The following is a 72,089-nucleotide window of genomic DNA, read 5'->3' as shown; positions in this document are numbered from 1 at the left end:
TTTGATGGTAGGTGATGAAGTGGTGGTGACTTGCCTTTTTTTGGGAGCTTTCAGTGGAGCCTAATTCGTGTACAAATTCACTAATGCTGCTACTACTAACTCAGCATTTAGGAATTAGGACTAATTCAAGTTGATGGTTTTTGTAATTTTCAAACAATTTAACTAAATTTCTGGTCTGTAATCTCTAACTTCTGTTTTTGATGAATTCGAATTCCCACCCCCCCCCCCCCCAATCCCTTGATGCGTGAATGTGAATGAAGATGGTGAATGAAAAGGTTCCTCCTTTTTATTTGGAGCTTTTGGTAGATAAATTTGGTACATTTTCAAAATTTTGAATTTGACTTGAATGTGTTTTAAATTTTCATGAAAAGTTGGAGTGAAAACAAATTTTGGAGGCTAAAAGAGAAGCCTTCAAAAAAAAGTCAGCCAAAAAAAAAAAAAAAAAAAAAAAAGAGGGAAAGGAGAGGGAAAAAAAGAAAAAAAGTTACATGCCCTCCACTATTAAAGGAACCACTTTTTTCCCTCCCTTTTTAACTCTCCTAATCACATGTCCTTCACTTTAATCTATCCCCTTAAAAACTTTTTCCTAGGAGTCCATTCTTTCCCTCTTTGTTGCGAGTAAAAAGAAACGGAGGGAGTATGTCTTATGAATTCATGAGACTAAATAATAGAACATGAATTATCGAAAAAAAAAAGATGGTATTTTTTTAAAATAAAAAAAGAAAAGAAAAAAAATGAAAAGGGTAATTTTTTTTTTTTTTTGAGAGAAAGTTAGTGCACTTTATTAATCAAGATTTAAGGACAAAGAGTCCATAAGTACATACGGGGCAATATCACTAGGACAATTGTTTCCCCAAATCTGCTCAACCCCAAATGGCACTAACCTCGCGAGATGGTGAGCAACAAAGTTACCCTCGCGTTTAACATGTGACCAACTAATAAAATCAAAATGCATACTAGCAACAAGAATATCATCAAGAATTTTGTCAAGGTCGGAAAAGTAAGTTGACGTAGCTTGGAGTCTTGAGATTATGCCTTGGCAATCTGATTCAACAACAAGATTCTTCAGCCCGTGTCTCACCCCCAAATTGATAGCAAACCGGACTTCCATAGGCTCTACAACAACAGCAGGCCACTTCCCTCGCATTCGCCTGCAACCCGCAAACAGAACAGCCCCTGCTTTGTCCCTTGCCACAGCACTGAGTCCTACCCATCCTTCAACCGAAATAGATGCGTTATAGTTCACTTTGATAACCTCGCTGCTAGGGGCAATCCATCTCTTAAAGCTGCTGCCTTTTGCTTTGGATATGCTCCCATAAATCTTGGAATAATAATTGTTATAATCAGCCACGAGTCTTCGAACTCCGCCAATAATAGCCAAGTGCGAGATCTCTACCCCATTGAAGATTTTATCATTCCTCCTGCACCATATTTGCCACATCAAAGCAACTCCAGTCTGGCGCTTTCTCCCCTCCACCTTATCCCACGAAGCAATTAAGTCAGGGATGCTCATCGGAAAGAAATTCGACCACATCTCTTCGCATTCACACTCTTCCCAGAGATTCCTGACCGTGTGACACTCAAAAAAAGCATGCTGAACAGTCTCTTCACAATTACACCAAGGACAACATTCGTTCTCAGTCATATGCCTTCTCTTGAGCAAGGCTCGAACAGAGTGTGAAGCCGTGCATAGCCTCCACAAAATTGGCAAACTTTTGGGGTCGTATCAAGCTTCCCAATCATACCCCAAGCATGGTGGAAATCATCTAAATTACACAATTTGCCAAGAAGATATGTTGTTTTGACGGAGTAAACTCCATCCATGGTGAACGCCCAGGTCAAAGAGTCTTCGGTCTCGCGGGAACTAAGAGGTATAGACATAATACAATCTACATCCCTCTCATTAAAAACAGAAGTGAGCAGCTCATAGTCCCACTCCTCACCATTGCTATTAATCAAGTCGCATACCTTATTGACATTACTAGCTACGTCAATAGTAATGTAGCGTCCTTGTTCATCCGTCACCCAAGGGTCATTTTATATATCAATGTCAACCCCCTTTCCCACTCTCCAAATCAATCCTTCCATCACTAGGGACTTCGACCCCCAAATGCTCTTCCATGAATGACTACCAAGCAAACCCAAAGAGGAATCAAGAAAAGACGAGTTTGGGTAGTACTTACTTTTTAAGACCCGGGCTAGAAGAAAGTTGGGATTCCGAATAAGGCGCTAGGCTTGTCGACCAAGCAAAGCTTGGTTAAAAACTTCCATGTCCCGAAAGCTGAGGCCCCCGAGGCATTTAGGAGAGCACATAGAATCCCAATTTCTCCAATGAACATGACTCTTTCCATCCGAACTCCCCCACCAGAATTTTGCCGTGAGTGATCGAATCTCATCAATAATTCCAGTGGGAATTCTATAGACGCCCATTAATAAGTTGGTATTGCTTGAATGACTAATATAATGAGCACCTCTTTCCCGCCCCTTGACATGAGCTTCTCCTTCCACCCTTGGAGTTTCTTCCATAAGCGATCCTTCAAAGCTGCAAATACAGATTTTTTGTAGATCTCCCAATAATAGTAGGAATCCCCAAATACTTCTCATGGGCATCCACAATTCTCATGCCCAATAATTCAGTCAACTCATTTTGCTTCGACACACACACACCTTTTCTAAAAGACACCTCCGACTTTTCATAGTTAATTTTCTATCCGGAAGCTGCTTCATACAAGTTGAGAATATCAACAATTTTTAAGCATTCCACTCGGTTGGCTCTAGCAAAGAGTAAACTATCGTCCGTAAAAAAGACATGGTAAACCACCGGTCCATTCCTACTAGCACGAACACCGTGTAAGGATCTATCCTCAACAGCCTTGCGAATCATCCTTGAGAGGACATCTTCAATCAGAATAAAAAGATATGGAGAGAGCGGGTCACCCTGTCTAAGACTTCGGGAAGGAGTCAAATCACCATAAAACTGCCCCATTGATTATATAGGAGTACGAAACAGTAGACACACAATGCATAACCGTTGTAACCCAGTCCCGAGCAAACCCCATTTTTAGAAGCAAACTCTCCAGAAAAAACCACTCCACCCTATCATATGCCTTGCTCATGTCTAACTTCAATGATATCGACCCCTTTTTACTTGTACCTCCGTTTTTTATGGTGTGGAAAATTTCCAGAGCTATAAGAGCGTTGTCAGTAATTAAACGACCAGGAACAAACGCATTCTGATTTTCTGAAATAATCCCAGGGACAATATTCTTCAATCGGAGAACAATTTCTTTCGAAGAAATTTTATATAAGACATTACATAAAGCAATCGGCCGAAACTAAGAAATCGATGAGGGTGAATTGACCTTCGGAATGAGAGCAATATTAGTTTTATTGATTGGCTTCAAGGAGCGAGCACCATGCAAAATTCCACACACTTGACTAGTCACATCATTCCTGACAATGTGCCAAAATTTTTGATAAAATATGGCATGAATCCCATCTGGTCCCGGGGCTTTGCAGGGATGCATCGAACTAAGGGCAGCAAAAACTTCATCTTTGGAAAAAGGTCAGAGTAGCTCGATATTTTGTTCATGGGAGACAACTTCACCAACAGACTCAAGCACCTTTTCACACCCCTCAAGAGTAGGCATAGATGAGGAGAAGAGATCCTCATAAAAATTAGTCACAATGTGCTCTAAATCTTCTTCATCTTTGCACCAAACACCATCTTCGTTGAACAAACCTTTAATCTCATTTTTCTTTCTTCTCTGAGAGGCTTTGTGGTGAAAGTACTTGGTGTTTCTATCACCGTCTTTAATTTTAGAAACACTGGATCACAGATACCAATACGCTTCCTGCTTATTGAACAGATCATCAAGCTTCGCCATTAAAGAAGAGCATAATTTTATATTTTCGTCGCTTAAATTTCTCCCCTGCACCTCCTTCAAAAGCAGCTCCGTATCATTGATTTGTTTATCTAGATTCTCGAATTTTTTACTACTCCATCTCCTCAAAGCTCCTATTAATAATTCTAACCGTTGTTCCATCATCAACCCATCAGACTCCTCCGAAACTTGTCTCACAGTTGTCTCACAAGCACCATATAAAAGCCACCCGGTATCGAATTTAAAACACTTTTTGCCCCTTTTCCTCTTGCGCTTTGGCCTCTTAAGACGAGCTAAAATCGGGGTATGATCCGACTTGAGCCTAACCAAATGTTCAACATGAGCTTCAGGGAATAAAGAACACCAATCAGAATTGCCACAAAATCGGTCTAATCTCTCCCGGACTATCCTCCCTTCCTCATTGCCTCGTTCCCAAGTATACCAAGACCCACCGCACCCCAGGTCACGCAAGTCTCAGGCTTCAAGAGTACCACGAAAAGCCGGGATATCCCTCCTAGCAATATCAGCCCCTCCTTGAATTTCATCGGAGCTTAATATTTCATTATAATCACCACCTATGAGGATAAGACCCTGGTACTGCCCACACAAGTCACGGATCAAGAGCCAAGTCTTATGTTTATTAAAGCATTCTGGCCAGCTATATAGACTAACAAACCTCCATCTTCCCAGCTTCACCGAATTCATATCACCATAGATATTATTATTAGAAAAAGACACTAAAGAGAAATTAATTTTATTACTACTCCAAAAGAGACACAAACCACCAGAAAGACCAACATACCAACACTAAAAGCACAATCAAAGCCAAGAGAAGCTTTTTTATTTTCACACACAGACTTATCGATCTTTGTCTCTGAAAGAAAGACAAGGTCCGGGGCAATGGTATCGCACCACCTACGTAGTGCACGAATGGCTCGGGGGTTGCCAAATCCCCGAACATTCCAACATAAAATACTCATTGTTGTTCGCGGGGTTGGGTAACACCAACTCCCGCTACTGTCATGAATTCTGAATCAATGAGCATGCTTGAATCAAGTCCTGCCTTCTTCTCCTGTTCTGGTACTTGCTTGTCAGCATCACTAATAATATCATGAAGTCTCTTTCTTGTACTAGCTTCATTAGTAACTGCAGTGGAAGAGTTGTGCTCCTTTTTTAGGGTGAGTTTTTTCCACGTTCTCAAACCAGACGCTACAATGTGCTGCGCATCGTGCTCCATACCCTCATGTTGTTCTTCACTTGTCAACTCAGGAAAAGGCTGCTCTCCACCAGCTATTTTCAGAGGCAAAATTCCACCAGTCTCATTGCTCTGAAATGTTTGCGGGGATTCAAACAGGAGCTTCTTTGCCACCCCTGGAGGTCCTAGCTTAATTATCCCGGGATCATTATAGCTAGGCCTTTTCTTAACATGTTTCTCCTTAATATTCTTTAAGAGAGAAGCCTCTCTTGCACGTTCTGACTCTGAAATACGAGATCTTTTATGAGGTGATCCGCGAAGAAAAGGACCCTATTGGAAAATAACTTCCTCTTTTGATGCTTCATTACAGTCAAGGAATTGACAATCCTTTTCAGTATGATCTAATCTACCACAAAAGTAGCAGTAATCTGCCAATCTCTCATACTTCAAACCCACCCACTTCGAGGAAGAAAGGCCTGTAGAAATCTTTAAACCACGCTTCATGGGTTTATTAATATCAAGTAGAACCTTGATTCTCATAACTTTCTCCCATCCAATGGGGTCTGTGTTTTCAAAATCAAGGAAACCTCCTAGGCAATCGCCAACCTCCTTCGCAATAGCAGCAGTGCGTTTGTTAAAAGGAACATCCTCAAGGTGCACCAAGAAGAGGGAGTGCGTGAAAGAGACCTCCGATGGCTGCTAAACTTTAGAAATCTCTTTAAGAACAACAAGTTTGTCATCAAAAAACCACGGGCTTCCCTGCATAACACGCTCCTTTGCCTCCACATTGAAGAATTAGAAAGCAAAAAGATTAGACTCGACCATTCGAATTGCTACATCATCCTTCGCCCTCCACGCTGAGATTAGGGTTCGATTCAGGGCATCAACATTAAACGGTTTGTTTGTTAATAACTTCCCAACCATATTTAGGGAAATTTGGGAATCCACATCAGTCTCAATCGAATCATCAATAGTACATCCTACCACTATATTCTCTTCATCAGCCAATTTTAATTTATCCCATTCCTTAAGCAAATTTGACTTCATACTATGGCGAAAGGGAAAGGAAATCAGAAAGCGAACGGAAAACACTATCTTACCAACGGAAAACAGAGCCCTAATCAGGGACAAGGCACCAAGTCGACGAGGAACCCTAGAGCGAGGGACAGAATCCTTTTGCGTTTTCTCTCTGCAAAAGGGTCTTTGGAAAAGTGAAATTTATGGCCTAAAACCCATTCTCACTTATATTACTCGGTACTATAAATACTTAAATAGATAGATAGGGTGACCGTATCACGCGACGCCTGAAAGACAAACCCTAGGTTTCAAAGGGGAAAAAAACCCCTAGAAATAGAGATTGAGATTGTGTGAGGATGTTACAGCCTATGCAAATAGATTGGAATAGGAAGAGATCGAAATCACCAGTTAAATGGGAAAGATTGAAGAAACTTCGTTCCGGGAGTAGTAATCTGAAAGCGATTAGATTATATTTCATATCGTTGGAATCCGGTGTCAGAAAATCGTTTTTGCTGAATATACCAATAGGTGACATCGAATGGTTTAGTATGGCCGAGTGCGGCGAATCCTACCGTCTTTCCCACTGTCACAATATCGGCGATAGAAGATTCCGTACTCGGAAATTGGAGCCTTAGTTCCTTTCAGATGTAAGGGGAGCTCCCGGTAGTATTCCCCTTAGCAACTCTGCTGTCGTTGGCTCCACTGTCTACACTTTGTATTTTGGTAAGCTTCTCACACTCGACCTTAATTACAAACCCCCATTCCCATATTATTTTCAAGAATTTGAGGAAATCGCGCTACCTCCTTCTTGCCCTCGTCCCTCCGACCACTTTGGTATTGAAAATTAGATGAGTTCTAAGCTTATTTCTCTTCGAGGCCGTCTTTACTATTTTGGGTCTGGATCTAAGCCCTTTGGTGAGGTTTACGATTCCCTCACCAACTCATGGTCTGCCCTCAATGAGCCTCGTGGAGTCGATTCCACCAAAGTCTCTATAGTCTTTAGAGAGTCTCTTCGGGAGTCCAGGGGCGAAATCCTAGTATACGACTATGATGGTGATTCCACTCAGATTTAAATTAATAATGTTGAGTCTGGTGAATGGAGAAGTCGTTCTAGTACTCCTAAGTTTGATGATGATGCTTGTCTTTCGGATCCTTTCCTTATTGCGAAGAAAGATGTCATTAAGGAGGATACTGACTCCCCTATCATGTATTGGTTCAATCGCTTTAGTCAGGTTTTCGCTTTTAATTGGGAAATTATGGAGCTTTATCAAGGAAATGTTGTTGAGATAGACCTCCAATATCTGCGCACTATGGTCGGTCACTGCGCTACAAAGTTTACGTTTTTTCATGTATCCGGGGACCTCTTCTGCATGCCTTGAAATCTCGTATCAGCGTACCACATCACTTTTTTGAGGGTCATTGAGGATGACCCCGAACCTGTTTCTTTGACAGCCTATGTTGTGGGTTGTGTTTGGGGTAATTTTACCTTGACACGTGGTCCAGTCAAAGTGTGACATGTGTCATCTTAGGGTTAGTCCAAATAGGACCAATCCCTGCTTGACACGTGTCCTCCCAAGGAAATGGAAAAAGGCGGCCTTCATGGCACAAATCCCGAGAAAGCCGCAATGCGGCGCAGCCCACCAATGATTAGGGCTTGATAACCTAATCAGGAGCACAATTCCCAAGGACCCTATAAATAGGGAGATTTCCTCCTTTTGGAGGCACGTTTTACCATTTATTATAGATTTTACTCTTTGATAGAGGCATCCTGAGCTTGGAATCCGAGCAGATCTCCACCTAAATTTCCGCACGTTTTTACTCCTATTTAACTTGACCGTCGGAGGCGGATCTCCAACCACCTGGGGTCTCCGTTGTTTTGCAGGTGTAGTTCACGCCTGGACCAGAATTTGTGACGTAACTCTCCCAAGGGACAAAAACACCCAAAACTTTTGGCGTCGTATTTGGGGAGAGTACCTCAAAGATGGTTCAAGAGCCAGTACCACCTCCTAAGCGTATGGGCGACGACCCGGAAGTTTTCAATGACCAAGAGGATGAAGATCCTCAGGTTGAAACTTATATAGCCGATGATGGCTCCCTGATAACCAAGCGCATCCGGCCCAGAGACACTCTGGAGCGGGGTGCCAGCAAGGCGAGTAGAAATTGACCCCCTGGGCAGCCGGAAGGGGAAACCCATTCGGCCAATGGACCAGCTCCCGTCACTCGAGACGAACTCAAGAAATTAATGACAAGTTTCAAGGGTGAAATTAAGGATCTGATCACCAAGAGCCAGGCTGGCCCAAGCAGGGGTCAGTCGGCAAAAATGACTCCTCTTGAGAAGGGGAAGTTAGTCAGAGATCGGCAGCCAACTCCTCATCCAAAAGAGAAGGTAGCCGGGACCATTGATTGGTCCAAAATTCTTCTGCCCAAGAGGAATGCCAACAATCCCCGCCGGACTCAACAGCCGGTGGGAAGCAAAAAATTAACTCTTGACGCCCAGCAGATCATCACCCGCAAGTGAAATAAGCAGCTGTCTGAGTCGGCTTCTACGTCGAACTTTCCAGACAGCTTCAACAACACCTCTGGAGGGAATGCACCTTCCTTGCATGAGAGCTAAACAGGCGGTAATACCGTCCTTTCTGGTCCTCAAATGATTGGGAATGCACCGTATGTACCTTCTCAGGTCTACGGTCAGTATTCTCCCTATTTCATGCAGTCGACCCTCTTTGGAGGTCAGGCGGCATACAACAACGTCCAGCCACTGGACTGGCAGCTTCGTCTGCTCCGCCAGGGTGAACAACCTTCTGCGTTCACCCGGGAGATAACCAAGGCGGCACAGTCGGCCTAGGTTAAAAATGTGTTAGTAGGCACCAATGACGGTACCTCCAACCCGGAAGATCACCTCATGGATTACACCAACCTCGTGTACTTACAGGGGTTGGATGATGCCGCTTTGTGTTGATACTTCCCGGCTACATTGAAGGGCATTGCCCAACGATGGTTTGGTAACTTGCCAACCGGGTCCATTGATAGTTTCAGGAAGCTTGCCTTCCTATTTGCTTCCAACTTTTCGATGAACATCCCTGCGAAGAAAACAAGTCTTGACTTGAGCACCATTAAGTAGGGGGAGAGAGAAGGATTGCGCTCCTATGTCAGGCGGTTCAATCTGATTAGAATTCAGATTCAAGGACTGTCTGACGAGGTAGATTTTACAAACTTTTTTAAGGGTCTGAGAGACGGGTCGACTTTTAAGTTTGACCTAGTCAGAAAAGGGGCTTTCACTTTACAGGCGGCCCTGAGGGAGGCGGAAAGCTATATTCAAGTGACTGACCTCTGCTCGCCTGGTAACCAGTTGGACTCTAAGAAGTCTAACAAACAGAAAGACAGCCGGCCTGCTCAGCCGGCCAAGAAGAAAGAAGAGAGCAAAAAGAGAAAAGAAGTCTGGGCGGTTAGTGACTCTGACCAGCCATCCCTGAAGAAGAAAAAAGAGTTTAAACCGTACGTCCCCAGGTACGAGTTTAACAAGGACTCTAACTCCATCCTCATGGAGATAAAGGACCGGCTGACCATTGAAAAGCTGAATCCAATGAAGAGTTCCGTCCAGTCACGGAACAAGAATAAATTTTGCCAATACCATGAGGAAGTTGGCCATGACACCAACGACTGCTTCAGCCTTCAACGGGCGTTGGACCGTCAGGCTGACAAGGGGATGTTAAAGTCCTATATCTCTAAGTCCAAAGGGACTAATAAGAAGAACCCGGGGCAGTCGTCTAAGACACCTCATCCTGCTAGTAGTTCAGACACTGATAAGGAACCGGTCTACACCATAGCAGGCGGTTCTCATGCGGTGGCCCTACCATCCGGGGCACCAATAGCCATCTTCGAAAGATGGACAAAGATGATGATGCGCAGGCGTCTGCTAGCTCCTCCTTCCTAGACGTTCTGATCACTGAGAAGGACAGGGGCAGCGTTCGCCGTCCGCATGACGACTCGGTCGTCATTGAATGTAAGGTTACCAACCAGCTGGTTGGACGAATCCTTATTGACACCGGCAGCTCATCGGACATCATCAGTCTCCGGTGCCTGCAAAAGCTAAAATACAACGTCAGCAGCATGCATCTGGTTACCTACCCCTTGGTTAGTTTTGGGGGTGGAATGGTTTACCAAGTCGGAAGGGCTGATTTACCAATCCGGCTAGGTGAGAAAGGAAAAGGATGACACTTGGTCGTCAAGTTCTTGGTCGTTGAGGAACTAACCGCCTATAATATTATTCTGGGCTGGCCCACCCTCGACGAAGCCAAGGCTGTAATCATCCCTTCTCTCATGCTCATCAAGTATGAGGGGGATGACGGCTCTGTTGGTTCCTTGAATGGGGATCAAAAGACGGCCCGGGAGTGCTACCTCTCAACCGTCAAGGATACTGTGGCCCCAGACGGCCAAGGGTAGGAACCAATAGACCTTGACAATGTCAAGGATGCCACACTAGCCCCAGCCCTGCCAGCAGATGGGAAGAAAAGAAAGGCCCCTCTGCTAGTGGAGGTGAAGAAAGAGAAAAAATAGCAATCACTGACCGGGTAACGGTCAGATGAGCTCCGTCCCCAATCGGCTGGAGAACATATTGATATACCTCTGGACGACAGCCGTCCAGAGCGTACTATAAAGGTTGGGACGGTTTCTTATGCTAAGTTGGGTGCAGATTTGCACCTTTTGCTGAAAGATTTCAAATTTTGCCTTTGAAGTGGAAGAGATGCCAGGCGTCAGCCCGGATCTTGCTGCCCACAAACTCGCCGTGGATCCTTAAAAGAAGCATGTCCGGTAAAAGAAAAGAAATCACGGCGAGGAAAGAAGTCAGGCGGCAGCTGCCGAAGTAAAAAAGCTGCTGGACGCTGGGTTCATTCGGCCATGTAATTTTCCCGACTGGGTGGCCAATGTTGTGCTTGTAAAGAAGCCGAATGGGACCTGGCCTATGTGTGTTGATTACACCGACCTCAACAAGGCGTGTCCCAAGGATAGTTATCCACTTCCAAAGATCGACAGCCTGGTCGATTCTACAGCCGACCACGCCTTGATGAGCTTTATGGATGCCTATTCCGGCTTCCACCAGATACCCTTGTGGAAAAAGGATCAAGAGAAGACGGCCTTCGTCACTGATCAGGGGTTATTCTGTTATACTGTGATGCCGTTTGGCTTGAAAAAGCATCTGTCACTTTCCAACGGATGATTAATACGGTCTTCATTAATCAAATCAGGAGGAATGTGGAGGCGTACATTGATGACATGATAGTCAAATCCAAGCAACAGACGGATCATCTTGCTGATCTCCGAGAAACGTTCACCACGCTCAAGCGGCATAAGGTCATGTTGAATCCTAAGAAATGCGTCTATGGTGTTGAGTTTGGGAAGTTTCTCGGATTCCTGATTGATCAAAGGGGGATAAAGGCTAACCCCGAGAAGATACAGGCGGTGATTGACATGAAGTCGCCCCGCACAGTTGAGGAAGCACAGAGACTAACTGGTTGCCTGGCAGCACTGGGGAGGTTCCTCGGCCGGTCAGGTGACAAATTCCTTTATTTCTTCCAAGCAATTAGGAAGAAGACCAGATTTGAATGGGGGGATGATGATGAGGCAACCTTTCAAAGGCTAAAAGAGCACTTACACTCCTTGCCGAGGCTCGTTAGCCCTCTGCCCAGAGAGACGCTGTACATGTACTTATCCGTCTCAGATCATGCCCTTAGTGACGTTCTCCTTGCTGAAAGAGACGGCGTTCAGCTCCCGATCTATTTCATTAGCCATGTCCTCAAAAATGCTGAACTCCAGTACCCCATGGTTGAAAAATTTGGCCTTGCTCTGTATATGGCATTCAAGAAGTTGAAGCCTTATTTTCTGGCACATCTGGTGGTGATATACACCGATCAGCCACTCAAAAGGCCAATGTCTACCTTGGATTCATCCGGCAGAATGCTTAAATGGGCTATTGAAATGCAAATTATTGAAATCACCTTCGAACCAAGAAAGGCAGTGAAGGGTCAGGCATTTGCCAACTTCAATGTTGAAATGACCCGTCCGGTGGCTCTGGATAATCTTGATCAGGTTTGGAAAGTGTTTGTAGACGGGAGCTCAACAAAGAACGGCTGTGGTGCAGGCGTAATCTATGAATCTCCGGAAGGAGATAAATATGAGTATGCACTACGGTTCAAATTTCAGGCCTCAAACAATGAGGCGGAATACAAAGCCCTGCTGGCTGGAATCCGCATGTGTAAGGCAGAAGGGGCAACCAAAGTTGACGCCTACTCTGATTCTCAATTGGTCGTTAGCCAGTACGAAGGTACCTATTAGGATACCCATTCCGGCGGTCAAAGAAGAGGCTGGGACACTCGAAGGGTTCACTCTGAGCCAAGTGCCCAGGTCCGATAACAACCAGGCGGATGCCTTGTCCAAATTAGCATCTTCCGCCTGTGGTGATACGCCTCGGTCAGTTTTTTAGGAAGTTCTGGAAAAAAGAAGCATTTATGAAGAGCCCATTGGAACTCTGGACCGAAGCTCTACCTGGATGGATGGCATCCGGGCTTACTTGATAGACGGAACGCTCCCTGATTCGCCACAGGAGGCAGCCGTCATGAAAAAGAGAGCGGCGAACTTCGAGATGAGAAACGGAGAACTCTTCAAGGCGGGGTTTCTGAAGCCTCTTCTGAAGTGTTTTACCCCATAAAAGGGGAAGGAAGTTCTCAAAGAATTACATGCGGGGTACTGCGCCTTCCACATAGGCGGCAGATCCCTAGCCGTTAGAGCCAAGCGACACTACTTTTGGCCTACCCTTGAGGCAGACGCCAAAGAGCTGGTGAAGAAATGTGACAAATGTCAGAAATTTGGCAAACTTATTCACCGCCCGGCTACTGATCTAACGGCCATCCACAGCCCTGTCCCATTTGCAAAATGGGGCACGAAAATTTTAGGTCCTTATACGCCTACTCCAGGCGGAAAACGTTACATTCTAGTGGCTGTGGACTACTTCACCAAGTGGGTGGAGGCGGAGGCGGTCAAGAACATCAAGACTAAGGATGTCATCTCTTTCATCTGGAAGAACATCATCACCTGGTTTGGAGTACCTATGTCTATGGTGTTTGATAATGGCCCTCATTTTGAAACGCCTCAGCTCAAGACTTGGTTGGGGGATCAAGGGATCTCCAACTATTTTGCATCAGTCGGCCGACCCCAAGCGAACGGTCTGGTTGAAGCCTTCAACAAACTCATCTTAGACGGCATAAAAAAGAAAATTGAAAGAGCCGGTGGTTTATGGGCAGAAGAATTGATTCATGTCCTATGGGCCACCCGGACAACGGCCAAATAGTGAACCGGGGAAACCCCATTTCTAATGGTTTACGGTGCTGAAGCCGTCTTGCCCATCGAACATTACGAGCCTACCCTCATGGCAATGCTTTATGATGAGGAAACAAATAAGGAGCCAAGCGTATGGCTTTGGAATCACTCCCAGAACGCAGGGGCAATGCCACCTTGCATCACGAGATATATCGTCTGAGAATGACAATAGCCTACAACAAGAAAGTGCACAAGCGCCCTTTGAAAGTTGGCGACTTTGTGTTACGACAAATGGAGGCAACTGGTAGGGCCAATGAGCTTGGAAAGCTGACTCCAAATTGGGAAGGCCCCTACCGGATCTCTGAGGAAGTTAGAAACGGCACCTACCGCCTGGAAAGCCCAGACGGTAGGCGCCTGCCTAGGACTTGGAATGTAGACAATTTGAAAAAGTACTACTTCTGAGTTGTAAAATTTTGTAAGAAAAAAGTCTATTAATGAGAAATCGCTTTTTGTTTTCAATTATGTTTTCCTTTTTCAAGTTTTAAGGTCGTCTGAGAAATCCCAATTCGTGAAGTCTCTAAGTTTGAAACTTAGTAGACAATTCAGCGTTCATTTTACATGAGGCCACTGGCCAGATAACTAAACTAGGCACTAAACCGCTTAGTGGCTATACAGCCGGTCTCAACCTAGACCAGAGGCTAATGGCCGGATGGTTGCTTTTTTCATAAAATCGCCTGTCCCAACATGGACCATGGCGTCCGGCGACACCCCTTCGAGTGCGATCATCGCAGAGAGCAGCCTACCTGCTTGCTCTACATACCTATGCAGACAACAAAGATTGAACGACCAAATTGGTCAACTCATAGTCGTCTGACCAGAACAGTCGGAAGAACGACTAAGTTTTCGGAACACCGGATGCCCTAAGACATCAGTCGGTGAACGAACGAAGTTCTTACTTAGGCTTTTCATTCCAAAATTGCACAGACTCTCCCGTTGGGGTAAAAAGAGTTGTGCAATGGCTATACAACCGTTAAGAGGACATGAGGCCGATGGCCGGATGGGTATTCGAATTTCGTCCATTCCATGAGTATTAAGACGACCTGTAACACCCCTCTGGGTGCAATCATCACAAGCACTATCAGAGTGCACTTGTATATACAGGCGTCATGGTCCAACTCATAGCCGCCTGGCCTTAGTAAAAGGAATCACCCTTCGAAATTAAACGTTTTCCCAAGGCAGAAAAGCCTAATTGGGGTGCAAGACCCCCAGGCGGTATTTTTTTGTCTGATACTCAGCGCCTGTTAAATGAGCGGCTGTGCACTTGGTTTGGGGCAATCACTATTGTGATTGATTGACTTGCCAACATATCATGCTCTTTAAAGCATCAGACTTTTCCAAGTCAATTAATCGATTTAAAGGTGAAACCAACCACACAACCGCCCAAGGGTAAGAGTAGCCGGATTATCTGTTGCCGCATGCTTTTCGTAAGTTAGGCAAAAGCAAAAATTTGAAGCATACTTGCAAAATTAAAAATGCAAAATTTCAAGCGCAAAATGATCAAAACCGACTCAGTCGGATGCATTCATTAAAGAACTACCCAACCAAACGGTTGTGGTAGAACATTGCTAACCGGACCTCGTCCGGGAAGTGAAACAAATATTCAATTAACCCGGCTTCTCAGCTGGTAAAGACAACTAATACTCGGCACGCAGACCGAAAAGAAAGTGATTTGGCATATAGCCGCTGAATAATAAAATAAAAAAAATGGCATACTGTCGCAGAATTAATTGTTGACCTGCAGACGGGTCTACCTGGTCATTGCCCCCCTCATCCTCATCTTCCTCGTCAGAAGGAACCTCGTGCGCCATAGTCGGGACGGGGTGACCAGGTTCTGGAAGCTCAGCTTTCGCCCAAGCTTCGAACGACTCCGGCTCTGACTCGCCCTTCTCCCTCAAATATACAACTTCCTCTGCATATTTGTGAGCCAGTTCCCAGATGCCATACTCATTTTTTGGATACAAGGCGTTCCAGGCAATCTCCATTCGGGTGTCGTTGTCAGCCTCACTCTCAGCAACCAGGCGCTCTTGTTCCGCCTCCAAAGTTGCTTTAAAGTTCAGTTGCGCCTGGGCCGCCGCCTCCACCAGCCCCTTGACTTTGGCCTTGAGGTCGCTGTTCTCTTGGGAGATCCCCTTTAGAGAGTCCAGCTCCGTCTTGGTTTTGTCAAGCTCCTCTCTGGCCTTTTTAAGCGTCGTCTCAGCATCCCCGGCTTTCTGCTTGAACGCCTCCAGGTCCTTCTCTAGCTGATCAATCTTCGACGCCTGCATCATCATTGTGGCTTTAGTCTCAAGTTCATTTATTGTACAAGAGTATAGAGCAACGTTTTCAGCGTCTCTGGATGATTTGTTGGCTCTCTTTACCTCTTCCCGCTTGCGGGAGTATGGACGTTTAAGACCGTCTACCCGCAACAGAGCCTGCATAGAATGAATGAGGTTAGATCTGCAAGTGGGATAATACTTGAAGTTCACTTGTTACTTTCTTACACCTTACCTTAGCCAGAAGGGATAGAATGCGTTCCAGATTGAACTTCTCTATCCCAGGGATTTTGTCTTTGTCCCTCTTCCGGATGGCGTCAAGCATGGCCTTGGCATGTTTCTGGACGTCTGGCCAGCGGGGAGAGACATCTGCACCACAATCAACACTTGATGAGTGTGAAATATAGGCGGCACCAATCTGTTGTCGACCGTCTGAGGAAGAAGTCTGTAGGGAGTGGGATTTCACTCGCAAAGGCCACCTTAACTCAGGCGGGGACTCAAATGGGTTAGCCTTACCTTCAGAGACGGTCTGGCAAGAACCGCCTGCAGCCGCTGTAACCCCTCTTCCAATGGACAAGGGGTTGACGAGATCCAGGCCAAAATCGCCGTCTACCTCCTGCATCCTGCCCCCAAGACGCATTACGGTTTTCCCGGCTCTGGCTCCAAGAGTCTGGGAGGAGCTAGTCTTTTTCTTGGATGGGGTAGAGGCGGAGTCATCCCTGGCCCGTTTGAGAGTCTTCTCAAATGTTTTTGTGATTTCAACTCCCTGAAAAGCTCTGCCGCCTACTTTTCCACCAGATCTTGACGGATGGCGACGGAGGACCTTTTGGGTGTTTTATCGTCTAAGAACATGGCTAAAGCTTCCTCTGCAAAAAAAGAGCGAAAAACATTAGTAATTGCCAAATTCGGCACGAAAGTACCCCATACGGTCTTAAGGGCAGGTGCATACATTTGGTGAACATTGTGCTGAGCCCGCAGGCGGATAAAAAGACCTCGTCTCTAAACCAGGCGCTTTTTGGAATCCAGTTCTTTGGAACCTTTATTGTTTCCCTGGTTGACAGGGTAGCACTTCAAGACCAAAGAAGTTGGTCTCAATTATTTTGTCGTAATCCTCTTCCGGAATCCGAAGAAGACAACACTTCCGACCTAGAAGGTCGGGCTTCTTATTGTACCGGCGCAGTTAAAAATTTTCGCGCCGGCTGGGCGCAGACGGCAAGTAGAAGCGGTGCTTCCAGCCGTCGAACTTGGACACCTTGTCCAAGGTCATCATGTACTAAGGGAAGGTGGTCAGTGTATACCACGCCCTCCAGCCGCCTAGGTTGCGACTTAAGTAATTCATGTGGGCAAAGGCCTCCCAGTCGGGATGCAGCCCTTGGAACTCACAGGCGGCAACGTATCCTAGAATGTTAGCCCAAGAATTGGGGGTAAGTTGCCAGACTCCCAGGTCATAGCCTCTCAGAATTGCCTTCACCGCCTCGTGAATTGGAAATCTTAACCCAGCCAGGAACGCCGCCTCATAACAGCCAAAGTAGGCGTTGGCATTCCTCTCGTCATCTTTTCAAGAGACGGTTCCTTCTGCAGGCAGAACCCGGATGGTATAATTGCCGGCTAGGGGGCGCATGAGCTTGAAGTTCTCTAAATCTTTATCCATGTTTGCCCTATCTTTGGCAGAGACGTGGATTTGAAAGGGGTCATCCTTTTCACTCCATTTTTCCTCTCCTATATCTCACTATCCTCAAGCGGTGACATAGGCTCGTCACTGCTCTCGGAGCTGGAGGCGGAGCTTTCCCTGGATGTGTTCTCATCTTGCGAGCAGGGCATAGAGACGGCCTACTCACCGTCTCCCTTATTGCACTCATCAAGGAATGAATCCCCAGGGGTTGAAGGGGCACCCGGGGGAGACCTCTCAGCAGACGTCTGGTTTTCCCTACCTGACGTCTCCCCCTCAGGCGGTTGCCCGCCTGTGCCCTCGCTCCTATAGTTGGGATCTCTCGCCGTCTGCATTATCCGAGCCATTGTGTCCTGCACATACACATAGACGATCGGATTCCAAGCATAAGGGTGGTCCCAACACCCCGAGGCGACACTCCCAGTCCTAGACTCAGCCGTACCAGGTGACCGGCTGGACTCTAACCTAGGTTGTGCCGTGTGTGTTGGTGATGCATCCATTTATTGCAAAGAGTATATACAAGCGGGAAAAAATGAAAAGAGCTGAGAGAGACAGAGGCGGTATCTTTAAAAGATGATGACTGAAGGTTAGGCGGAAACGAGCTTGATTGCTTGCGCTTGACTCAGACGGGAAAGCAGACTCTCTCTCTCTCTCTCTCTCTCTCTCTCTAAAGTTTATCTCTCTTAAAATTTTTGTAAAACGTACAAAATTTGAGGGTAAACGGCTACATATAGGGGGTAAATTTAGGGGTACCTCCGTAATTTCCGCAGAAGGTGAACAGTTAAAAATTGGCGGTAAAATCACCCCCAATGGAAGAGTGACACCTGTCACAGATGCCACGTCACATCTGTGAGGGGCAAATGTTTAGGGTAATTTTACTCTGACACGTGGTCCAGTCAGAGTGTGACACGTGTCACCTTAGGGTTAGTCCAAATAGGACCAATCCCTGTTTGACACGTATCCTACCAAGGAAATGGAAAAAGGCGGCCTTCATGGCCCAAATACCGAGAAAGCCGCAATGCGGCGCAACCCACCAATGATTAGGGCTTGATGACCTAATCAGGGGCACAATTCCCAAGGATCCTATAAATAGGGAGATTTCCTCCTTTTGGAGGCACGATTTACCATTTATTACAGATTTTACTCTTTGATAGAGGCATCCTGAGCTTGGAATCCGAGCAGATTGATGTGTCTATTTTATATAGTATTTTACCCCCGTCCCTTGGTCATAATTATTAGTGTTTTTGGCTCTTTAGAGCCACTTTTATTACTAATTGGTGTTTTCTAGTGTTTTCGTAGATTTGGTTGACTTTTGCAGGGATTTGCACTTTTGATGCATTTTCCCGAGATATTTTGGAGCAATTACGAGCATTGGAGAAGCACGGCAAGTTTTTATAACCCAGGGCCGGTTAGTGCCATCGAACCGGTGATTAAGGGCTCGGTATATCTGATACCGGGGAATTTGGACCGAGTATTCAAGACCCGAAGAGAAAATCCAGATTAGCTCGAAGAATTGGAGCCCAATCGTAGTCCAAATAGTGGCCCAAGAGAGTCGCTCGGCCAAAAAAGTTGGCTCCCAGAGGCGCGCCCGGCCGGGCGAGGGAAGGCGCCCGAAGACGCGCCCGGTCAGGCGAGAGAAACGTACCTGATGGAAAAAGGCGCGCCCGATCGGGCGCGTGTTATTATTAGATGTTAATTTTGACGTTTAAGTTTGTTTTAGTTTAGGATTCTTACGGAGTATAAATACTTTCCCGTAAAACGAATTTAGCACTTTTCTTTACCTTCTTTTACTCTTTCTTAATTATTTTCTTAGATTTTCTCTCTCTACTTAGCTTTTAGATTAGTTTCTCTCTCTTATACTTAGTTCTCAACTTGATTCTTAATTCCAGATTTATTTTGGTAACGATTTCTCTTCTCTTAATCTTAGTTGTTTACTTTATTCTTTTGATCATGTCTTGTTTGATTGCTTTGATTAGTTTAGTTTGTATTATGTGTGAGTAGTTCTATTTCTAGGGTTTATGGGGATCCATAAATAATATGAAGGGGTAATTTATTGTTGTTAATTAACAATGCTAGATTAATTTCCTATTGATTGATTTAATGCTCTGTGACTAGATTTGCGCAGATCTTTTATGCACGAGTTTAACAATATTGATTCGAGATTCGACAGATTAGAATTAATGTTTAGGTCTAGTTTCAATAGACAGGTTAACTTATAAATGGTTAACCTCGAGATTTGAAAGATGAGATTTAATACCGGTAAATTAATTGTGTGATTGTAATACGTAGCGAAAACCCTTTATGATCTGATTAATGTATGCATTGATGATTGATTAATATGTTTTACCCTAGAATATTATTTATTGGTGAACCTATGCCCTAGGTCCTTTTATTCATTGTTTTCTCCTTTTTCTTAATCTTTGTAGTTTAGTTCTTTTTTATTATGACATATTGGTTACTTCATAATCTAGATTATATTAGTTTATTAGGAATAGAAAGACTCGTTTCTCCATGGATTCGACCCTACTTCCCTATCTACATTAGTTAGAGGATTTAGGAATTACTTTTGATTAGGGGATACGACTTTAACCTTTCAAAATTTGGCGTTGTTGCCGGGGAGACGGTTTTATTTTTGTTTCTGATTATTTTTGTAGTCTAGGTTATTTCTTTTTGTCTCAGAGAACGTTAGTTCTTTGAGGCAAATCACATATTTTCTTTTAGATTTTTTTGTTTATGCCCAGGTGTTCCAGATTAGGGTACATCCCATTCAATCCTGAGATCGAACGATCCTTTCATAGACAGAAGAATTTCTACAAGAAAATTCCGTTGGATTCTGGTGATAATAATAATCATCGAGATCCTCCAACTAGTTCTAGCGATTCAGAGGTATCATCAGATCTAGAATTAGAGATGACGACTCCAAAGAAGCTTAGTGATTACTCACAACCAAAGCTTACAGATTTTCCATATCTCACTCCCACTCTGGCTCTTGATGGGGTACAATTTGAGATTAAACCCCAATTTATAATTATGATAGAGAGGAAGCAATTTAGTGGAACTAAGGGTGAAGACCCAAATCTTCACATTGCAGACTATTGTCAGTATTGTAATACCATCAGGCAAGCCGGGGTCACACAAGACCAAATCAGGGAGATTCTCTTTCCTTTCTCTTTAACTGGAAAAGAGAAATTATGGTTTAATGGATTAAATAGAACTGCACTTGGTATAACTGAATGGGAAACTCTTGTTTTGAATTTTATAACAAGTATTATCCTGCAGAGAGAACAGCCGTACTACGGAGTGCAATTCAGAACTTTGCCCAAGAAGCTGATGAAACTTTATATGAGGCTTGGGAGAGGTTTAAGGACCTACAAAGAGAATGCCCCCACCATAACTTGGCACAATGGCAGTTAATCCAAGCCTTTTACAATGGCATTGGAAATTCATCTAGAATAATTTTAGATTCTGCAGCTAGTGGGAGGTTTATGAATCTTAATGTTGATGATGCAGGTCAGGTTATTGAAGATATGGCGATACATAATTCCCAATATGGGAATCCTAGAGGCTTTGCTAACAAGGGGAAGCATAGTGTTGACTCTGTATCCTTTTTGCAAGCTCAATTAACTTCTATATGCCAAAAATTTGATAATCTTAGCACTGTTCATGTAGCTAATGTTTCTGCAATTAATAATAATGCTAATGAGGATTTCTGTGAAAATTGTGGAATTATAGGTCATTGGGAACAAGATTGCAGGATTTCCGTGGATCAAGTTAATGCCTTTCAAGCTTATAGGCAGAATAACCCATACTCCAACACCTACAATCCTGGGTATCGGAATCATTCGTACCTTTCCTACCGGAGTACTAATGTTCAGAATCCACCACCACAAGAACCACAGACGCCACAACAACAACAGCAGAAATATTACCATCCCAATGCTGGCAAGAAGAACCAACCACAATAATCCTCCTCATCTTCCGACCCTACTTTGGTAGAAATTAGAGCAATGTTGGTTAATATGCAGAAGCACATGGAGAGTAGAGATGCGCAAATTGATTCAATTCTAGCACACAATAAAATTGTAGATAATCAAATTACGCAACTTTCCGCTACTCTACATGCCCGCCAACAGGGAGCTCTGCCAGCACAGCCGACAAGGCCTACGGATCAAGCCTATGCAATTACTCTAAAGAGTGGTTCAAACTATGAAGGGCCCCCTATGCCCAGAGTTGATGTACCTGTTTTAATAAATAATGCTAATCTTGATTCCGTTAAACCAGACAATGTAGCTAATAGCCCTGCAGGGCTAAAGCATATTACTAATATGTCTAATTCTACATTGCAGGGTACGACTGCAGAGAAGGTGGCCACTCCATATAAGAGCAATAATGCTCCAAAGCCAATTATCAAACTTCCATTCCCCAATCGTCAACTGAAAACAAATTTGGATAAGCAGTTTGGTAAGTTCCTGGAGATGGTAAAAGATTTGAAGGTAACAGTTCCCTTCACTGAATTAATCACACAAATTCCTGCATATGCAAAATTTATGAAAGCAGTATTTGATTAGGGGATTTTTATCCACCAATCAGCATCCGACACGTGGGCCAGCCAGGTTTCGCCACGTGTCCTTCATGTAGGCCAATAGGAGCCTGCCACGTGTCATCAAGAGATTCGTCCTCCTTGGACCAATTACACTGTGACACGTGTCCACCCATGCCAAATGGGAAAACCGGCCAACAAGGCCCAATCTTTGTGGGAGGCCCAGTCAGCCTTAGGTTTAACCTAAACCTAGTACTGGCACGCATCCCAAGGCATATAAATATGCCCATTAATCCTCATTAAGGGGGATTACGCACATTTAACACTCTCACCTAGAGAGACCCAATCACTTTTATTTCCGCATTAATTACTCCTTTATCAAGTACTAACTTGACCGTCGGAGGCGGATCTCCAATCATCCGGAGTATCCGTTTGTTTTTCAGGTACAGGCGTCCGGTTCCAGTCTCGGAATTGTAACTCTCCCGCAGCACATGAGAAAACCCCGAAACATTTTGGCGCCGTCTATGGGGAGAGTACTTCTGAGATGGCATCCACGTCTGTACCGACTCCTGAAGAGAGGCGTCCCCTAGACGACCCTCAAGTTCAGTCGGACCATCATACTGAGGAGGAATTTGAAGTTGAAGCTCACACAGCTTCAGACGGGACCCTAAGGGCCCGACGCACCCGTCATACCGAAAAAAGGGAACGGGAACATCTTCAAACTGGACTCAGTGATCCAGCCGGCGCACCGTCTATTCAGCAGCAGCCGGCTGATGGGTCTGCTCCCATTACAAGAAACGAACTCATGACCTTCATGAGGGGCTTCAAGGGAGAGATTCAAGAGTTGCTCAACAAGAAGCCTCCTGATCTGGCCAAGGAGCAGTCGGCTAAGAAACCTTCCTCTTCAGGGAGGAGGAAGCCTGTTCGAGGGCGAGAGGCGACCCCTCATCCTAACTCTAGGAAGTGGGAGCCGCCTGTCCTTGATTTCATAAAGTACCGCTTTCCTACTCTAGGAAAGAGGAAACATGTTCGTCATATTCAGGCGGACGGGTCGAAGAAAACATACACAGATGCTCGGCTATTGCTAGAGCAGAAGAAGAATGACCGATTGTCAGAGTCGGCCTCTACTTCAGACTTCCAAGACAGTCTACGCAATACCTCGATGAAGTATACTCAGTCGCATCATGAGAGTCAGTCAGGCGGCACCTCCCGTCAGTCCGGCTTTCATAGTGACCAGGCGGTACCAAACTTACCATTTGTACCACAACAACAATATTTTTTGCAGCCACCTCTGTTTGGTGGGCATGCAGCAAAGAATGTCCAACCTATGGACTGGCAGCTACGGTTGCTTAGACTTGGAGAACAGCCGTCGGCCTTCTCCAAGGAAATTGCTGAAGCCGCTCAGCCGGCCAAAGTGAAAAATGTATTAGTAGGCGCCTATAGCGGCACTACTAACCCAGAAGACCATTTGATGGCATTCACCAACCTGATGTACCTTCAAGGGTTGGATGATCCCACTTGGTGCAAGTGTTTTCCAGCGACTCTCAAAGGAATCGCACAACAATGGTTCGGCAACCTGCCGACTGGTTGTGTGAATAACTTCAGGACGCTTTCTTACTTATTCACCTCCAACTTTGCCATGAACATACCTGCGAAGAAGACGACCCTTGATTTAGGAACGATTCAGCAGGGCGAGAAGGAGGGGCTTCGTTCTTACATCAGGCGGTTCAACCTGATGAGAATACAGATTCAAGGGTTACCGGATGAGGTAGCCTATATTGACTTTTTCAGAGGCCTCAAAGACGGGTCGACATTCAAATTTGATTTGGTTCGAAAGAGGGTGGCGACTCTTCAAGAGGCCTTGATTGAAGCGGAAGCCTATATACAGGCGACTGATCTTTGTAGTACGGGAAAACAGTCGGACGGGAAGAGGTTCGACAAAAGAGAAGGACGACAGAAACAGTCGTCGAACAAAGATGAGAAGAATAGAAAAGAGGTCTGGGCGGCTGATTCCTCTAAACAGCCGGCCCAGAAAAAGAAGAAAGAATTCAAACCATACTCCCCAAAGTATGTGCTTAACAAGGATAGCCAAGCTATCCTAAAGGAAATCAAGGGACGGATCTCAATTGAGAAGCCGGCCCCCATGAAGGGTTCTGCAAGCAACCGGAACCAAGAAAAATTCTGTGATTATCATGAAGATGTTGGTCATCACACCAACGAATGCATCAGTCTCATGCGGTATCTGGACTGCCTGGCTGAGCAAGGCGATCTTGACTCTTATGTCAAGAAATCTACGGGGAACACTTCCTCGAAAAAGCAGTCGGCCAAAAAGAGTCAACAGGCCGACAGCTCCGATACAGATGATGCAGTCGTCTACACCATTGCAGGCGGCTTCTCAGGAGGCGGCCCCACTATTAGGGGTAACAAAGACAATATCAGGCGGCTAGACGTAAATTCCGTTCACCAAGAACGACCCACCAAAAATTCATTTCCTGAGATTGTCATCACTGAAGAAGATCTAGGAGGGGTAAGGGGGCCGCATGACGACCCTATCGTTATTGAATGTAAAGTGGCCAACCAGAGAGTTGGCCGAATCCTTATAGATACCGGAAGCTCCTCAGATCTTATCAGTAGCAAATGTCTGTCAAAACTCAAATATCAGACTGATTGCATACATCCGGCATCCCACCCTTTAGTAGGGTTTGGAGGAGGAGTCGTCCACCCAGTGGGACGAGTGGATTTACCCATCCGCCTGGGTGAAAAAGGGAAAGGACGACACATGGTAGTCCGGTTCCTGGTAGTAGAAGAACTCTCGGCCTACAACATGATTCTGGGACGACCAACCCTGAATAATTCCAAGGCTGTTATAATACCATCTCTTATGTTGCTCAAGTTTGAGAGGGATGATGGAACAGTCGGGTCCCTAAGGGGAGATTAGAGGATGGCCCGAGAGTGCTATCTCTCGGATATCAAGCCCACTGTTATGACCGCTGGGTCAAGTGGTGGAAAAACAGACCTTGACAATGTCAAGGAGAGTGCGCCTGTTCAAGAAGCAGGCGGCAAGAAGAGAAAGGCAGCCCAGACGGGGGCCGCAAGAAAAGAAAGAAAATAGCAATCATTGGCAGAGGAGCGGTCGGATGAATTCCGCCCTCAGCCGGCTGGTGAGCATACAGACCTGATCTTAGACGACTCACGTCCTGAGCGAACAGTCAAAGTTGGGACGACTGCTCTGAGAGTCCTGGGTGACGACTTTCACAAACTATTGAAAGAATACAAGGACATCTTTGCATTCGAAGTCCACGAAATGCCAGGCATTAGTCCTGACTTGGCGGTACATAAACTGGCTGTGGATCCAAAAAAGAAGCCGGTAAGGCAGAAGAAGCGGAACCATGGCGAAGAAAGAAGTCAGGCGGCAGCCGCCGAAGTTAAAAAATTACTTGATGCAGGGTTCATTCGGCAATGTTATTTCCCAGACTGGGTTGCAAATGTGGTGCTTGTTAAAAAGCCGAATGGCACCTGGCGAATGTGTGTAGACTACACAGACTTAAACAAGGCGTGCCCCAAAGACAGTTACCCTCTGCCTAAAATTGATAACCTGGTCGACTCAACAGCCGGCCATGCTTTGATGAGCTTTATGGACGCCTACTCTAGTTTCCATCCAATTCCTTTATGGAAGAAAGATCAGGAGAAGACGGCCTTCGTCACTGATCAAGGGTTATAATGTTACACGGTCATGCTGTTTGGTCTTAAGAATGCCCCGGCCACCTTCCAGCGAATGATAAACACTGTGTTCTTTGATCAGATTGGGAGAAACGTCGAGGCATACATTGATGATATGATTGTCAAGTCTAAGCTTCAGATAGATCATCTGTCGGACCTCCGAGAAACTTTCGCCACACTCAGGCGGCACCATGTCATGCTCAATCCCAAGAAATGTGTATTTGGAGTTGAGTCTGGGAAATTTCTCAGATTCCTTATCAATCAGAGAGGAATAGAGGCGAACCCTGAGAAGGTGCAGGCGGTCATCGACATGCAGTCGCCTCGTACCGTCCGAGAGGTTCAGAAGTTAACAGGTTGTCTGGCGGCCTTGGGAAGATTTCTAAGCCGATCAGGCGACAAATGCTTATACTTCTTCCAGGCCATTAAGAAGAAGGCAAGGTTTGAATGGGGGCCGGATGCTGAGGCGGCCTTCTAGAAATTGAAAGTTCACTTGCATTCCTTGCCGAGGCTGGTCAGCCCTTTGCCCAAAGAAGTACTCTACATGTACCTGGCCGTCTCTGATCATGCGTTAAGCGTTGTTCTTCTTGCTGAAAGAGACGGCTGTCAGCTCCCGGTCTACTTTGTCAGTCATGTACTGAAAAATGCCGAGTTGAGGTATCCCTTAGTGGAGAGATTTGGTCTTGCACTCTTCACGGCTGTTAAAAAATTGAAGCCCTACTTTTTGGCACATGCAGTCATGGTTTATACAGATCAACCTATCAAGCGGCCACTGACCACCATGGAGTCGTCAGACCGGATGATCAAATGGGCCATAGAAATACAGAGCCTCGAAGTTACCTTCGAGCCTAGAAAAGCAGTGAAAGGGCAAGCCTTTGCTGACTTTATTGTTGAGATGACTCGTCCCCCTGATTCTCGAGATCCAGATCAAGTCTGGAAGGTATACGTCGACGGAAGCTCTACTTCAAATGGTTGTGGAGCAGGCGTCATATGTCAGTCGCCAGAGGGCGACAGATACGAGTATGCTCTACGCTTCAGTTTTCAGGCCTCAAACAATGAGGCAGAATATGAAGCTTTACTAGCCGGAATCCGCATGTGCAAGGCGGCAGGGGCACGAAAGATAGACGCCTGTTCCGATTCACAATTGATAGTGAGTCAGTATAATGGCGAATACGAACCATCCGGCCATGATCAAGTATTTACAGGCGGTACGACAAGCAGTCGGATCCCTTGAAGATTTTCATCTGACTCAAGTGCCGAGATCAGAAAACAACCAGGCGGATGCACTTTCAAAATTAGCATCATCCGCCTCTTGTGATACTCCTCGAACTGTTTTTGGGAAGTAATGGAGAAGAGAAGCATCGAGGAAGACCCTATTGGAATCCTAGACAGAAGCTCAACCTGGATGGATCCAATTAGGGAATATCTGACAGACGGTACCCTACCGGATGATCATCACCAGGCGGCTGCGCTGAAAAAACGGGCAGCCAGTTTTGAAATGATAAGGGGAGAACTTCACAAAAGAGGGTACCTTCAACCCTACTTAAAGTGTGTTACTCCAGAAAAGGGACGAGAGATACTAGACGATCTGCACTCTGGTTACTGCGCTTCCCATATAGGCGGCAGGTCGCTTGCTCAACGGACAAGGCGGCAGGGCTACTTTTGGCCTACTTTAGAAGCAGATGCAATGGAGATGGTGAAAAAATGTGACAAGTGCCAAAGGTTTGGCAAACTAATTCACCGTCCGGCTACTGACCTCACTACCATTCATAGCCTACTACCATTTGCTAAGTGGGGCATGGATATTCTGGGTCCCTATACGCCTGCTACAGGCGGAAGGAGGTACATACTTGTTGCAGTCGACTACTTCACTAAATGGGTGGAGGCGGAGGCTGTAAAGGGAATCAAGACGAAGGATGTAATTTCATTCATCTGGAAAAATGTCATCACTCGGTTCGGGGTTCCCATGTCTATGGTTTTTGATAATGGTCCCCAATTTGAGACGCCTGTTCTCAAAAGCTGGTTGGGTGACCAAGGAATTGCTCACCACTTTGCATCAGTCGGCCGTCCACAAGCAAACGGCCAGGTAGAAGCCTTTAATAAAATCATCTCAGACGGTCTCAAGAAAAAGATTGAACGAGCAGGCGGCCTATGGGCGGATGAATTACCACATGTTCTCTGGGCCATTAGGACGACTGAAAAAGGGGCGACTGGAGAAACTCCATTCCTCCTAACTTATGGTGCGGAAGCTGTTCTTCCAATTGAACACTACGAGCCGACTCTTCGAGTAATGTTATATGACGAAGAGGCAAACTGGGAAGCCATGCGCCTGGCATTAGACTCACTCCCAGAAAGGAGGGGCAATGCTGTCTTGCGCCATGAAATTTACCGCCTGAGAATGACCAGATCATACAACAAAAAAGTACACAGACGTCCACTCAAAGTGGGGGACTTTGTACTTAGAAAAATGGAAGCAGGTGGTAGGGCTAATGAGTCTGGCAAATTAACTCCCAACTGGGAAGGACCCTACCAAATCTATGAAGAGGTCAGAGACGGTACCTACCGTCTGGAAACACCAGACGGCCAACCGTTGCCTCGAACCTGGAATGTAGATAATCTTAAGAAATATTTCTTTTGAAGGATGTAAATAGTCGAGGGCTACTTAATAAAAGTTTGCTGTTTCATTCAATTTTGTACTAAGAGGGGCATGCCTACTGACAAACAGTCGGCTACTCTCCATGTTTAATTTTCATTTTTACCTAAGAGGGGCATGCCTACTGACAAACAGTCGGTTACTCTCCATGTTTAATTTTCATTCTTACTTAAGAGGGGCACGCCGCTTGTTCCACACAACCGGCTACTCTCCCATAACACAGTTCACCAAGAACTATCAAAGGCTCATGGCTGAAATGATCAGACCAGGCGCCAAGCCAACTGATCCAAATATAAGTTTAATTCGACCTGTCCCAACATTATAGCAGGCGTCCGACGGCATCCATCCGGATGAAATTCGTCGCAGAGAGCAGCTCCCTTTTGGGTGGAACATTGTTCTATAAAATCATTACACGGCACCTATATGACTGTCTAACCAAGACAACCACGTAGCCGTTTCCCGGACAAGGATACCTCTCACTTAACTGACTAATCAGGTCAAACAAGTGTTCGCAGTAACCATCCGTGTCAACCAACCGACTGAACTACTTGGGATAAGAACAGTCGGTATCTTATGAGTTAATAGCCAACAAACATTGGCGAATAAAGGGGAACAACCGGTACCCACCGCTTGATACCTCTACTACTCAGTCACTCGGCGACTAGGTAACAATTATGTTTACTTGGTCACTCCTTAAAAATTTAGTATGAAACTAAAAAGGTGTTCATACAGCGCCTGTTCACACTAGATTAAATGTGGCGGGGAACAGTCGGCCTGGACCGACTAGAGTCTCTAGCTTAAAAAACAAAAAAAAAAAAAAAAAAAAAAAACAAACAAGGCAGGTAGGAAACCACCTTCCTACTTGGTTGAAGGAGATCCAGTCTTTAAAGTGGCCGACTGATCGCTTAGCCTGGAAACAAGACAACCAGTCGTCCAGGGGCATAGGTGGCGTGACTAACTACCTCATACCTGTCCGCAACTATCGGCCATGCAAAACAGTCGGTATAGTATGCAATTGGATATCAGAGTTTCGATACTTAGCAAAATCGAAACAAATTCGAAACGAAACATTTTGGCATAAATATTCATACCCCCGGCCCCTTGGCCGGGTAAAAGATACAAAAAGAAGCCGGTCATTAAGACCGGCAAAATATTCAAAACCCCGGCCCCCTGGCCGGGTAAACAGAAACAAACGGCACGCAGGCCGTAAAAAGAAGACATAAAGCTTAAGAAGGGGACAGATCTTCAATAGTAGCAGTTGCCGCCTGGTCAGCACTCTTTTTGCTGGACTCGGCTTCAGCTGCATCCTTCTTCGATGCATCCACCCCAAGCGGCACAAGCGCCACTACCGGCTCCTCCTCCTCCAACGCCCCGTCCTCAGCAGCCGCCAGGATCTCTTGATTATATCTATCAGAACACTGGCGGTACGTTTTTTCCCATGAGGAAAAGTCGGCATTGGGGAAGAGGCGGCCCCAGGTCAGGCGCTGGATCTGAGCAGAGTCTTCCATCATCTCTCGGACCAGCTCCTTCATTTCTTGCTCGGCCTTTGCCGAGAGCTCCTGAGTAAGACCCTTCTCCTGGGTCACCAGGCGTTCCTTAACGTGTGCCAAGGATTTCTCCAAGGTGTTGTATGAGGACATTTTTTGGCGAAGAGGTCTCAGCTCGGCCTTGAGATTGTTGATGGTCGCCTCCAGCTCATTATTTTTCTTCTAGGCCGCCTCTAACTGAGCTCGGATAGCAGAAGTAGCTTGCGCCTGATAATAAAGAATATCAATTGTCAAAATCTCATTTTGGGCAATTTGAAACATTGCCTTATCACAGTCAGAGGCGGCCATAGCTTTTGCAGCCTTTACCTCTTTGTTCTTCCTGTCAAGCGGCTTGCGAAGGCCGTTCACTCGGAGCAGGGCCTAAGTAAAAGGGAACAGGCGTCAGTTCTCAAACAAAAAACAGGCGTCCTGAAATTTAAATAACCAAAAAAATGCTAAGTATACCTCAGCAAGGACCCCTGCAATCCCGTCTAGGTCAAGGGTGCCGACACCCCTGACCGCCTCCCTCTCAGCCAGAGGGACGGCTTTGATCATAGACTTTGATCATGAGGTAGCCTCTGTGGCTCGTCAATTGATACCAGCCGGTACCGCCTGCCTTAGGGGTCCGGCTGAGGTAGTTCATGTGGGCGAAAGCCTCGAAGTTTGGCTCCACCCCGTGCAGTTCGCACCCGGCCACATAGCCGAGTACGTTGACCCAGGAGTTTGGGGCTAACTGCCATAACCCCAACTCATACCCATCCAAGATCCGCTGAACAGCTGGATATAGTGGGAAGCGCAGCCCAGCCCTGATGGCCGCCTCGTAGCAGCCAAAGAAGGCGCCATCATAACTAGTACCAGCCGGCCAGACGACTGTGTCTTCTGGATCCGGCACGAAAACTAAAAATCCGGGGCCCATTGTGTGGTTCGCAATAAAGCTCCCCACTCTCTCTTGCATGGCCGTGATCCGGCCCCGTGGGACAGTGCAGTAGTAAGGGGTATTTTGCTCTCGGTAAGAGGCGGATGGCTCCGCCCAATTGTCCCCCTTCTAAACTGCGTGAGAAAGCCTCGCCTCTTGTAGGCGGCTGTTCTTCGCTTCTGTGTCCAGAGAAGCATGACCAGAAGAGCTAGACTCGGATTCGTCCTCTGACGAGTCCGAAGAGGACGACTCCTCCCCTCTCCCAGAGGGGCCCGCCTTCTCTCCTTCAAAAGGAGCAGGAGAGAATGTAGACTTGTCAACTGTAAAATGGGAAGGGGTCACTTTGACCCCTCCCTCAGAACTGTCGGCTTTCAAGCCGCTTTGGTTCACTTCCACATCTGGCGCCTGGTCAGATGTTTCACTAATCGGCACCCTGTGGGAGGAGCCGTCTGAGTTCGAGATCCTAGCAGTCCTTTTTGTTCTGGCCATCATGTTCTGCATAGACACAGAGACAGTCGGACTTTGTATAAAGGGCAAAGATGGGTCCGGAAAAGGGCATGCGGCACTCCTAGTCCTAGATTCAGCCGTCCCCGGTGACCGGCTCATCACTAACCTAGGTCGTGTCGTGTGCTTTCGTGGTGCCATTCCAAAAAGAATAAAATAAAGAGAAAATGAAGAGTAAGAGAACTGACGGTTACCTGAACGAGTGAAGTTGACGGAGTACTGAAAATCCTGAGTAGTTGGCTTGTCAGAGCAGGCGGTAGGCAGAAAGAGTCCGAAATGTCAGAGCAAGTTCAGGGGTCCGAATGTTCTCTCTAAAAAGTTCTCAAGTGTGAAAATGACTGAAGTCAACACACCCTTATATAGGCCAAGTGAGAAGGCGAAGGGTCACTTCCAAAATTCAAAATTTGGGCGGGAGAATCTCTCGGCCTTTCCCCGAGTGACACCTGTAGCAGGTCGTCGCCTGTCACGGTGCGACACCTGTCACAGGTAACACGTGACCAGTCACGTGCCACCTGTGAGGGGCAAATGATTAGGGGATTTTTATCCACCAATCAGCATCCGACACGTGGGCCAGCCAGGTTTCGCCACGTGTCCTTCATGTAGGCCAATAGGAGCCTGCCACGTGTCATCAAGAGATTCGTCCTCCTTGGACCAATTACACTGTGACACGTGTCCACCCATGCCAAATGGGAAAACCGGCCAACAAGGCCCAATCTTTGTGGGAGGCCCAGTCAGCCTTAGGTTTAACCTAAACCTAGTACTGGCACGCATCCCAAGGCATATAAATATGCCCATTAATCCTCATTAAGGGGGATTACGCACATTTAACACTCTCACCTAGAGAGACCCAATCACTTTTATTTCCGCATTAATTACTCCTTAATCAAGTACTAACTTGACCGTCGGAGGCGGATCTCCAATCATCCGGAGCATCCGTTTGTTTTGCAGGTACAGGCGTCCGGTTCTAGTCTCGGAATTGTAACTCTCCCGCAGGACATCAGAAAACCCCGAAACAGTATTGACAAGGAAAAAGTCTATTAGTGAGGTAGAGACAGTAGCTTTCACTGTAGAGTGTAGTGTCGTACTTCAAAATAAATCTCCACCTAAATTAAAAGATCCGAGTAGCTTTTCTATCCCTTGTCATATTGTCAATCTAATGATTGATAATGCATTGTGTGATTTGGGTGCTAGCGTTAGTGTTATGCCATTATCTGTGTGTTCCAAGTTGAATATGGGTAAATTAAAAGCTACTAATATTACTCTACAAATGGCTGACCGTTCTTTCAAATACCCCTTAGGTGTTTTAGAGGATGTTCCCGTTAGAGTAGGTAAATTTTACATACCTGTTGATTTTGTCGTTCTTGATATGGATGAGGATATGCAAACCCCAATTATTTTGGGTAGACCATTCCTTAACACTGCAGGAGCAATCATAGATGTGAGAAGTGGTAAATTAACACTATCAGTAGGGGACGATAAATTGTTTTTAATCTTAATAATACCCCTAAAAGCCCCATGACAAAGGAGAAATGCTTTAGTGTTAATGTGGTTCAGAATTATTCTAACAAGCCCCAAGCTCTTGAAAAAGATCCCTTAGAGGCGGTATCTTGTGTTGCATCCCTTTCAGATGAGATAGACAAATGGCAGAAGGAAGTTGATGCAATAGAAAGAGCCCTCTACACTGTCGGTCTTGGTTTTGAGGACGAAACGGTGGAATCAATCAAGCAAGTTGTGGAAATTGAGCCTACGGAGAGTGTTCCGCCAGATCGAGTTGCAAGTGCTAAATGCAATGACAATTTGAAGCAACCCTCGATCGAAGAGGGATCTTTAGTGCGTAGCATTGAAGAGCCCCCAATCCAAGTCAAGGAGGATCCACCAGATAAGGTGAATTGGCGTCCCACAGGGTATGTCAGGAAGCCGGGTCGTAGCTTAAATACCGCTCGACCGGGTGAGAAACCGCCCGACCAAGCGTTAGGCCAAGGGTCCCGGTTCTTGTACTTAGTAAGAATGTCGTGCGGGACCTAGATAAACCAGCGCTTTGCGGGAGGCAACCCGTATTTTAATGCTTTTTAGACTAGTTTTTCTTTCTTTTTCTTATGAGAGGAGAGATGAGGGAATTTAATAAGTTTTATGAGTGTTTATACAGGTTTGAAGGAAAAGAGTTAGCCAAATATTGAAGAAAAGAAAAAAGCAAATAAATTCGTCAATTAGCCTCGGGCCCGATCGGGCGAAAAGCGCCCGTCCGGGCACGAGAGTATATGAAATCGGGTATTTCAGATCGCCCCATCGGGCGAAGGGCGCCCGACCGGGCGCGAGAGCTGGGTTTTAAAATCGAGTGTTTCAGCCCAACCGGGCGAATACTGCCCAACCGGGCGCGAAAATTGACGTTTACGAACATCTTCGATCGCCCGATCGGGCGAATCTCGCCCGACCGGGCGCGAGAAGAGACGAAAATTTCAGCATCAGATCGCCCGATCGGGCGAAGGGCGCCCGACCGGGCGCGAGAGTATATGAAATCGGGTATTTCATATCGCGCGAGAGTATATGAAATCGGGTATTGCATATCGCCCGATCGGGCGAAGGGCGCCCGACCGGGCGCGAGTGCAAAGCAAAAAAAATTCAGATCGCCCGACCAGGCGCGACACATTCGACCTCCTTCTTCTTCTTCTTTCTTCGTTTTTTTCTCATTTCTATCTCCTTCCTCCATAACTTTCTCTCTCTAAAAAACTTAAATCATCTACCTTCTCTCTAAGTTTTCTTCTCCTTTCTCACCCAAATCCAAAAAATTTTACATATTATTAATCCTCTCTTCATCCTCTAGATTTCTATATCAAAATTTTCAAATTCCATTTAAATTAATTTTCATACCCATTTTTACCATGGCTTCAAAGAGGGGTCGATCTATTTTCGGTAGGAGTTCTAGCTCGAGGAAGGAGTATGACCCGGATTTACAACACCCGTACTGGACAACGATCCGTATTGCTAGCAAGGAGCAAAAGGAGCTGTTAGAACACCTAGCCGGGCGCGAGGTAATTCCTTCACGGTGGTTACACCACCCTACTTTAGAATCGTATGGTTTGTTTGATTTTGTTAAACGAATTTTAAATGACATAGGCATGAGAAAATTCGTTGATATGCACTATCCTACATACCGTGAATTAACTTGTGAATTCTTGTCTTCTTTGAAAGTTGTAAATAGTAGAAATGGACCAAATTTAATTTTTAGGTTGAACAATAGGAATATTAGTTTAACTTATGTGGAATTTTTTAAATTGTTTAAATTAAATTCTGAATTACCACACCAATGGCATGCTGAATATAAAATGGGTGACATTTATTATGCTCTGACTGGTTTTCCTACTCCCGACCCCCAACATGTTAGTACCAAACCTATTCATCACCCTATCCCAAAAATCTGGCAAAGATTTGCGGGTTTGTGTTTTTTAGGTAGGAATGAGCCCCATAACGCCCAAACTAACGAACTAGCTGTTATAGTACACTATGTGTATGGGTTTGGGAAAATGAACATAGGTAGGTACATTATTCACCATCTGAGCAGACATGCCACAGCCAGTACCCAATCTCGCACCCCCATTCGTATAGGAGGCCTTATCACTAGAATAGTAGTGAAAAAGGCCGGTTTTGTTAAGGGTGGACCCCACCAACTGACCAACTATGGACCAGATACCTATATGACTGCTAGGTATTTTAAGGAGTTGGGGTGGGTACGACCGGACAGTGAGCAGACACCCCACTGGTGTATTAGGACTGGGACCGAGCAGCCTTTGCCCATCTTTTCCCTACCTAGTCCTGACTTGACTGCTTTTCCCCCCAGGCAAGCATCTTACACATATGACCTTTTAGTTGTCAACGCTAGGGGGCAAGCACCACCAGTTCCACCACCCCAGCCTCAGCCTCAGCCTCAGCCCGAGGCAGCGTTTTCTCCACCTCACATGTCTCATTCCGTCCCCCATGTTGACTCTGGCCCAGTTTGGGACCTTCAGAGTATAGGTCTGGATTTAGGTCGTATCGAGCATTCCCACACTGACCTTAGGAGGATGGTAGGCTCCATAGACCAGAGGTTAGGGTACCTGGAGAGGAACCAGGGTAGAGCTCTCTACCCTATGTACGATGATTATGCTCGTCGGGGCAACATTCCCGATGATGTTATTTACCCTGACTGGTTTCAGCCTCCACCCCAGGGATACGATAGGGATCCCACTGCCCATGGTATTTACACTGACTATTCTTTCTTCCATGGGTATAGCCAAGACATTCCTTTCGGGGGACCGGCGGCGGGGAGTTTTCATGCTGATTATTTTGGTGGTAGCTCTTCTGGTGAAGGTGGTGCAGGTGGCAGTGGAGGTGCAGGGTTCGGCTCCATGGATGAGGATGATCAGGACTAGCTATGCTGGGCTAGTTCCCAAGCCAATGAGGACATTGTTTGATTCTGGCTTGGGGGAGATTTTGGATTTGGTATCTTTCTTTTTCTCTTTTCTTTTATTTTTAGTGTGTTTTCTTAGTTTAGATTTATTGCTTTCTAGATTAGTTTTATTGCTTTCTTATATATGAAAAATACAAAAAAATTGAAAAATAAAAAAAATCCAAAAATACGTTCCAATGAATTGTAAATCATGCTTCCCTGTGCCCCTTACTTGAAAAATATTGTTTTGATTCTTGGTTATTGATGATAAGCATTGTAGATTAGTTGATCATGATTTGATGTTTGATTGCCTTGAAACCTTAACATGCGTCAATTTTGTCCAACTACTTGTGAATATAGTGCTTGACTAGTTGATTTGGTTAGGAATGTATGTTAGTTCCTGGTATGTCAATGAATTTGAGTATTGGTTTGCAACTATAAGTAATGTTTATATGATTCATTATTATGCACATTGAGGAGGACTAAGGCGTTCATTCTTTTAGGTAGCCTCCAGATGATTGTAGATACATTTGTTCCCTTCTTGCTACCCATGTTGTTGCCTTGACTTTTTGTTGTTTATTAGCCACATTACAAGCCTATTTTTCCCCATTGGTTACTAGTCTCAAGCTTGGCTTAGGGGAGCTATTAGTGAGTGAGGTGAGGGAGTTTGTAGTGTGCTTATTATTTGTACAATTTGGGTGGAATTTGAGAAGTTATTTTGTTTTTTATCATATTTATTTTTGATGAGTTTGAAAGTAATATTTTCTTGAGAAAAAAATAAAGTATGATGTTATGAAAAAAAAAAAAAAAAAAAAAAAAAGAGAAGTTCAAGTGGAAAAAAATAAGTGAACTTCAATAAAAAAAAAAAGAAAAAAAATAGAAAAAAGTGTTCAATGTTCAAATGTTCTAGTTGGAGGTTGATCAAAAGGAAGAAAAGAAAAAAAAATTGAGCTTCAATGAAAAATTCAAGTTTGGAAAATAAAGTTTGTTTATTCACTCCAGTTCTTTATTATTATTTCTTATGAGTGAAATTGTAAGAGTTGGGATTGTTTATATTGTTTGGAGTATATTTGGTGGATTTTTGTTAAAGTTAGTTATGTAGGAGATGTTGATCATTATTTATTTTGATCATGGGTTTTACTAGGATTTGCTCCCTTAAGCATACCTTTTCTCTCACTTGTTCCCAAATGATTCCTACCCTTTACCCTATCCTTACATTACAAGTTTTAAAGACCTTCCGACCTTTGTGCATAGAGTTGTATGAATGTGAAAGTGTTGTTTATCAATGCAAGTTATGATTTGACATATCGAGTCGACTAGTAGGTTGAGCGTTCATTGTTTTATATACACGAGAGTGTGAGTTGGGAGGGCATTATTCACAAATAAAGGGGTTGGTTGGAGAGCGATCGAGTACATCTTTTACTCACCACATAAATGAGAGCTGAATGTGTGAGCACTAGTCTTGAATTCTATATGCTCTTGTGGTTTGCTCTATTTGACAATTGTTAGGGAAGAAGGGCAATTAGATGGATTTGATTGGTTGATTTTGAAGCATTTTATTTGATTTACCCTGAATCGTTTGTGCTTGATTTTTACTTTTTGGGGTGAAGCATATATATTTATTCATTGATGAGATCTTTGCTTAGGGACAAGCAAAGGTTTGGCTTGGGGAGTTTGATGTGTCTATTTTATATAGTATTTTACCCCCCTCCCTTGGTCATAATTAGTAGTGTTTTTGGCTCTTTAGAGCCACTTTTATTACTAATTGGTGTTTTCTAGTATTTTCGTAGATTTGGTTGAATTTTGCAGGGATTTGCACTTTTGGAGCATTTTCCCGAGATATTATGGAACAATTACGAGCATTGGAGAAGCACGGCTAGTTTTTATAGCCTAGGGCCGGTTAGAGCCATCGAACCGGTGATTAAGGGCTCGGTATATCTGATACCGGGGCATTTGGACCGAGTATTCAGGACCCGAAGAGGAAATCCAGATTGGCCCGAAGAATTGGAGCCCAATCGTAGTCCAAATAGTGGCCCAAGAGAGCCGCCCGGCCAAAAAGGCTGGCGCCCGGAGGCGAGCCCGGCCGGGCGCGAGAAACGTTTCTGATGGAAAAAGGCGCGCCCGATCAGGCGGTGCCTTGCCCGATCGGGCGCGTGTTATTATTAGATGTTAATTTTGACATTTAAGTTTGTTTTAGTTTAGGATTCTTATGGAGTATAAATACTTTCCCGTAAAACGAGTTTAGCACTTTTCTTTACCTTCTTTTACTCTTTCTTAATTATTTTCTTAGATTTTCTCTCTCTACTTAGCTTTTAGATTAGTTTCTCTCTCTTATACTTTGTTCTCAACTTGATTCTTAATTCCAGATTTATTTTGGTAACGATTTATCTTCTCTTAATCTTAGTTGTTTACTTTATTCTTTTGATCATGTCTTGTTTGATTACTTTGATGAGTTTAGTTTTTATTATGTGTGAGTAGTTCTATTTCTAGGGTTTATGGGGATCCATAAATAATATGAAGGGGTAATTTATTGTTGTTAATTAACAATGTTGGATTAATTTCCTATTGATTGATTTAATGCTCAGTGACTAAATTTGCGCAGATCTTTTATGCATGAGTTTAACAATATTGATTCGAGATTCGACAGATGAGAATTAATGTTTAGGTCTAGTTTCAATAGGCAGGTTAATTTATAAATGGTTAAGTCGAGATTCGAAAGATGAGATTTAATACCGGTAAATTAATTGTGTGATTGTAATACGTAGCGAAAGCCCACTACAACAAAATAAAGCAAAGGTAATAGTGCAAAACCATTGCCTAATATAAAAAAAAGTGTTGCCTTGTAGCTAAGGCAACACATATGAGGCGTAGTATATGCCCCCGTTGTCTATTCATAAGGCAACACATTTTTATTCAAAGGCAACAATTTTGAAAGCCAAGGTAGAATGATACATAAGGCAACACTTTTACAAAGACAACAAATGAAAAATGTTGTCATCTAAGGAGACAATTCAAAAATGTTTCTAACTATTGCCACTCCCAAGCATTTAGTAGTTGGTAGGGCTCGAACTTGTGACCTCAATGTCACAAGGTGAGTTCCCCACCAACTCCACCAAACTACACACACACACACACACACACACACACATATATATATATAACACACTTGCCATAAAAGCAACATCTTAAATTATGTTGTCTTTTTAATATAAATGTTGTCATAGATGGCAACATAGATATTAATGTTACATTTTCAAACAATAGTTTTGTTATTATTATCTTTTCATGCAACAATTATTATGTTTGTTGTCTTAGATAAGAAAAAGGTAACACTTTTAGCGATTGTTGCCTTATATAGTCTAGAGCAACACTTTTTTTTCTGTTACTTTAGTTCAAGGTAACAAATAAATACTGTTGTGTTAGATTATTAAGAGTAACATTTTTGTAAGTATTGCAATCTTAAGTGTTGTCGATTCTCATTTTTTTTGTAGTGGCCCTTTATGATCTGATTAATGTATGCATTGATGATTGATTAATATGTTTTACCCTGGAATATTATTTATTGGTGAACCTATGCCCTAGATCCTTTTATTCATCGTTTTCTCCTTATTCTTAATCTTCGTAGTTTAGTTCCTTTTGATTATAACATATTGGTTACTTCATAATCTAGATTATATTAGTTAATTAGGAATAGAAAGACTTGTTTGTCTGTGGATTCGACCCTACTTCCCTATCTACATTAGTAAGAGGATTTAGGAATTACTTTTAATTAGGGGATACGACTTTAACCTGTCACAGATCTCCACCTAAATTTCCGCACGTTTTTACTCCTATTCAAGTTACTAACTTGACCGTCGGAGGCGGAGCTCCAACCACCTGGGGTCTCCATTGTTTTGCAGGTGCAGTTCACGCGTGGACAAGACTTTGTGACGTAACTCTCCCAAGGGACAAAAACACCTAAAACAGGTTGTATCCAGTATGCTTATGTTGATGCTATTGCTAATGATAATGCTATTGCTGACGATTCCTGTCTCTTTTTTGCTAATGCTATCCCAGTTTAATTCTTGTTAGTAATTTACTCGCTTTTATTTCCAAATCCATAGTTTGTGCATAAATTTCATAACCATTGGTTACCACTTGAAGTTGTAAAGCAATACATGTTTGGCCAATTTACTAGCTTTTATTTCCAAATCCATAGTTTGTGATAAATTTCATATCATTGTTTACCACTTGAAGTTGTAAAGCAATACATGTTTGGCCTTTTGAGGATGATGTTGCTTTCTTATGAACATCAGTATGTTAGTTTCCTTGCAAAACAATTTTTAATTCATTTTTCATTACTTTAATTTGTTATCACCTACCAAACAAGGTACTTATTTTCCAGTTGTCCTTATAGTTAGCTTTGTGATAAAATTTTATGGTATTACATTACTTGATGTTTGGCAAAACATAATGCTTTTTAGTGTGTCTCATGCCACCTCTATTCTTGGAGAATTGTTTTTGAGGATACAGAATTATGAATATAAAAAATGGATATTAGGCATGGGATAAGTTAGTCTTAGGTTTGTCAACTGGGTCATCATAATCTGTATTTATTCATGTTTTTTTAAAAAAAAAATTAAAAATTTCAATTTATTTCTTATACAAAGTAATAATCTTTTCTTTCCTTGAGATTTAAATTTTCAATAATTTTAACTTTCAAGTTGCCTTTTCGCTCAAACATGTGGGACTTTCATTCCAATCTCGAATCATAACTTTCATATTATTAATATTTATTTGGGTTTGGCTCATTGTTGGAAGAAGTACCATCATGTTGTAAGACCGACACCACTTTTTTACCATAACAACACGAGAGATTGCCACCCACAAGGCCACAACTCCATGCACACAGAATTTGAGCCAGAGATCACCTAGAACAACCACTATTTTTTTTAATCAGGCACAAATGCACAATGGTATTTTGTATCTACACTTTGGAAGAGAATATGTATGATTAGCTTGGAATTAGAGGTTTGGTGTTCTCATACTGCAAAATATTTCGAGGGTGCACCCTTAAACATCTTTTTTTTTACCTGCCTTGTTGAGTACCAAAGCATGCCTAATGTAGAGGAAACCCTTGTCAGTGGTCACCAATTTACCATTAATCGGGAGAAAGATTTTAAATTAGAACAGTTCTTGTAATTAGTGAATGGCAATCTATTTTCGCATCTTCTCTTAAATATATGGAGACTTTGATGATGAAATCTAGTGATAGAAAGCAAACCTACTTGATGTTGCCATTGCTACTTTATTCAAGTACTGGTCCAGTCGTTGAGGTAGTTTTCGGAGGTACATAGAAGCATTGCATAGATGAGGGTTGAGCTTTATGTGGGTTGGGTTGTGGCCTTGTAGAGGTGGTGCAGCTGGGGGGCTGATAGTGGTTGTTGTAGTTGGCATGTGAATGGAGAGGGTTAAGAGAGGATGTAAAGATGAATTTATTAACAGGGTTGTTAATTTTTAATAATATGGCATGATCACTATCATACTTAAGACAAATTTTGGCATGCCCATCAAGAGGTTCTTATGGTTTTGTTACTTCTACCTATTACACATGCATTCTGGATTGAGGATATCCTCATGGGTGTATATATTTTTATGAATGGCTAGTTTGCTACTTGTTTTCTTGTTTGGCAAACCTTATATGAAATTTTTTATGTACACCCGGGTACAAGCTATACCCAACCAATACAAGGTTAGTTTTTGCTCATCATTAGATGATTAAATGAGCAATAATCCATCAAAACTATTTGGTGCACCTTGTACCCGGGTATATGTAACAATCTATCCACCCATAATATCTTATATTTGTATTCATTGAGGTGTTTGGTTTAACATCTCTATTGTTTCTGATGCCTATCACAGGTGCCAAGGAAAAGGGATAGTAACCATGATGGTACTTTTTGGTGGGAGGCAGTGTGATCTGATTAATATTATCTTAGATGGTTTCAAGGCAAAGACATTATTAAGAGTAGGCATCCTATTTACAAGAGAGATTGTAAGGGAGATTGTTTTTTTTGGAAAACTAATCAAGGACCTCTTCAGTATTTATCTTAGATGGTTTCAAGGGAAAGACAGATTAATTTTGATTATGCTCTTTTGCTGATTATGCTAGATGCCTTTTTTGAAATGCTGATGTGATTATTAACTTATCTTGTGCAGTACAATGACAAAATTATTTGTAAATAAATAGTGCCTATCATGTAATTATTTTGACCATGTTGCAAGGGAGATTTTGTTTGGAAAACCAATTAAGGGCCTCTTCAGGATGTTTTTGGGAGAATTGATTTACAAAGTAGTTATAATTTATTTTAGGATAACCCCATATTACTAAATTGCTCAAGCTCTCTTACATGATGTCATTGTGCCTTATTTTCCTTCTATTCTCATGTTAAATTGATTTTATTTTTCTTTTAACATACATTAGAATGGGTTAGGTAAAAGATTTGCTAGTAGTTTCAAAATAATTCATAATCAAGTCATCAACATGTATCCATTATAATGTGTTACTATTTATTTAGGGTTTATCCACATTTAGGGAATTTTTCAATTGAGAAAAAATAAAATATTTGTGAAAGTAGGATTAGTTGGAGAGAAATTATAATATTGTGTTCTTTCAAAAAACAAAGATGTTATAATTATTATGAAACATATATTGAAAAAAAAAATGTGTTTAGTTTATTACATGTTTCGCTCATATTGCTAGAATATACCACCTTGTGATTTATCGAATCGTATTTGAAAAAATTATATACAATGACCATACAAACCAAAATATTTTCTCATACTTTTTGGCAAAGGAAAGACAATGTTGTGTGATTGTGTAACAATCATAACCTCAGTTTAACACTCCGCTTATCTGAAGATGCTCTTTCAACCAATTTTCCTGTATGGCTAAGTTTAGCAGGGGTGCTCTTGGAGGTTGTGTCGTGCCTACTTAGAGAGCGCTGCAAGATACGAATTGGGATCCCGCCCATATCAAAGTCTTCTTTCAAAGATTTTGTCAAAAACTGTATTTCCGTATCTGACAGCACTGTTTTCCCCTTCACAAAGGCAACAAATGTTGGTGGTCGAGCCTTCACTTGTGTGAAGTACTTGACCTTTGGCTGTGCAGCCTGATCTTTTCAAGAGTGCCTGCTCATAACCTAGAAACAGATAATCAACACCTTTAGGATCTGAAAATCAGTACGCTGTGGATCATCTGAACTCAATTCAAATTAGGATTTCATTAGCAGCCACTGATTCTTAATCAAGACAATACTTGGGCTTTATATTTCCATCCGACCTCAAACAGAGAAATGGCACCTTTGCCATATTTTGGCCACTGGTTTGTCTTCCACAGACTATGAAGCTACCATGGCTAACCATTAGTAATAGAGTAAATCATGGACTTGTGAATAATTATCAAGAATTCAAGATCAGGACTCCGGCAGATCCTGCTTTGTCTTAGTCAATTAAGTCACAATTTAGTCACCAACACATTTTGACCCTTGTGTCAAGTTGGCAAAAGAATTGTTTAATATCTATATGACCTTTAAAGGAAAATGGAACCATACCTTTCGCAACCAACGATTAAGTCGGGCTGTTGACAGCCGTAGACACCATTTCTCGTGTCAGTAACCTGATGCATGACTGCTATACGACCCTTTCCCCCCCCCCCACCCCCCCCCCCCCCCCCCCCCCGAGCAGAAACAAATATAACTGGTATTCCAGTTACCTGATGACAGGAGAGGGTTAGTTTTACAAAAATAAGACATTTCATGATCTCAGTTAAGATTTTGGTGCATAACAACTTAACAAGTCAAGGAGTTAAGTTTATTTTAAATACACGTTATAAGATATTTAGATATGACAATGTTACATCAATTACCAAAGATGTTGGTGAGTAATTTTTCAAGAAAGAGAGGAGGAGAAGTTAAATTAGGGTTTCTTTACAAACAGAGCGATCTGTGAGACTGACTAACAAACTCCTTCCTTTCACTCTCTCTTCCCCAAGTTCAAAAACAAGGAATAAAGCCCAATGTTCTCAGATGCAATTAGTTTTCTTATTTCCTCACTCACTTATAACTGAAATTTGGACAATCAACTCCTCACCCTTAAATTATCTCATACACTGCATACCAGACCCCTTGATAATTAAAGCACAAATAAGTTTTGTGGGAATTACTATATCATTAGCGCATGGAAGATAATAGAACTGACTTATCAAACAAGCTCATATGTTTAAATCTTGAAACACTATCACAACTCACAAGAGATAAAAAGGATTAGCAATAGAGAGCCATAGAATGAAAGTTTAAAAAAGCAAACCTGCGGTATAAGTTTCTGAATCTCTTCAGGAACAGCTTTAATGAAGTCTTCATATAACTTAGACTTCTGTTTTCCTTTCAAAAGATCCATTTTGTTTACGGTTACTATCAAACCACGTCCTTCTTCCACTGCCTGTCTAGCTAAAACTATTTCGGCATGCTTCATGCTCTTCTTGGTTTTTGCAACCTAATAGCCAAAATGAGGAGACAATAAACAATCAAAAATTTATTATGGTACACTAACAAGAAGAGGAAGCAAATCAAATCTATATATAGAAAGGCACAATTTGAGAGAGAGAGAGGGAGAGAGAGGGCAGGCTTTATGCCAGACGGGGGAATTTCTATTGCCTCTATCACAGCAGTTTCTCACACAGCTAAAAGGAATTGAACTAAATCTAGAAGACATCATGCATTCAGCATGCTAGGAACTTGACACAGGAGCTGCATACTTCAAGAGCTTTTAGCACTATTACTACATATATTTCTTACTTATATTATTATTTCCTCTGCTACAGTTTCTCTCACTTTCATTTTTCAAATTGTTTGAGCTTCTGATTTTACTATGTGCTATTCTCCAATCATCGTGATTGTTTTGATTCTTTCTCATATAGTTGCAGGCAATAATGATGCATGGCTCAACAACCTCTTCAAACCCCCACTCAAAAAGGTTGGAGTTGTCTCACTTTTTGATGAAGTGAATGGGTTAGCAAGAAGTTGCTGTTGAGAACAAGTAATGAAGATTTCCAAATTCAAACCATCTCTTGGTTAGAAAAAATTACTAGCAAGATTTTGTCAATGAAAATATTCTTCTCCATATTAATGCTACGTAGCTTAAATAGTGGAGTTCATCAAGAGTTCTTTACGATGAGCTATATCATTAAAACTGAAGGAAATGGTCTGTCCCATAGCAATTTGGCCAATATCGTCCATGGAGCAGGGACCTGGCCAGTTAAGCAAGCTCAAGCCCATAAATTATGGTAGTAATTAGACCACCTGTTTACTATTGAGCAAAGTTGACTCCCATAGCATTACTGTGGCAATTCAAAGAAGAGGATCCATTGTGGATGTTTTGGGCATACAAGAAGAAGAGGATCCATACAAGAAAAGATGAGATTAAAGATGAAACTACGAAAGTAACAAGGGGTGGAGTGGGATAAAATTAAAGGATTAAAAAATGAGATGACAAATTGTTGGGGCATGTTTGGTCACGCCAAACAGGAAAATAATGTTTGGTGATTGAAGATCAACAAGTCATTCATAGCTTTGCTGGTTTGCATAAATGGTGAGGTGAGATAATTCTTTCCCAGACAAGGTTCTTATTTTAAAGCTTTGCCTTTTAACTGCCAGCTCTATAACACAACTATTTATGAAAAAATGACCCACTGTAGTAAGTTAAGTACCTCTCACAGGATAGCAAAAAAAAAAAGGTGTAGCTTTTAGAAGAATTGGAATGAGAATTTAAGGCAAATAATGGCTTTGCTGAAGATTACAGATGATAACATAGCGTTACTAGTTTAAACTGATTTATATAAAATCTTCTTATCTAAATAAACTGTCTAATGTCAACCTTAAACATAGCACTGCAAGAGAGAATCAGTGGCTCACCTCCTCTCCATCAAGAACCAATGCAATTACATGAGCCCTCAAAAGATTTTTCCTGGTTTGCATAATGCTCAATGAAGCAGGGCCTTTCTCTTTTGTCCTCTCCAACCACCCAGCAGTGTCAACCTGAAGAAAGGAAACAAAATATAATTCACATTTTTGTAAGTCATAAATCAGAAGTCTGCTAATTTGACATTTCATGTGATACATTTTGGAACATCCAGGAGAGTGTGTGATAGTACCAAACATTTAAGGAGGTGAAAGATTATATTTCCTCCGTTCTTTATTACTTGACCCGCTTTGACTTTTACACTATTCACCACCCCTCCTTTGACCGTCGTTTGTGAATAATATGTAAGGAAAAATATATTCATGTATGATCTTTTTGGATTCGTCTCAAAAAGTACTATCTTACAATTTTTACTTATGAAGAATTTAAGTTATTGATCATTAAAGTTTTGCATTGGCAAGCGTAATAAAAGAAACAGGCCAAGTAAAAAATAGCAGAGGAAGTATGTATTAAAATTAGTTTGAGAAATATAAATATAATTTAGTAGAGCCATATTAATTAGGAAATTATCATTATCTGAATTCCTGAAGTATGTTCTTTCCGTGCATATTTATAATATGAAATCTTCTAAAAGCAGTGTCTAAACGCATCAACAAAAAAGTTTTAGCAGTTAAATGAGGTAAAATAACTGAATAACTGTCCTAAAGATTTGAGAAATATGATGGAGGCTTTAGGAACAGTAAGACGATACAAAAAAAATAAGAACAGTAAGTTCTTGATCTCTATGTGAAAGTAATATAACAGTACTACTATATAAAGTGTATCCAGAGTAATACTGAGAGTTCATAGATCAGGCTATTAGGATAACTAATTGTATATGTATAATTGGAGTAGATTAATATAAAACTGGATCACAGAAACAACCTCTCAACTAATAATCAAGGACCATCCACACAAGACATAATACAACTACTTATTAAAACGTTCTGAATGCATAATCAGACTTAGGGAGGAAACAGGGTCAAAATTTAAACACTGATAAAGACCAGTCACAGAGTGACCAATACAATTTCCTCTAACACATGTCAACAGAAGAATTTTAGACCACATTAAAAAGCTTATGATGAAATGGGTTATTGAATACAGATCAAGACTTTATGAAGTTGCGCTATATTTATTTTCTCATATTGGTAAGCATCTATACATATAGTACAGGTTAAAGACTTTATGGAACCATAGTTTTATATGTACAGGTGCAGGGTTTGAAAGTTTAACGCTTCTTAAAAATATACGGAACCATAAATTACAACAAATATAACAAACAAGTTTGAGAGCGATTAACCATATAAGGGACTTGGTCTACATGACCCAAGCCTGAAAAAGGTGCAAAACACAAGAAATACAGCCAGAAACAAGCTACGAAGAACCAGGGAGCAATTTAATTAACAGCGCATAAGCCACTTGATTAGGCATCTTTAGAGCACTGTGGTGCTACATTATGGATCTTCTTCACTTCAATCATGACAATGGTTAGCCCAGAAAGATTATGGGCTACTATATTAGGCATCTTTAGAGCACTGTGGTGCTACATTATGATCTTCTTCACTTCAATCATGATAATGGTTAGCCCAGAAAGATTATGGGCTACTATATTAGGCATCTTTAGAGCACTGTGGTGCTACATTATGATCTTCTTCACTTCAATCATGATAATGGTTAGCCCAGAAAGATTATGGGCTACTATATTAGGCATCTTTAGAGCACTGTGGTGCTACATTATGATCTTCTTCACTTCAATCATGATAATGGTTAGCCCAGAAAGATTATGGGCTACTATATTAGCTTCTCTGCTATTGATCAGAAAAGAAATCTTTTAATTTATCTTGATGCAGGAGTACACATCAGAAAATGACTGCATATTCATAACAGCAGTGGCAGATCTTGAAAAAAATTCTGTAGAGGGTTGATCAAAATTAAACGTGTTACATATAAATACAATCATACAACTGAAGTAACACAAACAAATGAGATCAATATCGCCAAATTTATACTTCACTAATAGTCTAATACATCCTAAGGTTTAGAATAAACGGCTATTTCACCAAATGCCGCTGAGAACTTTAAAAATTCACCAAATGTCATCGGATTTTTCAGAATTCACCAAATGTCACTCAGTTTTTAAATAATTCACCGAGTGTCATTAATGACAGTCATTAGGGTCTAATCATGACACATGTCATGATATGATTAGTCTATTTATTTTAAGTCATAAAAATTAAAAGAAAATCAAAAAATTAAATAAAAAAACAAAAAAAAAAAAAAAACCCAAAATTTTCCCAGCCACCTTCCCACCACCACCACCAAACCCTAGCCCCTCCCCTTTTCTCGCCGGAAAACAGCCGGCCACCCCCTTAACCACCAAAAAACGGTCGATCAACCCTTAAGCACTCCACCTGACCCACCGCCGACCCCCAAAACCACCCACACAACCTGCCCCAACCAACGTTACAAGGTTCGCGGTACGGAGCCACGAATCGCGATCTGATTCGTGCGAACCGGAACGCGGAACAAACGCGACCTGGGTCGCTGGTGGTCGCAAACCAGAACGCTGAAGGTGGCGACTCCTAGTTGTGGCTGAGCAAACATGGTTGTTCTTCCTCTGCAACCTTTAATGGCTTGTTTCTCGACATTTTCAATGCAGTTTTCTCTCTCTTTCTTCTTTCACGTGTATCTACTTATTTAATTTCTGAAGTTTTTGACTTTTTTTCTCCCTCCTCTCTCCTGATTTACCTAGCAGTAACATTTTTTTTTATATATGTGCACACACTAAGGGTGGCGGCTAGGGTTTTGTTTTAATTGGTAAAAAGCTTAAAAGGCCTTAAACCTATATCTGTCTATCAACAACTTGGGCTTTTTTGAAAAAAACAACTTGGGCTTTTTATTTTATTTACTTTTTTTTAGCAATCCACTCACCTAGATATAAAAATCTATCAATAAAAACCACCTATATAATTTATTTATTAATTTACTTATTTCGTACCCAATTGTACCGGATTCACCACGGGTAGCGTTCCGCGTATTCGTTTCCGTACCACGTTTCGAATCGAATCCCGTCCCATGTAACGTTGGCCCCGACCCCAAATACCACCAACATGAGCTTTGATTTAAACACCCAGCGCTTTCCAACCACTGCGCAAAACCACTCCTCCTATCCTTCACCCTTGAAAGATGAAATCGGCCATAGAAATCGACCATTGTAGATTTCCATGGTTGATTTCGGTCGTTTGAGGGTGAAGGGTTTCCACAATCGGGTTTTATTCTAGATTTCTGGGTTTCCATGGTCGGTTGTGGTGGCTATGTGATGCGTCGTGTTGGTGCGTGAGGTGGTTGCGGGGGTTGGGGTGGGCATCAGCGCAAGGTCATCGGGTAAACGGAGTTTTGTGGGTCGGTGTATGGGTGCTAGAGTCGAGTAGGCAGAGTTTTGGGCATTACGTGAGATGGTTGCGGTGGTTTTTCGGGGGATTAAGAGGAGTCAACGGTTTTGATGGGGTCAAGGGGTTCCAGCGGGACGTCAGGGGTTCCGACGGAAGGTTAGAGGGTTCCGGCAGGAGGTCAAGGAGTTCCGGCGGTTGGCTTTGGGCCGTCGGTTGGCTTAGGCAGGTGGTTACGGTGGTGGGGTTGGGTTGGGTTAGGATTTAGAGTTTTTTTTTAATTTTATTTTATTTATATTTTTTAAACCAATAATCGATTGACATGTGTCATGATTAAGCCTCTGTTAATCATTAATGGCACTCGGTGAATTATTTAAAAACTGAGTGGCATTAGGTGAATTCTGAAAAGTCCGATGGCATTTGGTGAATTTTTAAAGTTCTCAGTGGCATTTGGTGAAATAGCCGTAGAATAAAATTAGATAAACAAGTAATAATAATAGCTAGAGAATCTAGATGCTAGGAGATAAAGTAAGTGGAAAGGTCAAAATACTTAAATGTGGGTTATAAGCTTTAGCTTTGCAATTGTAGAGTATATTAGAAACCATATACGTAGTACATATAGTTGGGCCTACTCTTACACATTTTTTTTACTAGGCTATGTCAATAAATTACAATAGCCACCCTAATAGTTTTTGGGCTTGGACCAGGGGCCAGGCCCTTAATGCCCTCCCCCCCACCCCCCCTCCCCCCCCCCCCCCCCGGGATGATCCACCATTGCATAACAGAGATGAGCTTCTGCATTTTACAGCATCATTTTAATTGCGAATGCATCCAGTTACACCTCCTGCTCTTGGAAATAGAAGTACTTACCATGCACTATTCTAGATTTCTAGCCCAAGTCTACCTAATTCATGGACAATGAAGTAATAGTAAATGCAGGGTTTGATATATGTGACAATAGCTATATACACTATATTAGATGATGCTAAGACGTCCTCGGAGAACAAATATTTTCCTAAAAAAATTATATCACACATAAGCATATGGCAATTTCTTCTTCAAAGATGATATGTAAATATTATTAAGAGCAAATCAGGAATAACGTATGGACCAGATGTGCATAAGAACACCGGAAAAGGCTGATGAATTTATCAAGGTTCAAGGCTCTCAGAGTCTCAGATTGCATCACATATTTTAAAGGACTTCCATAATATACCACAGAGTCGTCACAAACACAAAGGATGTAAAAGCAAGCTTGCAGACCAATCAGATATTTTATGTTATCTATATCAACTATAGAACATTCTATGTTCATGACCCATATGAGAAGAAAGCAAAGCAGAGGACATAAATTGATATATATCATAAAGAAAGTATGTTAAGAAGACATGGCAAACAATAGTTATAATACTATAAAGGAAAATTTAACAAGAATAATCCAACCTTTGTGTTGTTCTCCCAAAATAATCCAACCTTTCGATTAACCCTGAAAAATCCTAAGTTTGCTATTTATTTTCTCGCAGCAACCCTCGCAGGTCACCTTACTCATTATAGCAGGTTGCAATCCACGTGTCACTTCCTCATTGGTTAATTTTTTATTTATTTTTATTTCATATATTCAGATGAAAAAAAAATCCTCCCTTCTTTCTCATCTTCCTTCCCGGCCTTTCCTCCAACCCCTTCCACCACCTAGGCCAACAACACTGTGGCGCCACCCCCACCACCACCAACACCACAAACCTCAAAACCCCCACAACTTGACAACCAACTTATGACTCCACTCCCCAACCACGACCAATCCCCATCCACGACCCTACAATCAAATCCCCCTTCCCCCTTTGACCTCTCATTTCCTTTCTTTATGGCTGCTTTCATTGGGGCTTTAATCCCACGCTTGCAAAAATGTATTCATGCTTTTTTTTTTCTTTGACACTTGTAGCTGATATAGAAAGTTTTGGAAAGTGTTTTCATTAAATTATTTTAAAACACATAATATACTTATACTAGACGCTAGTGCAATAATGGGGCACAAGTTGATGCATACTATACAAAACAGTAGAATATCAATTTTGGCAAATGCCAAAACGGAATTGTTAGGAATTCTCTTAAAGATGGATAAACTATAACATATTGTAGACAAAAGAGTGATATATGGCAATACATAAAAAGCTAAGGCATCACTATACCTGCATTTGGCAAGCTAGTTGACAAGATAGTCCTCACTTTTCCATCCCATCCAAGCACACTGATTGCTGTAGCAATAGAAAAAAGGAGAGCAGGACCAATCCGCAGAAGAGATCTAAAGTATTAAAAAAGTCAAGTTCAACAAGTTCTATATATATTCTTAATTATGAGATCCAAAAACTAAAAAATGGTGCCCAATTGACAAAGGATATTGAAGGAAGTCCTATCAAATTTTGCTAAGCTACTAGCCAAAATCTCCAAATCTGCTGAAGCAATAATAACTCTATGAGTAGTCATTATCCCAGCAACTTGACCTCTAAGAGTCTCCTGCCAATGAACCTACAAAGGTAGTCAACCAACAGACATCAACATTAACCAAATGCCTCTTAAGAGGTAAGTTATCTGTGCATAAATGTGATTGTAACAAAAAATATTTCTCATCACTGTATCAAATATCACCTGGAGTACTATCTCATTCGCTTTCAGCTTGATTGACTTCCGCCCTTCAGCTATTGTTGGTATATAATGGCCACGGCCATCACTGCTTGATAGACGATATCCTTGCACAATCTTTGCCAAAGCAATTTGATTTCCATGAGAAGCAAACATCAAGGTGGATTCTGCAATTAAAAAAATGGATCAGCAATATATTCAAAAATAAAAGTGAAAATCAAAGATATAAATTTTCTTTTGTAATTACCTAACGGAGTACAGAAGATACGGTCAACTTCAGATTAGAACATAAAATGCACTGGACCCTTGACAGAACTTGTTGGAGCAGGATCAGCAGCCAGATCTGCTGTAGGATTTTCTTCAAGTGCTGCTTTGTTCTTGTCATCAAGTTCTTTAGATGACATTCCAGGAAGTATATACAAAGCAAGTCCAATCTTATCACTGTCAAGAATAGCAAACTGGTTATCATCAAGACCAATGAACGCTGCATCTTGACCTACATCAATACAAAATCCAGTGTGAATATTTTTCCACATGAAGACCTGAAATAGGTTTCTTATTTACCAACCTTTGACTGTACTATCTTTACTATTCGGCAATCGAGTATCAGTATTTTCTTTGTAGAGAACAACTTCATTTGCTGCACCACTTAACTCAAAAATAACAAGAAATAAATTCTGCTTCCTACTATATACAACACTCTTTGGTTGATATTCAACATTTCCAGGAATCTGAAAGCAACAACAAAAAAAGGTAAGAGTTAAAAGACATGATCATGGAAGCAGATACACAAAAACATCTCAACACTTACAAAAAAAAAAATACTATACAGAAGTTAGCCTTAGTACCGAGCTGTAAAGCTTTTTGTCAAAACTATTTGCTCCAGAACATAGATTATAGGCCATGAGATTTACACCTTCCATGTAGAAAGCTCTGACAGGATAATGCAGAACCCAATTTGCTTTATTGAAAAAATTAAGCTCCAAATGAAATGGCTGAAATGAAATACCAATTTCAAGGAAGATAAGTTTAATGAAATAAAAAAGATATCAAATTAAAGGTAACTGGGATCAGTGAAAGATGTACAGTCAACAGGAAGATGTCTGAGATGGTTACTAGTATCTAGTAAGGTGATGAGAGGCAAACGAGCAACTGGAGCACTTTTGGCATGCCCCTCCAAGAAATGTTGTGAAACAAAATAGAATATAGAACAATACATGAAGGAATAAGTATCAAGAGCAAATTACTTTGAAAGGAATAGTAGTTTCCCAACTGGAATTTTATATCACAGAAACAAGTGTGTTGAACAAAGAACTGGAAACCCTTTGACTCAATGTTATTAATGAGATTGATAGAAATCTGTAAACACTGATATAAATACTATCTATTGATGTAAGCAATTTCTTAAACATAACCAATTCCATGAATTATATTATCTACAGCAACAACAAACATAATTCCAAGCAGTTACTGATCATAGAATGTCACCAACTTATAATATACTGTAATAGCATCTAACTGTGGCACATCCGCACATCCATAGTTCCATACAAAAGATATGAAAATATGTTTCCAGGGCCAAAGTGAGAACAAAGTTTCCACAGTTACCAATCAGATATGCCTTAGGAAAGAAAAAAAAGGCCATAAACAGAAATGCTTCAACATTCATAACAACGGAATCAAATGTGCAGTTGTGCATTATAGTCATAAGATGGAACTTCCCCTACAGCATAAAGGCCCACAATAGTTTTTCAAGTATAAGAAAATGCAGCAACATACACTGTACAGGAAAGCCTTCCCCGCAATGTCAGCAATTGTAAGCTGATTTTGTCTGGCATAATAAAGAAAATTTTAATCAGATATGAAGAAACTAAATCAATTAATATTGAAAAAACAAATGAAAAAGATGTTTTTCAACAGAGAGGTACCGGGCTTTTCCTACTTTTCCTACTTTAAAGTGCAAGTGTTCAACATTTGTCATTTAGCCAGAACAATGACTGATTTCACATTTAGGCTATGTTCAGTTCACATGATCTAATCTGGTATGAATTTTTCTTATTTCATCTGATCTGATTTCTAAATTTGACCAAACATTGACCTAATTTGTACACTAATTCGTAAGATAAATAATATCAAATGGGATGTCATTAGATTTGTATTAATATGTACTTTCCATAAATGAAATTTTCAAAAAAAAAAAAAAAAAAAAACAAAAAAAAAATATTAATTATCAAAATGAAGATATTCAACGATAAATCAACACAAATAGAAAGATTTGATAAGCTTTGATGTGGTCAGATCAAAATATGTTGATATCAACTTATATAAGCTGAACTGAACATAGCCTTAGTAAAAGGTTTAACTAGAGATATCAACTTCGATCAACAATTAAATACCATGATATTGACACAAAAAATAAACATATAATTAAATAAAATAAAAGACTATCACCCTTTGTTAATTGATAATATTGTCGATTATGTATTGACATGCATAGTGAAAAAATGCCAATGCAATGATATTGTACTTGAGTAAAATGTAAGATGCCTGAACTTGAGAAAGATTTCTACAGTAGCATATCAAATCATGGTGTAACAGACACCATATAAATTTATCAATCCTTTTAGAAGGTTCGAGTGTTTTGAAAACGAATCATGCAACATGCCCTTGCCTACCAAGCAGCAAGGGTGCAAGTCTTGTGCGGAAAGGGACGAATACTTATGAAGCAAAAGTAAGCGTTTGATTCATAAGAAGCAGTTTTGCCAATTGGTTACAAGAGGGAGGCGTTAGTCGCTACACTTGTGTGCGCATAGCAGGCACAAGCGGGGCCAAGTGGCCAACACCGATGTTTAGTGTCTCCAGCAGTGCTATAAACCAAGTGAGTAGCGGAACGTTTGAAAAGGTCTAACAAGACACAAAATGACATAAGGATTAAAGAAAGATAGTCATGGGTAAGAAGCTTTATGGCCTTCTGTTTAACTGTAGTTCTTTCAAGTTTAAACAGATAAACATAAACAGAATACCTTAAAAGACAATCCCTGTTCGCTTATAAGGATAAACTCTTTCGTATGGCTTGCTTGTTAAGAACATAGTGTGAAGCTGTAAAACTATCCCCCACCCAAAAAAAAAAAAAAAAAAATGATTTTTATAAGAAGGATCGTAATACAAATTTTTAGAGAAAAAAAAAACTATATATAGCGGGTATTTAAACCCTAATCCAACATGCAGCCACATGGCCTTCATCCCTATGGTGTACAAATCAACTAGAAAATTAAAACCAATTAATCAACACCGAAATCCAATTCATATATAAGCATTTCTTGTAACATCAAATTCTTTCAGAACTCAAACCAATAGTCCAATAATACTCCCACCCGCCATCCTTGCTTGGCTTGATAGTTTGTTGTGTAACAAATGCCGAATGTGAAGTAAAACATTAATTTTAAGTTTTGAATTTGCCAAGATTTCTAATATACCAATGTTCGAAGGGTCTCCTATTCTGCTCAATATATATTGACCCCTTACCTAGAACCTCAGGTTCAGAACTTCAGATACCCACAAATACCATTGTTCACCTACTGGCTTCATACAGATCAGTAAAGAATAGTTTCCTTAAAGCCTTATATTCTAGCCTTATAATAACATGTACTATCACATAAAAAAAAAAAATAACAAAAAAAAAAAAATATTAAAAAAAAAGTACTCCTTCCGTAACGTTTTACTCGCAACAAACTAAGGAAGAACGGACTCCTAGGCAAAAGTTTTTAAGGGAGTAAATTAAAGTAAAGTGCATGTGATTAGTAGAGTAAAGAAGGGAGGGAAAAAAAGGTGGTCCCTTTTTTAGTGGAGACCATGTGGCCTTTTTGTTATTTTCCCTCTTTTTTCCTTCTCTTAGTCACGTAAAGGGAGGACTTTTTTTTGGAGGCAATTTTTTAAGCCTCCAAAATTTTCATTTTTCCCCCAAAAAATCCTGAAATTTTAAAATCAATTCAAAAAAATTTCAAAAGGCAACAAAGCAATAATTTTACCAATCAAAAGCTCCTTATAAAAAGGAGTACCTGTTTCAATCACCACCCTCATTCAAACACAGGAGGGTTTTGGGGGAGTGGGGGGGGGGGGAATTAGAATTCTTCAAAATCAGAAGTTAGAGGATACAACCCAGAAATACACCAACTGTTTGAAAATTACAAAAACCATAATCTGAAATTAGTCCTAATTCCTAATTGATGTGTTAGTAGTAGCAGCATTAGTGAATTTGTACACGAATTAGGCTCCACTGAAAGCTCCCAAAAAAAGGCAAGTCACCTCCACTTCATCACCTACCATCAAATCTGGAAAAAAAATAATAAGGGACTCATGGAAGAAATGTTAGATGATTTTTTCAACATAAACCAACTGCTCATGGAGCAGGACATGGTGATGGAAGAGAATTCCAGTTTAGAAACAACATGAACACATCTCATCAGCAGAATCAGAAACAGATACAGAGCAAAAAAATCAGCAACAATTATTTGTGAGGAGCAGGAGTGACTTAAACATTGAAGAGAAAAGGCAGATTGTTGATGATATTCTGCTTAATATGGTAGGTGACACACTGCTAAGAGGAATGCTGACCTCATTGGCAAAGAAACATCATGTACACAAATCTACTACAAGCAGGTGGCTAAAAGAAATTAAAAAACACATGCAACTGGGAGAAGTAGTGGATGTCAGAACCAAAAAGTTAGGGAAAACTGGTCGCAAGCCATTTGAATACTCTGATGAGTGGCTTATGTCTGTCCCACTTTATAAGAGAACCACAAACAGAAGCTATGGTGCTGCTCTACATGTCAATCATATGGTGATACACAGGTTGAAGAAAAGGGGCAAACTTAGGGCAGTGTCAGCAAGTAATCACCCAGCATTATCAGAAAATCACAAAGTTGCAAGGCTAAAGTGGGTACTGCAACACATTAAATCCAACTCCAAGTGAGGGGGACCCTACAATTATGGATATGCAACATCACATACACATTGATGAGAAGTGGTTCTACCTAAACCCAGAGACAAGGACTTTCTATCTCACCCCAAATGAAGAGGTCCCATACAGAGCACAACAGTCTAAAAGGTTTAAGATAAAGGCAATGTTCATGGGAATGGTGGGCAAACCACTTTATGCTGCAGATGGGACTCTTATACACTCAGGGAAGTATGGTTTGTTCCCTTTTGTGAAACATGAGAGGGCAAAAAAGAAAAGCAAAAACAGAGAAGCAGGCACAATGGAGTCTAAAGCAATTCAGAATGTGAACAAAGAAGCGATCAGGCACATGATTTTAGACAAAATCATCCCAACAATTCATGCACAATGGCCAGCACAATTATCAAAGAATATAATCATACAATGGGATAATGCTAGGCCACATCATGTACCAAGAGATGAAGAGTTTTTGGCAGCAACACAAGCTAATGGGTTTAACATTCAATTTGTTTTACAACCTGCCCAATCACCAGACCTTAATGTGTTGGACCTAGGTTTGTTCAAGGCAATTCAATCCATACAATACCAGTCATTCCCAACAAATACTGATAAGCTAATTGAGAAAGTGGCAGAGGCATTTGAGATGTTTGATCCAACACTAAATAGGTACACTTGGATCACACTACAGTCTTGCATGATTAAGGTGTTGGAAAAACAAGGTGGGAACAACTTCAATCCACCACACATGGCAAGACAGGCAAGGGACTTTGGAGGACATTTTGAAGGTAGACAGGACACTAATTGTAGACACAGTGCAATATCTCAACACCCTCTTTGTTCCAACCACAAGACCTCAACCACAAAGTGAAGAAATGGAAGTAGATGCAGATTGAGGTTCACATAAGCAAGTAAACACATGCAACTTTTTGTAAATGAACAAGACAACAAGTAATTTTTTGTAAATGAAGAACTCATCAGCAACCAAGTCAAAAGACCAAAGACTGCCACACATAACCATTAACTTGAAAACTAAGTTATTGTTTGTTTTGTAATGGTTAAGTGTATTTTGTTAAATAGAGTAGGTAGGCAGTCTTAGTAGGTAGTTATTATTGAAATGGAATTATGTACAATCTACAATTTTTTGGGCAAATGAAATCATAGCATTAACAAGTACACACTGTATTTAAAGTATGGCATGGTTATTGTCTTTTTTTTCCATCAGATGGGATTGGTTTAACCATATTAGCCACCATTAACAGGCACCTCAACAACATCCTCTGTTAGAAGATGTTGGAGCTCCCTTAAATAATGGGCTCAAGTCATAAGAGTCCCTTCATCATTTGGAAAACCTACAACTATGATGCAATGTGGGTAGAGAGACTCAATGCATCATCACAAAAGACTAATGAAAGGGACTTACTGAAACAGTGGGGACTCATAGGCAACAACATCAACACACATCAAACCAGAGTATTCCAAAGGCTAAATCACCACTGTTATGGTCATCAACCATACATCAAAACATCTCCAAGTTGCATCACTACAGACTCATATCAACAATAACCAACCCACAACAGCCTATTCATATACCATGCTGTAAATAAAACCACACAAGCCAAGCAACTCAGAGGCAATAACTAAAAACCAAAGCAATCCCAACTTAAAATCACAACCAAAATCCATGCTCACAATATAACCAAACAACAGGAAGGCAATGAATTCAAGTCAAGTGCCCAATATAACAAAACAACAACAAATTTCCCTTACCCAAACCAACAATTTCAACCAGCATAAGCACACGAGGCAACACCCCCAATTTATAACCACAATCACCAACAATGCCAATACGAAATCAACAAATTCAAGTCAACAAGTACAACCAACAACCATACCCAACATAATTACAGGACAAAACAGCCACAATTGTTTATTTTGTACACAAAAAACCAAAAAACAACAGTTTTATCCAACGATATCAAACAAGGAATGAAAATCACAACCAAAAATCAGTCAAAGGGACTCATATTTAGGCAAAATTCATAAAATTAGGGTTTAGTATTAGTTACGCTGCATGCTCAGAGATCTGGGGGAAATTCATGAGGGTACTTGTCCCTCAAATACGCCATGTCCAGACAGATCTAGGCCTCTTCTGTCCCCGTGGAGACGCGCCGTCGCCTAAAACCTTCTCAGGCGTCACCACGATGTCCGAAGCAGCATTTTTTGGGCTTTCCTTCGACGTTTTCTCAGCACCGACAACTTCAACAGCACGAGGAGGTAGTTCAGCAACCACCTCCGCCGGAACAGGGATGGTCTGCACCGGATCTACTTCCAGAACTTCCTCCTCGTCGCTGGAAAAATACAATTTCGCCCCAATTTTGCCTCCAGAGTACCGAGAAAACGAAGAAGAACAACGACGAACTGGTTTCATAACACCAGATCCCCTACGAGCGATGTACATAGTGGATTCCTCACCCTTTTTTGGACGAATTTGGGACTCTTTCTTTGCTTTTTTGGAACTCCCCACAAAAAATTAAACAGAGACAACAGAGAGAGAACTAGGGTTTCACTCATGAGAGAGAACAGAGGACGAAGATGAGAGAGAAAGGAGGGAAATAGAGTAGATCTAGGGTTTATAATGTTCATCTGGAGAATTCTCCAGAATAAGGAGAGTCTGGGCACCATGAACGAGGAGAATTGATTGATCTTCATTCAATTCTGGTAGTTGAGGAGTTGGGGAGTTGAATGATTTCTAATGAAATCAGAAAGGGGTGGGTAATTTTTGGTGGGAATGGTTAGATTAGATTAGGTTAAGTGTATTTGATTATAAGTTAGATAAGTAGTGTTTAGGGATTAAAAAAAATTTCAGAAATAACTAAGGGTAAAATAGTCATTTCACCATTAAAAACATACCATATAAGGAAATAATTTTCTTTGTTGCGAGTAATGTGTTACGGCTAAAAATAGTAATTGTTGCGAGTAAAACGTTACGGAGGGAGTACATTTTATGCTTCATAAGAAAATACTTCGTAAATAACTACCACAGAACAAGAATTGACGATAAGCTGGCAGAGCAAATAATAAGTTAAGTCAAACCAACATTTCTAGAAGTTGTGCTCATTCTATCACCCTAGCATAAACATATGTTTGCTAGGTTTTATCCCAACTTAATTGGTCTCCTTTAAAAACAGTGTACAATTGGCATTGCTCAAGTCTTAGAAAGAACGTCAAATACAGTCCTAGTCCAAGATTTCATTGCAACTCAAAGTTAAGCAAGGAGGCAAGAACAAGTGACTTCAACAAAAACTTCAAATCTCTAAGAATACAAGTGAGGTGGTAAAGAAACAGCATGGAAGCTACAAATCTATATTTGACCAGCAGTATAAGATGCCAAAGCCTATTTCTTTGTCACTAAACAATAGTTGAATCACATCATCAGAAAGACTTGAAGTTTAAATAAAAGAGAATCTTAGTGCACTTGTACGTCCAGCTTCTAGCACATCTTCAAAGGAAACAGGCATTGAAGCATCTCAAAGAAACATTATGGCAATGCATTTAGAAAAAAGAAGCTAAAAACAATTTCTTATCACCTGAAGATCCCCTTGCACTTTGGAGAACAGCGCAGAGTTGTTTCCTTCCTTCCCTAGTGAATGCCTTGTTTTTAACATTGTCTACATTTGCCATTTTCTAAAAGATAAATATATATATATATATATATATATATATATATATATATATATATATATATTAAACCTTCAAAAATTTAGTGATAAGCCAAGAAAATTTATTCAGATGAATATACTCAACTGCAAATAGTAATGAGGCCATATTTAGTTTAGTGTGAACTTCCAGAGCTCGGACACGTGGCAATGGATAAGCAACTTCTTTACCCTGCTGAGATAGAATCTTTGGAATGTCGAGAGATTCGATTGCTACAAGAGAGAGATAATTTGTAAACATGAGAGAAAAGAAAATGATAGCAGCTTCAAAGAACAGCTTACATCAAGCTGCAACCACAACAAGCTCTTACAAAATGAATCGTGTATACTTGGCTAAAAAGTATAACTTCTCCTGGATTTCTGTGGACTAAAGTACATCCACCTCCAAAAATTGTCTCATCGATGACACAAACGCTCAAACATATACATACACAGAGAGAGAGGGAGCTAGAACACACATGCCAAGCATTCATAATCTCTCTATGATTGATTGTTCAACAAGTGTAATAGATTTGTTTACAAAGTTAAAAAAATGATCTAAAAAAATTAGACTTTGACATAAAATGTTTTACGCAGAGTCTGCAATGCACATGAAGGGCTTAAGATTTTTGACAGAGGATTTTTCAGATTTTATACGCTTTTTCTTAGGCTACTTTATTGGTGTAAGAAGCAGCTACTGGAAGATTTCTATAAAGAATATGCTGAAAAGAAGGGTAGCAGACCAACAACAACCGCCACAGCCTATAGGCAAAGAAGCTAATAACACTTCCCTCAAGCTTATCGCTCTGTTACTAGAGTTTGTCTACTCTTTTACAATAGCTCAACTTAATTCAGCCAAAAATGTCTCTATGATTGGAAATGAAAACTGAATAGAGTTTGGCTCGTCTCTCTCCTTTAGTATTTAAGTAAGACTGACTGTTGCAAAGCCACGTGGTGTTTTTAAAAAACTTATAATACTCAAAAGCTATCGACGCCCTACAAAGGCCACAATACAAAGTGCAAAAAGCTCTGCACCTGCAACCTAGAAAAAAGCACATAGGCATGCGCCTTTTTTAGGTCCTTGTGCCTGGCAGAGCTAAGGCGCCAGCTCTTGAACCTGAATGCGCCTTGCGCACTTTTCAAAATTATTAAGTCCTTTATATTAGAATTTATAAATAATAACTGTCGTTTCTAACAATAAACCAAGAGGGGTCTTTTACAGGATTCTGTTAATCTGCATAAAAACACTTGATAATTATTTACAAAGCATTTAACGATATATGATTATTTAATATTTTTTTTCAAAAGGTGAACATTAAACAGATTACAGCAACTAATTCTTCCTCGTACAGAAATGAGAGGGTAATGTGAGATAAGTTTCATAACCAGGATTCAGTAAAACATATCTAGAATTCTTGAAGCAGAGAACACGACCCTGAATCCTCTAGAGTTCATCTTGATAAAACTAATAATCTTACTAAAAATAAGATTAATTACACAAATTTGTCAGCAATGAAAAGAGTAAAAGAATTTTCTAACCAGTAGGCTCAAAGAAATTTGCTTGCATAGGCGCTCTATTGGGATTTAGTACCACCCATGTTTTCCAGACTTGAAGTGAACCATCTTTTGACAAAGTGGCTATCAACCGCAATGCTGGCAGCCAAGCAACTGATGTGATAGGTTGGGAACCCACTTGTGTTCTGAAATAGATTTTAATTTTAAGGGGTGATACATTGCGCATGACTTATGTCACGATTTTATATGCAGATAATTGTAATAACAAAATAGTAAGGAGGAAGGACCCAAATTAAAAGGACAGACAATAATTCATAATTAACAAACAGCTTAATCAAGAACAAGTCATAGTGAGACACTTATTAAAGGTAATTAAAAAGGATCTTACATTCCAATCATACTTGGTCTCTAGTGTACCCGCCTGTCACGAACAAACGTCTACTCTAGTGTTGGATGAAAAGCAAAGGCACCAGCACCAAGTAGCTTTATAGTATTATCAACTGCAACATCAGGTTAAAGTGAGGCATATACATATGTGTCCATGCTGCTGCAAAGCAATCTAAGTAGGAAGGCAAGAATGATACTCCAGTCTTACGCTGTAATGTGTAGAGAACTGCATACGTATGAATGTTGTAAGCTCTAATCAGCCCTTCTGCATAAGCTACATACTGAAATCACAGCCTCATAAAGCTCAGAATTGGTGGTCAAACAGATTATGAGCAGCAAAGAAAAAGTGAGCAGGACATCAAGCAATGGAATTACCAGAACTGGAAGTCGGGGATGACAAGCAAGATTCACAATAGGTTTCTTCAAATCTGTCTTTATTTTTGTGGGAGACCTGCCGCCCTCAACAGTTCCAAAAACTGCTTAAAGAGTATAAATAAGTAGAATTGCTAAAAAAAAAAAAAGGTTGAGCCATTAAGGAAGAAAGTTCACGTCATGCACACAATAATTAAATCAAACACGGAGCCTCATCTCCCCTCTTAGCTATATAAACCAATCTTTTTCTCAAACTCCAGTTATATAAAGCTAGATACTGCCACAACCACAACAGCAACTACAATAATAAATATCCTTCAACATTTTGGCAATAATTTTAAGGCAACAAGTGGCTGTTGGGTCATTCATTGTACTATCATTGAAAAAGCAGATGTGGTAAGAAAAAGCAGTGAGGTATTAATTTTATTTTATTTTTTATTGAATGAGAAAGCATATGGGAGGGACCAAACTTTTTAGTCTTAGGAAGAGAGAGGTATTGTTACATAGATGGGGTCATTCCTAAAATAAAAGTGTAACGAGTATTCAAGGAAAGGTGAAAAAGGAAGGTGTAAAGACAAGTCTAGGACGGAGGGAGTCATGAAAACAATAGGGTAGTATTAATAATTTAATAGTTGCTCTACAAGCAGCAAAAACAATATAGGAACAATACACAATTGTTCATGATCTTAATTTCTTAATACTGACATAAACAATAATTCTAATCTTTATTGAAGGCAGTAAAGTTCATAATAGAAGAAAGAAACCCTTGGAGGCTTGGATACAGATTAAGTAAAAGCTATTGATATTCCTGCCCATAGAAATATGAGGATCACCCACCTTCGAAAGGCTTCATCAACTTGATATTAATGTTGTAAGTTTTAAATCTAGATAAGTTTTAGTTTTTCCAACTGGAATAGCAACAACTATATTGAAGCCCGGAATAAGAGCTTCAACCAACTTCCCCTCATAAATGTTACATTGCCCAATATAAGACCATTTTCTTCCTAACAAAAACTACACAGGACATTTGATGCAGACAAACAAGTTGAACTGCAGGCACCTCTAATAGAAATTCATTATCCACATAATTATAGTGCCAAACAAACCTGTTACACTCATCTTCTTGTGAAAACCAAAAAAAACAACAGGTTGGAGAGGAGTCAAGGCCATATGAACTTCAGCATCAGAAGAAATTGGTTCCATTTTCCTCTCCGGTGAGTGAAGAACACAAGTTTGCTCCGCATCAAAATCACAGGAGCGAATGGTACAGTCCTAAACAGCAAAACACTCCATCAACATTTGAAATGTCATTAAAAGATATTAAGCTGTTCACAAATTAAGGATCTCAGCTTTACTATACTTTCCCCAAATGCTAGTTCGGGGCTAATCACGGCGGTAAGTGGTACCAGAAGGCAGCATCCACTTAATACTAATTGATCTAAACATTGAAGTGTCAACAACATGAGTGCAAGAGATGAAGAGAGAGATCTTATTCATTCAAAGTTAAGCATAAAACCACAGTATTTTTTGAGACAAGAGCACCACAGTGAACTTTTATGACAAGAACACCACAGCGAAGTTCTGTGAAGAGCATACCAAAATACTAACAGAGTTTAAGAAGAAAGACATGATCATCAGTGCCCATATAACTTAATTATTTTTCCCTAAGATGCAAAAGCACCCTTTGAGTTTATAAGATATCTTAAAAATTGAAAAATAATCTAAAGGGACATCGTACCCTTTCCACCATTTCATCCACAAGCTACTGAATTATCAGCAATTGTCAGTTCAAACTTCAAAAGTGCTTAGAAACCATTTTTACAACGCAAAGAAAGGAGGAAAACTACCCCCAGAGAAGAAATTTGACTCATCACAACATTGTGACTACCAAAACATAAACATACTAACATCCTTCCCCAAAAACAGGGCCTTGAAAATATATAAAGAAGCTGGTGTAGACAGGAGAATGTCAATGGAACCATCATCAGCATATACTTCCTGCCCTTTTTTTTTTTTTTTTCTCCTTGCAACAATTTTTGTTTTTACATTTGCCAATATATAACTTCAATCGTTTTTATCTTTAATTATACATTTGTAACAATTATAACAATTAGATTATAACAAAGTATACATTGAGACAAATCTAACAAAACCCCATATAAATCACAAAACGGAATTGAAATAAAGTATGTGAATAGTGTATACTATTAAAATGTTGCAAGTAATAAAACAAAGGAAGTATATCATAACATGGGGGAGGGAAACAGTAAGAAAGAGGTAAAAGGTGAGAGGCGAGAGGGACCATAAAAATCATGTAAATGAGGGACTTACAAAATGTCAATAAGACTATATTCAATTTCTTAAAGGTTATTGATCCATAAAGGAAGAAGCGATTAGATAATATATCTTATCATAACCCTCCTTTCATACCTAACACTCCCATAGATTAAAGATAACTCGAAGCCATTTATAGACAACATCCACAAGCAAGGAGACATCGTTTAGAACTTCCCATAGCTTTGTTCAAGGGAATAAACCAGAGGATGTGGTAAAGGAAATTTAGGCGGGTGCAATTTCAAGAACAAGGGACATTACAACCTAAATGGTCAAAGATTGCAAGAATATATCTCAATGAGTGCCTAAGTATTTTATAAAAGGGAAAACATGCCCTTATATTGTTAGATCCTTAGAAGTAGATGGTTATTACTCCAAACTCCAGAGTTGAGGGAATTAAGAAAATTGAAAAGGATTACTAACTAATGTAGATCTTGCAAACCACAACTAGTGAACCTTCTCAACCACAAGGTCAGATAAATTTTGAGTTTCGCTACTAAGGATCCCGATGATTGTGTTAATAACCTGAACAACATGAAGTTGAACTTAGTCCATCCAAAGAACAACAAGCCAAACCAATATCTCTGGTATATACACGAAAGAATGAACTGGTATTGAATCTGGTATTGAATGTTATGGGACTTGAGATCTGATATTAAATATAGAGTAATAGTCTTATAGAGAACTTTCGCCATGAATCTTGAAGTTTTTTCATCCTATAGCTGCCTTTTCAGAGGACTTAGCTCGGATATTAAGCCTCAACTAGTCTTACGAGAAAATGACAATTCAGACCATGGATTTAAGCCCTCATAATTTAAGATACTTATGGTTTTAGACTGCCTTACGATTGAGAAATAGACCGAGACTTTTGGAACATCATTTTGTAAAAAGGGTGATTCGGAGGGAATATCAGGTTGAAACAAAGTGTAAATCGAGCTAGGAGACATGTTCAAGCAAGAGATATCTACAGTTAGTACTCAGTAGATGGCAAACCTTGCTTTTCTAAGAATCACAGAAACCCACATTACTGGCTAGCACATGTGAATGAGTTGTAGACCTAACTTGAATTCTATTCTAATACGTATATATGTATCAACTATCAAACTAAAGAGTGAAACATAATCCGTATAAAAGTAAATCAACACCTCTCATATCTTGGGCGAATGGCAAATTATGAGTACAATTTACAACAAGGCAGTGTAATTCTATAATTCCGTAAAATTACCTCGAGTATAGTAATCACAACATGACCACTGGTAGGACTATACGACAGGCGAACCAATGTCAATGGTAGAGATCTTACTCCCAGTAAGTGCATCAAATTCAACAACACACCAAGCAAGATTAAACAACATCACATACCAATTCAATCACAGTACAATCACCTACTTCATATAATCAAAATCACACAAAAAGATAATCATAATTTCAATAAATTGAAAATTAAGGTTTAGCAATATTACCAATAATGTATTTTCCGACAGCAGTAGCAATTAGGACTTGACTGGGATGAAATGCAGCGGCATAAGGCTGATGCAATTAATTTCATGACACCAGAAGATGACCATGATCACAATACTAATGAGTAATGACATTGGCATGGATAAGATGACTGGGAATGCTGAGTCAGAAAAGATGGAAGGAGAGAATGCTGAGTCAGAGAAGGTACTGGAAGAGAATTCAAGCCTGTCAAATGATACAGCTAAGGAAGGGAATAATAGTACAAGGGAAGAGAATATGGCAGCTGCAAATTAAAAAGCTATTATTTGTAGCACTGTTAAAACGGTTTGATAGTTTGGGTTCGGTTCGGTTTGAAATAGGTTCGGTATTAAATTGGGTCGGTTTGAAATCGGTTTATTTAAGTATCTCGCGGGTTGGTTTCAGTTCGGTTTAAATAGTTATCGGTTCGATTCGGTTTCGGTTTATTCTTGAGCGGTTTTAATTCGGTTCGGGTTGTAAACAGTCCGGGTAGTAAACGGTTCAGTGTAGATGGGTTGTAGTTTGTTAACGGTTCGGTGTAAACGGTTTTTATCCCGGTTCAAACAGTTTCGGGTTGGAAACGGTTTCGGGTTAGAAACAGTTCGGTTCTTTTTCAGTTCAGTTTATAACTACTTCGGTTCTTTTTCGGTTCAGTTTATAATTGGTTCGGTTCTTTTTCGGTTCAGTTTATAACTTATTCGGTTCATTTTTGGTTCAGTTTATGGCATGAGGATTTTTAGTGCCAGGAATATATATTTTATACTATGATAATAATTTGGCAGGAAGATATTTTATACTATGATAATAAATTTTCAATAAATATTAATTTGGCGGGAAGAATTTTTGTACTATGATAATTAAATTTTATCTAAAACACCCTTTAACTTGATTTTAATATTCTCTTTATAGTAATTAGTTTGTAGTCGATTCGTTTATAAGCGGTCTGGTTCATAAACGATTCAATTTGCAAGCAGTTTGGTTTATAATTGGTTCGGTTTATATACAGTTCGGTGTAAACGGGTTGCGGGTTGTTAACGGTTCGGTGTAAACGTTTTTTATCCCGGTTCAAATGGTTTTGGGTTAGAAACAGTTCGGTTCTTTTCAGTTCGGTTTGATTTCAGTTTGGTTTAGAACTGGTTCGGTTCATTAACGGGTTCGGTTCTTATACGGTGTAACGTTATTCGGATCGATTCGGTTTTGGGTTCATTCACATACGGTTCGAGTCGGTTTTCGGTTTCCAAAAAAAGGGTTTTTAATCGGTACGATACTCATTTAGGTCAGTTTGTTTCGGGCAATTAAACGGTTTCGGTTTGAAATTTGGCAGCACTAATTATTTGTATCTGTCCTTTACTTATTTTTGTCCTGTTTTTAATCCTGATCCTTGTATTAGCTAATCAAGGCTATTTAAGCCAATAGCAGTGTAATGGCAGCTCATGCTTATGATTATTGAAAATTCCCTTCTCTCAAAATCCTTATTCTCTCTACCTCTCACTTATTGTTACAGTTGCTTATTAGTGATTAAGTCCAATAAAAATGCCCTTCTTTCTTATTTGGTTGGTTTTCTGGGTTGATCATAACAAGTCTCCATTCCAATTCCTGGAATTTGACTTGGCAAATCGTCATATTGCTATCACTGGTATCAGAGCTATACCTTCTTCCTTGGCCTATTCCCACGATGCCTATTACCAGATCATCTTCAGACTCTGCCAGCTAGGAGCTTCTGATGTGAAGAAGCTGGAGAATTCCTTGAGGTTTATGCTGCAAGAACAAGGTAAAAAACTGGATGCTGGTTGTAGAAATTATAGTATGAATATTGATATAAACTATAAATCAATTTTCTGAGCTTAATGATCTGCTTTTGTGTTTGTCTATGCAAATCACTAAACTTGTTTCTAATAATTTTACTCAACCCAACACTAGCACCTTCACAACCAATGATAAAGAATCTAAACCTCCCCCTAGACACTTACTATTCTGCTCGTTTAACTAAGGTAGATTTCCCAAAGTTTAATGGCACTGACCTTAAATCTTGGATCTACAAATGCAACCATTTTTTTATCTAGATAAAGTTGATGATCCTAATGGAGTTAAGCTGGCTGCTATCCATCTTGAGGATAAAGCCTTACTATGGCATCAAACATATAGCTCGAGGAAAAACCATGTTTTTCCCAAGTGGGATGACGACATTAAGGATATTACTGCTAGATTTGGAGATCTATATGATGGCCCTATGACAGATCTCAAATCTCTTAAGCAGTCTGGTAGTGTACAGGAATACCATGATGCATCTGATGCTCTGGCCAGTAGGTTATTAGACTTGTCTGAGCCGTATTTACTCAGTTGTTACCTTGTCGGTTTATAGGAGGACATACAGTTAACAGTGAGAATGTTAACACCCACCACCTTACAACAGGCTCTTTGCCCTAGCTAAGCTACAAGAAGCTGCTAGTGAGGCAAGAAAACCTAAACCAACTACCAAACAACCACCACTCCTACCCAATCCTCCAGCTAGGCACCAGATTCAACAACCAACCCCTCACACCTAAACCTCTTCAAACCCAGAGAGCCATAAACACTAACCCAACACCCTACCCTAATACAAACAGTAGAACCCTCACCCCAAGATGACTTTAGTGAAAAAAGCGCAAAGAACCAATGTTTTTGGTGTGATGAAAAATATGAGGCATGACACAAATGTGAGGGCAAAAAGCCTCAGTTATACCATATTGAGGTATAGGAGCTGGAGGATGATGAAGATGACAAGGAAGAGCTAGTAGTAGAGGAACTGGAGTGTGCACATATCTCTATGCAAGCCATGGATGGCATGGCTACTTTTCAAACCATGAGAATTGCAGGCCACCATGGCAAGAAAAAGCTACAACTTTTGCTTGATAGTGGCAGTACTCACAATTTCATAGACCTTGACAAGGCTCTAAAACTTGATTGCACGGTTGAAGCTAACCCTCCACTTTGGGTAAAGGTAGCCGATGGTAACCAAATGTAATGTAGTCAAATCATCAAGGGGATCAGTTGGAAAATGCAAGGTGCAGACTTTACAGCTAATGTATTTCTCCTATCATTGAGTGGGAGTTATCTTGTCTTAGGATTTTAATGGTTCATTCAGCTGGATCCAGTTCTGTGGGATTTCAGCAACTTAACTATGGAATTTCGGAGCTGTGTCCAGTTCTGTGGGATTTCAGCAACTTAACTATGGAATTCCAGCACTAGAGAAACAAAATTAAATTAAGGGGGAAACCCCTAAGAAATGGAAGTAAGTTCAACCCAAGGCTCTCCAAAAGTTGTTGACTCAGGAAGGATCTCTTTCAATGATGCAAATCATCCTTGTAGATGTGTCTCATTCACCCATGTCAGCTCAAAGGAGGCAGTAAACTCTGATCCTACCCTACTAACTCTCTTAAATCAATTTGCAGATGCCTTTCAACCTATCTCAGCTCAGATCTTCCACCAGCAAGCAATGGATTTGATCATGTTATTCCCTTAAAAGAAGGAACTGATCCAATCAACTTGAGGGCATATAGATACCCAGCTTTACAGAAGAATGTCATGTAGGAGATGGTATAGGAACTCCTAGATTAGGGAGTGATATGACCTAGCAACAACCCATTTGTTGCTCCTATAGTGTTGGTCAAGAAGAAGGATGGGAGTTGGAGAATGTGTGTTGATTACAGGAACTTAAACAAAGCCACCATTAAAGACAGATTCCCTATCCCTCTTATTGAAGAGCTCTTAGATTAGCTGCAAGACACTTAATTTTTTTTTCAAAAATTGATTTGAAATCTGGTTATCACCAGATTAGAATGCAACCTATTGACATTCACAAAAACAGCTTTCAAAACACACTTTGGCCATTTTGAATAGTTGGTGACGCCATTTGGGCTCACCATTGCTCCCTCAACTTTGTAAGCTCTTATGAACTATGTCTTTAAGCCTCTCTTAAGGAAATGTGTCTTGGTATTCTTTGATGACATTCTAGTCTATAGCCCTACTTGGAAAGATCATTTGTTTAATATACAACAAACATTGGGGTTGATGCACATAAACCATTTGCATGCAAACCTAAAGAAATGTTGTTTTGGCTTGACTGAGATAAGTTACTTGGGTCACATAATCTCTTTTAAAGGGGTGGCAACTGATCCTGACAAGGTTGCAGCAATGCTCAATTGGCCTAGACCTAAAACTCTCAAGCAACTAAGAGGGTTCTTAGGGTTAATATGATATTACAGAAGATTTATTAGAGATTATGGCAAGATTTGCAAGCCATTAACCTTACTGCTTAGAAAAGACGGTTTCTTGTGGAATAAAGAGGCAGAAACAGCTTTTGCAGACTTGAAAACAACAGTAACTTCACCACATGTCTTAGCCATGCCAGATTTCTCCAAACTCTTCGCCTTGGAAACAAACTAATCCTAAAATAAATGACATGGAAATATATATTTATATATATATATATATATATATATATATATTATTTGTAGTAAAAAAAACATTTTTTTTTTAGGAATTGTAGTAAAAAACATAGTCAAAGTAAGCATGTGAATAGTGTAAAAATTAAAGTGTTGCAATTATTACGATATGGAGGTAGTACTTTAATATCGTGCACATGTATCAAACATTAACTACAAAAGTCGACTCATGTTTTTGTCATGCACTCCTAAAACTAATATCAACTTACGATACAAAAAAAAAATAGATGCTTTATTGCAATCATAAGGGCTACATTTATCATTATTGTACTCTCTATGTTCCATTTTTTTTTTTAACATATTCTATTTTCAGCGTTTTCCTCTTGCAATCCGTACATTGCACAGATTAAAGGCCAGTTACATATAAAATCACTCACGACATCGGCAGGACCATTGATTAGTATGTCTTCAGAACAAGCGAACACATATAATCCCTAATTGCAAATAATTCTCTCTTGCTCATTTCATTTCCGAACACTAAATAAGTAAGAATTTTTAATGCTCTTTTTTCATTTTAAATGAGCAATATAAAAATAAGCACTAACATTTTGACATGATCATGGAGCAAATATTTAATTCAATTTAAGTGTTACCCATTTCAGACTTCTTGTAGGTGTACTCTTCTATAATAGGCAAATGTGCATAAGCTAAAAATTTTTGAGGTAAAAAAAAAAAAAAAAAATCATTGAATCAAAACTTTGTTGTATTATACACTGCCTTCAAACAAAATATCTACCATCAAAGATGATGCTATAAATTTTACAAATGATTATTAGCACTTGGCACACCCTGGAAAGAATTAAGAGCCTATACATAAAGGGGCAAGTTCTCAAATACAAGGCATACATTAAGTGGGATTCTTCAATAAGTGATTACAATATAATATTGACATATGGCAGTCCCTGACATGGACGAAAACAGTAAAAACAAAAGAAAAACCATGGCATCACAATGCAGACATCATTGTGGCCTGTAGTATCCACTTTGATGAGGAGGATAGGGACTTGGAGCAGTGTATGGTGGTCGAGGGTAAGATGATGGCTGTTGGCCATGTGCATTATAATATGGACCTCGCCATCCTGGATAAGCAGGCTGCCCGTATTCATAACTGGTCGGAGGCTGCTGATGTGGTTGTTGCCCTTGTTGAGGTGGGTATGGAGAGCCACTTGAA

At 40.9% G+C, this 72,089-nt stretch overlaps 2 protein-coding genes and 1 pseudogene across 2 annotated transcripts in view; all 3 read right to left on the bottom strand.

Annotated features, from left to right (window-relative positions):
* Positions 1-42,351: 42,351 nt before the first annotated feature.
* On the bottom strand, positions 42,352-66,347 carry LOC110699951 (annotated as a pseudogene).
* LOC110699994 (GTPase Der-like) lies at positions 42,537-48,317 on the bottom strand. Its single transcript, XM_021877481.1, has 5 exons — positions 48,272-48,317; positions 46,970-47,001; positions 45,621-45,743; positions 44,017-44,202; positions 42,537-42,821 (listed from the first exon to the last, which is right to left on the bottom strand). Exons 1-5 carry the CDS (start codon positions 48,315-48,317, stop codon positions 42,537-42,539), a joined length of 672 nt encoding a protein of 223 aa, XP_021733173.1.
* A 5,234-nt stretch (positions 66,348-71,581) lies between the features above and the next one.
* LOC110699950 (vacuolar-sorting protein BRO1-like) overlaps positions 71,582-72,089 on the bottom strand; it is a 12,758-nt gene continuing 12,250 nt past the window's right edge. Inside the window, exon 8 of the mRNA XM_021877443.1 lies at positions 71,582-72,089. This exon is cut by the window's right edge and continues 413 nt beyond it. Coding sequence (XP_021733135.1) covers positions 71,879-72,089 — 211 coding nt within the window. The 3' untranslated portion in view covers positions 71,582-71,878.

Source organism: Chenopodium quinoa, unplaced genomic scaffold (assembly GCF_001683475.1).
Source record: "Chenopodium quinoa cultivar QQ74 unplaced genomic scaffold, ASM168347v1, whole genome shotgun sequence".
NCBI lineage: Eukaryota > Viridiplantae > Streptophyta > Magnoliopsida > Caryophyllales > Amaranthaceae > Chenopodium > Chenopodium quinoa.
The sequence above is the reverse complement of the archived record's forward strand: the minus strand, read 5'-3'. Positions and strand labels throughout refer to the sequence as shown.

Excerpts from the sequence above, each read along its gene's own strand:
- LOC110699994 (XM_021877481.1), bottom strand. The coding sequence starts at position 48,317 with ATGTCGAGAAACAAGCCATTAAAGGTTGCAGAGGAAGAACAACCAT. Across the intron at positions 45,744-46,969 it reads TAGACCAAGTCCCTTATATG|GTTGACACTGCTGGGTGGTT; the intron begins GTTAATCGCTCT and ends TCCTTTCTTCAG. Across the intron at positions 42,822-44,016 it reads TTCAGAAACTTATACCGCAG|GCTGCACAGCCAAAGGTCAA; the intron begins GTTTGCTTTTTT and ends TGAAAAGATCAG.